At 52.1% G+C, this 70431-nt stretch overlaps 2 protein-coding genes across 5 annotated transcripts; one reads left to right on the top strand and one right to left on the bottom strand.

The window, feature by feature from the left end:
* Nucleotides 1-33162: 33162 nt before the first annotated feature.
* On the top strand, nucleotides 33163-55110 carry LOC123146270 (uncharacterized). 4 transcript variants are annotated; one of them, XM_044565892.1, is made up of 18 exons: nucleotides 33163-33465; nucleotides 33619-33765; nucleotides 33886-33989; nucleotides 35094-35169; nucleotides 35452-35642; nucleotides 35739-35835; nucleotides 36638-36727; nucleotides 37089-37199; nucleotides 37288-37383; nucleotides 37552-37685; nucleotides 37794-37881; nucleotides 49349-49441; nucleotides 49665-50125; nucleotides 50231-50407; nucleotides 50945-52558; nucleotides 53035-53940; nucleotides 54016-54171; nucleotides 54359-55110. In XM_044565892.1, exons 15-18 carry the CDS (start codon nucleotides 52475-52477, stop codon nucleotides 54770-54772), a joined length of 1560 nt encoding a protein of 519 aa, XP_044421827.1. In that variant the 5' UTR covers nucleotides 33163-33465; nucleotides 33619-33765; nucleotides 33886-33989; nucleotides 35094-35169; nucleotides 35452-35642; nucleotides 35739-35835; nucleotides 36638-36727; nucleotides 37089-37199; nucleotides 37288-37383; nucleotides 37552-37685; nucleotides 37794-37881; nucleotides 49349-49441; nucleotides 49665-50125; nucleotides 50231-50407; nucleotides 50945-52474; the 3' UTR covers nucleotides 54773-55110. The 4 variants fall into 4 exon arrangements, with proteins under 4 accessions (XP_044421827.1, XP_044421826.1, XP_044421828.1 ...); XM_044565891.1 differs by adding an exon at nucleotides 50490-50614 and having other exon boundaries at nucleotides 35739-36727; XM_044565893.1 differs by having other exon boundaries at nucleotides 35739-36727; nucleotides 37331-37383.
* Nucleotides 55111-59370: 4260 nt separating this feature from the next.
* Nucleotides 59371-62990, bottom strand: LOC123146269 (uncharacterized). The gene is made up of 7 exons (XM_044565888.1): nucleotides 62711-62990; nucleotides 61461-61660; nucleotides 61298-61353; nucleotides 61092-61210; nucleotides 60939-61010; nucleotides 60770-60838; nucleotides 59371-59742 (listed from the first exon to the last, which is right to left on the bottom strand). Exons 2-7 carry the CDS (start codon nucleotides 61656-61658, stop codon nucleotides 59585-59587), a joined length of 672 nt encoding a protein of 223 aa, XP_044421823.1. The 5' UTR covers nucleotides 61659-61660; nucleotides 62711-62990; the 3' UTR covers nucleotides 59371-59584.
* Nucleotides 62991-70431: the final 7441 nt, after the last annotated feature.

Here is a 70431-nt window from a genome sequence, read left to right as displayed (position 1 = left end):
GTATTACGTTGAGTAGAGTAGAGGGAGTGCCTCGTCAACACGTGCATGACCGTTGACTCACTTACTGGTGGGTCCCAGGTCTGCGATCTCTCTCTTCTCTCCATCATCTAACGTTTGCACGGGCACACAGGAAGAGCGGTGCTAGCTTGCCGTGGTGTTATTACAACTAAAAAAATCTTGGAAAATAGAAGAATCGCCTAGAACAAGAGGGACGAGGATCCCCTGTCGTACGGCACCCAGCCGTTCGCTCACTGACATGTGGGCCCGCCGGGTACCTGGCCCACATGTCAGTGGGCCAATGGCAGCGGCCGTACGTTAGAGGAGCTGGTTCCGAACAAGAGACGTTGTGGCTGGTCGAGATGGAGCTAACCACACCTATCCTCCGTGCCACGTTAGCATGACGAAGCTGTGTGGCTAGTGGGGTGTTTTCGACCGACTGGCTGGGTCCCGAGGTCGAACCATAGGTACTACGTTTGATACAGTATGTTTTTACACGCACATTTTTTCCTCCGTGCCGAGACATGGCACACCCTACCGCGCCGTTTCGGGGTCCTCCCGGGTGGTGCACGCATATATTCTTCCTGACGTGGGATGCCCTACCGCGCGTTTTCGCCGAAGCAAGTAAATGAGTCGTCAAATCACGAAAGACCACCTTTCCCCCCGAGTACATCAGTGAAGCATGGTGGCTAGCTAGTTGGGCTAGTTCGACCGATTAGCTAGCCCGCCGCCACATTTGTTTTTTCACCCCTTTTTTATCTACTTGCCGGCAGGTAAATTTAAATATCCACCGCGGCGTTGCTCTGGTGTTTGGGTGTGGCAGGATTTTTAATTTTTTGATTGACGGGAGCAGGCGCGAGAGCAATTAGTCACGATGACTCTGCCTGTAAAACCCACTGCTCCCTGATGTGAGAAGTCGTCGACTGGTGTTTTACCATGGTGAAAACCAAAAGATTCCCTGCTCCTCGGTTGGCTCCCTCCGCCTTCCCGTAGATTGCATTGCCTTTCAGCCGTTTCGCCGCCTGCATCACCAACGTCGTGCGCCTCGAGAAGTAGAGGGACTTCGGTGGTGTTTAGGCGCCCTCTGCATGGGCATGTCCATGTCTCAGTGCAACATGACCGTTGGATCAAACTCAGACGATGCAGATCAGTCACTATAGCACAAAGCGTGTGGGTGTGTTCGGTTGCATTCTCATCTCAATATAGTTGTTTCCTCTTCGTGTATTTGTGTTAACCTACTAGTGTAGACTCATGCACCCTTCATGCACTCTGCCAAACACCCAAAAGTGGGTCGAGAAGGGAACTTTTGCTCCCATCCCGTGCACCCTTCATACACCCTGCCTAACACTATTCGTGCTTCATATGGTTCATGTTTCGTGGAGTACTGTAGCACCGTACTCTCCGTGCGCTGTAGACCTAGTTCTATTAACATTGATCTCACCGTTCATTCTCGACCGGATAGTCGAAAAAGCGGTACTATGTTACTACATTACTGTTCATATAGTTGACATGCACACAACATCATTTGTTGTCGTCATATCTTTCTTACTACACTAGCAACAAGATTATGTAGTACTGACGTATGAACCACTGCACATGCCTAGTAGTAGGAGCACTGTGTATGTTCAAGTGGCTGCCGTGTTTCGCACTCCTCCGTCGTAAGAGCGGAAACGCTTTCTGTAATCATTTTTTTCTTCAGAAAAACAATGGACACGCTCTACCGTGCGGATCCTCCTCCAGCCATGCACTAAATTACTCACTTTCGCCGACGTGTGGGACAGCCAGCATCGGGGTCCACCAGCCATGCACTAAACTACTCCGTAGTAGAGTGACGATACACTACCCCGATCGAAGCGCCGCAGTAATGCCCAATGAGCCGTCAAATCACAAAACCCCCTCCTTTCCAGCAGTAAGTTGGACGGATGAAGCAACCATCATTTCACTCCTCTCTCTCAGCTTCCTCTCTACCCAACTCGCTTCTCCCTCATCTTGTTCCTCATTTCTTCAAGAAAACCCCGACCTGCTTCTGCCATTGTTCTTCTCTCCCAAAGAAGGAAAGGTGAGCGCATCAATGGTGTTGATTCTGGCCAAGGCCCGGTCTTGCAACCCCGAGACTGATCCTATAACTCCCTCTCTGTTCTTCTTTTGGGTTTGTGATTAAGGTTTCTTTTCTTTTATTTCTATTTGATAGTTTCTTGATGGACGCTGGAGCACTGGTCGAAGTGATGTCTATGGCTCTGGCCAAAGCCGTCGAGGCTCATGGTACGAAGAAGCGCAAGCACCCCGCCGAGACTACCGCAGACAAGCTCAAAGCCATCGCCCTATCCAAGCCTCCCTCTCTGGGATCCCTCATTAAGCAAGTCCAGGTAATATCTCTTCTTGACGATCTTTTTCTCGATCTTGATCGTGTTTTTTCATCTAACACGCAGTACTAGTACTACAACTTTCTGGGTGATCTTGCATGTGATTTTTGTGTGCCAAATGATGGTTCTAAATTCCTCTTTTGACCAAAACATGCGAGAGGTTGACACTGATTTCTTATAGATTACTTTCAACTACTCCCTCTGTCCCAAATTTCTTGTCTTGGATTTGTCTAGATACGGATGTATCTAATACTAAAATGTGACTTGATACATCCGTATCTAGACAAATCTAAGACAAGAATTTTGTGACGGAGGGAGTACTTTATGAACATCAATGCTACCTTTGAAGAGGGTATATTTGCCTCAGTAACTTGTGTTATGGATATTGCAAGTAATCCCTCTGCTCTCATGCCTTTGAAGACATGTTCTAGTGTCTTTGTTCACTCATTTCTGTGCATATATGTAGTCATATATGGAGTATAATATCGAAAATCATCTTATATTTCTGAACGGAGGTAGTAATAAAATATGGTTTCTGTTTGAATTAGAACCAGGTCCGCGGTGGAGATGAAGTTCTCAAAGTCATGCCGTGTGAACTGGAAGAATGAGGATGAGTTCTACTGCTAAACTATCCAACTGTTGTGTCCTTGTCGCCACGTGTCCTAAACTAGTGTTTTCCTGTAGCATTGTTGTCAGGCGTGTTCTCGAGGTTGTACTTGACCACAACAATTTCCTGGTTGTGCCTTGATTACGGAGGGTGTGGTTCTTGTAAAGCTTCCCCACAAATCTGATGCGGCATGTCTTCATCATCATGTTTATGAGTGGAAAGACCACTCTGTTAGGTTCTCCAAGGTTGATGAGATGGTGATGGTGCATGTAGACATCTCTCACAAAGTCCATGGCCTAGTCAGTTATGCGGGGTTCATCCCGTAGGTCGGTGGCAAGAAATAGTCTGCAGAGTTTAATTAGTGCAACTTTGCTTGTCTGTATTAAGTACTATTGTTCAGTACTTGATTTGTGTTTGTGAACCCTGTATTGTTTATTAATACTGCCGCTTTTGGTGTGTGGTCAATCCTGAGAACGGTCTATGTTAATGTTTGTCCACTAAATTTAGTCTGTATATTTTGAACTATCCAGATCATCTTTTTGTGAGGATAGTTTATCAATTATGGTTACACTCCAATATCTGTATGCATTGCAGGGTTTATCGCACCCACCAGGATTTCCAGTCCCTTGGATGTTCGGTCCATATGATTTGTCACGACCTTTGGACTGTCCTGCTTGTGGGAGTAGGCGGGGGCCTGCATGCCACGCGTAGTTGGACGACCAATCTTCTGTTTAGTACTTCAACATAGTGATTTCCTGGTAAGGATTCACTCGTGTCACATCAAGTAAATCTTATTGATTTACTGCCTAAATCTTATTGATTTAATGTCATGTTTTCTTTCTTTTGCTGCAATTTTACGATGCAGGTTTTGCCATGTGACATTCATCACAGAATAAACCATTTGGTTTGCTCTATGATGGATATTTTTGCAGGTTTCACTTCTTATGTCGTGTCAGTAACGAAAGCACTGTCCATCACTTATATTACTGGAAAATTGGATCAGTCTGTTGTCTGAGTACAAGCTGAATCCCTATGATGAACTGCAGTTTGGTTTAACAAACACGCCACAATTAGTCCTTCTCGCATTTAAAAGAAATGAAGAAAAAGACTGGATCATGGTCACGGAGCCTAGTCAAGTTAGAAAGCTGATCATTGCAGACCAGACACGATCGCCGCTCTCTCGCACATCGGTACCACCTTCAGCAATGGATCGAGCACCGGCAGTTGCTCTTGCACTGATAGCGGCAGCAGCTCAGTCTGATCCAGCTGAGGATTGGGCACCGACCGTGTTAGCAGATGAGACTGGTCTACCAGAGGATCGGGCATCAACACCGGCACCTGCTCCGACACCGGCACCGGCTCTACAAGGAGCACTATCTCCGGCAGCAGCAGCGGCACTACCAGTCGCACCGGCACGGGCACCAGCAACAGCTTCGGCACCTGCACCAACACTTGCACTTGTATCTGCTCCAGCCCGTGCAGCGGCAACGGAACCAGCAGTTGCACCGGCAACATACTGGGCTGCAGTTTGCACTTCATATACCAAAGTCCTTACAAAAACCGACATGTCCACCTTCTTGGTAAGCATTGGCCGCCCAAGTGCTTCGTTCTTTTTTCTTTCCATGTTGTTTCACATGATTCATTGTGTTGATCTAACTGTTTGTGTATGTCTTCTTGTTTGCAAACAAAGAATTCCTAGAGCAACGAGGGAGTCGTTCAACAATCCGGGCGACCGTGGCCAAGTTTCTCTTACCATGCGCAGCCTTGGTGTGAATGAACCTGCTCAATATACCGTAAGTACAAAGGATGGTCGCATGATGGTTGATGCTAAAGGATGGTCAAGGTTCAAATCTAAATCATATCTTGCTGTAGGGGATGATGTCAAAATCGAACTTTCTCGGCAAGGAGAGCTGGTCCAAATCAACTTTGAAATTCTTCAGTAGCAGCACGCAACTGCCGAACTGATCTATCCTCCGGGAGATTTTCATGTAATACTCTGGCATGGTGAAACAAGTGTCCTGTGTGTATAAGTAGTACGACAGTATAGTTGATAGAATTGCAACTCTGATTGCTGGTTAGGAACTGTCGTTTGATTTCATTCCAACAGCTGCCATGCTTTATTCAATTTTGTGTATTCGTCTTGCGACAGCATCTAAAACCAGCTCCGTACCGACTGCTTGCAATATGAAAAGCGCTGAGGTAGAACACATGGGCCCCCAAACATGCAGGCCCACCGTCCTGTGGCCCAAAGTCCAGAACCGTGAGCCTGTCTGAGTATTTCTCAGCTGAACCCCCATAATGCCCGTGCATTGCACGTAACATCAAGATGCATTTGTATGAGTATTTTATCTTATGAGAGAAAAGGATGAACGAGGGAAGGACTTTTTTGCAAATGTGGAGAGGTGTGTGGGTACATTTTTGCAAAATTGCCATAGTTTCCTTCCTATCCGTCAGATATAAATCGGACGGCCTATATTGCAGGATGGCAGGCACACCATCATCACCAACTCGTCTATACCGTGTTAAAAAAACTCTGTTTTTTTATAATTATATATGTTATATATATTCCCCTTGATTTTTCTTATGTATAAAGCTGTGATATAAAAGATCTTTATATTTCTTTACAGAGGGAGTATCTCTCTGTCAAAAATATATTTATGTGTAACTAGTTACTCCTGTCTTTCTACTTCCTTTCGCTGATATGTGGGGCATCCGGCAACGGGGTCCACGTGCCATATGCACCAAATTAGAGTGCACAACAGCACGGTAGACACACCCCGATCGTAGTGCCGCAGTAATGGCCAATGAGCAATCAAATCACAAAACCCCCCACCTTTCCAGCTTTAGCAGTAAGCTGGACGGACGAAACGGCAATATTTCACTGGGCCTGAATCCCCTTCTCCCTCGTCTGCTTGTTCAGAGAAAACCCCCACTCTCCCTCATCTGCTTGTTCAGAGATCTGCTTGTTCAGAGAAAACCCCCGCTCTCCCTCGTCTGCTTGTTCAGAGAAAACCCCCGCTCGTCGATTGCATAGGGTTTTCTCATGGAGAACCTGGTACGAATTCTTCATCCATCCCCGATAAATCCAAGTCCCTTGGTCGTAGGTACTCCTAGGATGGCAGCCGCCGCCATTGATGCATTTTTCTTCCTACTGAATCTAGTGTGTTTCATTTTCAGTGCACAAAGTGCGAGGACCCTACAGGTTTCTGCGCCCTCGGCGAGACGCCACAATTGTTCCTTCTCATCCTAACACGGGATTTTAAAACGCGCACAGTATGTTCCTAGAATCCTCTTTTCTATCCGGGAGGGTGGGGTTTTTTGAACATGATGTCGACTAATTTGGAAATTTGGATTGTTATATTTGGATAAAAGGTACTAGTACCATGGTCAACACTGACGCGAAGGAGGAAATTATTTCTAGATTTGGATATAGGGAATACATTGTGTTCTCATATTATTTTTCCTGCAGTGCATTCCTTGCTCTGCCAGAACACATCTACTCAAGATGCTCGGCCTTGCCATAACTGAATACACCAGTTTAATGGTCACAGTGAAGACAAGACATGGATATAAGTTTCGAGTTGGGTTCATGAACCAAGAAGATCGCTGCTTTTTTTATGGCCGAACTTGGATAAACTTTCTCAAGTGTTATGGACTGAAAGTTGGCGCACGAATGTTGATGGAAATAGCAGAACCTGGTCTCATCTTCACTGCGATCTTCCACCCCGACGTTGTTCCAATTGTTCATCCATGTTAGTTCTGTATCTGGTTCTTGCTTCTTGCCTCGATTACTTCTTAATCCACCTATTCTGTCTAACTAATCACAATTTAACTTTAGAAGTAGCAACGAATCTCTCACGAAGATGCTACTTCTAACTAATATTTTCTTATAATTGGTGGCACGTGTAGGTTTTTTCAGAGTTAAGCAGGCTACTCGTTTGTTATTCTATAAGAACTCGGCTGTTACTCATGGCACTGAAGTTGACTTGGATGACATCCACAAGTTCCTACTCCCTCCGTCCTTTAAAGAGTGTACTTCCAACTTTGTTGGAAAGTCAAACATTTTTATGTTTGACTGTATTTGTACAATAATACACCAACATTTATGCCATGAAATTAGTAGCATTAGATTCATAATAAAATATATTTTCATCATATACCTATTTGTTTTCATAAACACTGACATATTTTTAAACAAACTCGGTCAAACTTTGAGATAGTTTGACCCTCCAACAAAGTTGGAATTACACTCTTTAAAGGACGGAGGGAGTACACTTTATTGATTGTCTCACTTTATTGATCGTCTTGAGGTCCATGTGGGGCGTTTCAATGGTGGAATGCCACGTGGGATATGTGTGCCACTGCTTCACTCATTGAACAGGTCCAACTGTGTTGAGAAACTTATGGTACGAGCTGTTTTCTTTGTTCATAAATTCTTGCTTATGCATAGTTTTACAGCTGTGATCTTCTTGAATCAGGAACTGCCCAGTTCTATCGTTCCTATACAGATGCCTGACCATGGTCGGGTCAGACTTGCGCTTGGTCACAACATGATGTTTATGTCGACCTACTCCATTCCCCTTGGAGGTGAAAAGATACTTATTCATGGGTGGTCTCAAATAATGAAGGCCCGTCCATCTTGGAGAATAGGACAGAAGATTACGTTCATGCTTTTCCATGGCTCTAAAGCGAATATCCTGTTTATTGACCACATTGCGAGATGAAGCCGCTTTCAGAAGGTTGTGCATGCGCGGGGCGGCACCTGGGCCTTGGCGACCTCACCCTTTGGTTAACTGTAGGCAAAGTAGCACTGTTCGAGGCATGCTTTGTACGGTTGAACCTGTATAAGTACTCATACTGCTTTCAGCTATGGTTGTTAAGTGCCCCTACTGGTTTCAGTTAAGGTTGTTAAGTACTCCTGCTGCTTTTACAGTCTGTCGTGTTTCTTCAGTCCTGTCTTCCTCTAGCCGCCAAAACCAAACCAGCGCCAGCGGGGCCACCTGCTTCCGCCTCCCACGGCTGGTTGTGCCTTAGCGCATGCATCGCCGCCCCACCGTCTCCTAAATCATTAACGCCGATGTCCGAGGCCTCGCCGTTGTCCTCCGCGTGCTTTGGTGCGCTCGCCGCGGCGCCGCCCTCTCGCATTGTCAACATGGTCAACAAACAACAGGAATCGGCAGAAGTACGTGGAGAGGATGACAGTAGGGGCCCACCATGTCAGCGTATGGAAAAATAAAATGCTTCCTCGTATTGTTTTCCGGACATCTGGGACCCACGACATTGTGAGCGTATATAGTCAATAGACAAGAGAACAGCACAAGATCGACTGACACCTGGGACGTAGCTGCTCGAGCAGTATTTTTTTTGTTATTGTTGAGATGGAGCAGGGTTTGAACTGGGCTGTGGCCCGTCTAGCCCAGGCTTATATTTTATGTTCACCATGTGACCAGCCCAGCTATTTTTTCTTTGTGAAAATGAGCCCAGTTTATTTTTCTGAAGAATATCCAATCCAGGCCTACTTATATTTCTACGCCCTGATGCGCTGCTACTCTTTCAAGATGCCTGCAAATCTTGAAAGTAATATGAAATGGGTTGTAAATATAAAAACAGATGACAAATTGGCAATTACTTTATAATTTCTGAATTTTTTCACATTTTCATATTTCTCTTTCACTGGGCATTAACCTAATTTAAATATATCTTCAAAGTACTTTAAATCTGGCTCAACATTTCGGTATTAAAAATAGTTTGGAACCCACAGAAATATGCGAAATTGGCCCTGACCAACCAAAAAAAGGGACTGCAATAAATTGCATAAGAAGTCGCAATGAGCTATATATAAATTATTAAAAAAAGAGGGAATGGTCTGACTTGTGGGCCTATTAAGTTGACGCCTATGCAAGATTTTTTTAGTTATTATATATGTCAACAAACGATTCTAACAGACGTAACCGCTGGATGTCAATCCAACGGCCGTCGTGTTTCCTCAATCTCTGATCTTCTTGCTCCAGCCGCCAAATCCAGCACCGGCGGGACTGCCTACTCCCGCCTCCCGTGGCCGGCTGTGCTGCCGCGCAAGCCTCACCGCCCCTACTACTCCCACCGCTGGCCAGGGCATCCCTCTACTCACCCACACCCCCTATTATTCTACGGCGACGACAGCCTCACACCGCAGCCGAACCAGTGAACCCTCGTACTCCTCTCCGTGTGAGCATCCACTGCCGCGTCTTCCCCGGCTCCGTGTCGTCCCCTTCCTAGGCCTCGCCGTCGTCCACCGCCCTGGTGCTCTCGGCGTGGCGTGGTCAACTTGGTCAAGGAACGACTTCCATCGGAAGAGTATTGTACGTGGAGAGGCTGACAGCTGGGTCCACGGCGGCCGCAAGGAAGTGCCTCCTTATTACGCGCAAAATAATTATTCCTCCACCTGACAGCGGGGATTAACGGTCCACCGTATTTCGTGAAAAAAACATTTCCCCCTGACTGCTGGGACCCACCAGCTACATCTTCGCACGCAAGGAAGTGCGTTCGGGCAAAAAAACGATTCGCCCCCTGACTGCTGGGACCCACCAGCTATATCTTCGCACGCAAGGAAGTGCCTGACAGTCGGGACCCACCTGGTCGAAGCGTACGTAGCGTTGTCATTCTGGTCGTGAACGTGTACGTACATACTAGTCGATGTAGAGCGCGCACGTGTCGTAGTAGAGGCGCGCATGTAGCATGTACACGTACGTACAGTGGCCAGTGTGCAAGAAAGAAAATACGGTAACGTACGTACATACGGGCGGGGTCTCGAACGCCTACTCGCGCATACGTACGGCCATGGCTCGTGTACATGGCTGGGTCGGAACGGAGAAACTGTGTCGTCGTCGTGTTCATGGGGAGGCAATGGAATTCGTCGTGTTCATCGGGAGGCAACAGAACGCATGGGAGCCAACCGGCTTGGACGGAACAGCCGATGGAAACGAGGCCTGGCGTACCGCACAACGGAGGAAACGGCCTTGTGTTCGACCGGACACGTTCGAAATGGGATCCTGTTGATCAGAAGGGGTCTGGCGTACCGCAAAACGGAGGAAACGGACCTCCTACGGTCGAAACGGGGTCCTGTTGATCGGGAGGGGTGTGGCATACCGCAAAATGGAGGAAAAGGACTTGTGTTTTGGAGCGCTACGGTCGAAACAAGGGTCCTGTTCATCGGGAGGGGTGTGGCATACCGCAAAATGGGACTCCACGGGATACTGTTCATCTCCACCGTCGACCCCTCCAGCCTCCACGGGCTACTGTTCATACACCGTCAACCTCCTCCAGCCTCCACCTGCGATTGTTCATCCACGAGCACCTGTTCATCCAGCCTTCGCCCCGCGCTACTCCACCGGCTACCGTTCAACCAGCCCTCTCCACGGGCTCCTGTTCAACCACCCCTCCACGGGCTACTGTTCATCCAGCCCTCCACCGTCTACTGTTCATCCAGCCCTCCACGGGGTGGTCCTGTTCATCCAGCCCTCCACGGGGTCCTATTCATCCAGCCCCAACCGGCTCGATCGATCGGGGTCCTGTTCATCCAGAGGCAACACCACGGGGTCCTGTTCATCCACCCCCACCGGGAACTGTTCATCCAAACCCCCCCAGCAATGCTCACTATTCATCTAGAGGCAACATCGCTCGGCTTCAGTTAGCAGCAGTAGAGAAGGAATCGCTGGATCGGGTTCAGTTAACAGCCATCGATCGATCGCTCAGGTTCAGTAACGCGTAGCCTGCAGTGCAATCGCTCGGGTTCAGTTAGAGCCCAACGCCTCGCTCGGGTTCAGTTAGAGCCCAACGCCTCACACACACGCGCGTACGTGTACGAGAGAAATGCGCATCGCTCGGCCCCGACCACCCACCGTAACCGGGAACACCCCTATATTTTCCTTGCCCTCGCTTCTACCACTGTTTTTCCGTCATGGACGGCCCAAAGAATGTCATGCAGCTGCGTCTCCGGCCCACCTAGGACGAAAAGCCCATTTTCTGTCATGATTTTTTGTCATAGAAGTAGGAGCCCACCACATCTATGATGATACCGGGTTTTGTCACAATTATCGTCATAGAAGTGTCATAAGTATGACAGAAAAAGTTCTCATTCGGCCCAAAATGTCACGAATGTGTGTTTTTTTTTGTAGTGTGATGATGCGTGTCGGGAATGGTTCCAAGGTCGATGTGATCGCCGTCGGCACGCTACCTCTACATCTGCCTACGGGATTAGTTTTAAACCTCAATAATTGTTATTTAGTACCAGCTTTGAGCATGAACATTGTATCTGGATCTCGTTTAATGCAATATGGCTACTCATTTAAATCCGAGAATAATGGTTGTTCTATTTATATGAGAGATATGTTTTATGGTCATGCCCCGCTGGTCAATGGTTTATTTTTATTGAATCTCGAACATGATGTTACACATATTCATAGTGTGAGTGCCAAGAAATGTAAGGTTGATAATGATAGTCCCACATACTTGTGGCACTGCCGCCTTGGTCACATTGGTGTCAAACGCATGAAGAAACTCCATGCAGATGGACTTTTGGAGTCTCTTGATTATGAATCATTTGACACATGCGAACCATGCCTCATGGGAAAAATGACCAAGACTCTGTTCTCCGGAACAATGGAGCGAGCAACCAACTTATTGGAAATCATACATACTGATGTGTGTGGTCCAATGAGTGTTGAGGCTCGCAGTGGCTATCGTTATGTTCTCACCCTCACTGATGACTTAAGTAGATATGGGTATGTCTACTTAATGAAACACAAGTCTGAGACCTTTGAAAAGTTCTAGGAATTTCAGAGTGAGGTTGAGAATCAACGTGACAGGAAAATAAAGTTCTTACGATCAGATCGTGGAGGGGAATATTTGAGTCACGAGTTTGGCACGCACTTAAGGAAATGTGGAATTGTTTCACAACTCATGCCGCCTGGAACACCTCAGCGTAATGGTGTGTCCGAACGTCGTAATCGCACTCTATTGGATATGGTGCGATCTATGATGTCTCTTACCGATCTACCACTATCATTTTGGGGTTATGCTTTAGAGACTGCCGCATTCACTTTAAATAGGGCCCCGTCGGAATCCGTTGAGACGACACCGTATGAATTATGGTTTGGAAAGAAACCTAAGCTGTCGTTTCTGAAAGTTTGTGGATGCGATGCTTATGTCAAGAAACTTCAACCTGAAAAGCTCGAACCCAAGTCGAAAAAATGCGTCTTCTTAGGATACCCTAAGGAAACTATTGGGTATACCTTCTACCTCAGATCCGAAGGCAAGATCTTTGTTGCCAAGAATGGATCCTTTCTAGAGAAAGAGTTTCTCTCGAAAAAATGAGCGGGAGGAAAGTGAAACTTGATGAGATGACCCCTTTCGAACCGGAGAGTAGCGCAGCGCAAGAAAATGTTTCTGTGGTGCCTGCACCGACTAGAGAGGAAGTTAATGATGACGATCATGATCAAGTTACCACTGAACTTCATAGGTCCACAAGGACACGTTCCGCACCAGAGTGGTACGGCAACCCTGTCCTGGAAATCATGTTGTTAGACAACGGTGAACCTTCGAACTATGAAGAAGCGATGGCGGGCCCGGATTCCAACAAATGGCTTGAAGCCATGAAATCCGAGATAGGATCCATGTATGAAAATGAAGTATGGACTTTGATAGACTTGCCCGTTGATCGGCAAGCCATAGAGAATAAATGGATCTTTAAGAAGAAGACTGACGCGAATGGTAATGTGACCATCTATAAGGCTCGGCTTGTCGCTAAGGGTGATCGACAAGTTCAAGGGGTTGACTACGATGAGACCTTCTCACCCGTAGCGAAGTTGAAGTCCGTCAGAATCATGTTAGCAATTGCCGCATTGTATGATTATGAGATATGGCAAATGGACATCAAAACGGCATTCCTTAATGGTTTCCTTAAGGAAGAATTGTATATGATGCAGCCGGAAGGTTTTGTCGATCCTAAGAATGCTGACAAGGTATGCAAGCTCCGAAGCTCCATCTATGGCCTGGTGCAAGCATCTCGGAGTTGGAACATTCGCTTTGATGAGATGATCAAAGCATTTGGGTTTACACAGACTTATGAAGAAGCCTGTGTTTACAAGAAAGTGAGTGGGAGCTTTGTAGCATTTCTCATATTATAAGTGGATGACATACTATTGATGGGAAATAATATAGAATTCTTGGAAAGCATAAAGGCCTACTTGAATAAGTGTTTTTCAATGAAGGACCTTGGAGAAGCTGCTTACATATTAGGCATCAAGATCTATAGAGATAGTTCGAGACGCCTCATTGGTCTTTCGCAAAGCACATACCTTGACAAGATATTGAAGACGTTCAATATGGATCAGTCCAAGAAGGGGTTCTTGCCTGTATTACAAGGTGTGAGATTGAGCACGGTCAATGCCCGACCTCGGCAGAAGATAGAGAAAATATGAGTGTCATCCCCTATGCCTCAGCCATAGGGTCTATTATGTATGCCATGCTATGTACCAGACCTGATGTGAACCCCGGCGTAAGTTTGGTAGGGAGGTACCAAAGTAATCCCGGCATGGAACACTGGACAGCGGTCAAGAACATCCTGAAGTACTTGAAAAGGACTAAGGATATGTTTCTCATTTATGGAGGTGACGAAGAGCTCGTCATAAAGGGTTACGTCGATGCTAGCTTCGACACAGATCTAGATGACTCCAAGTCACAAACCGGATACGTGTATATTTTGAATGGTGGGGCAATCAGCTGGTGCAGTTGCAAGCAAAGCGTCGTGGCGGGTTCTACATGTCAAGCAGAGTACATAGCAGCCTCGGAGGCAGCACAGGAAGCAGTCTGGATGAGGGAGTTCATCACCGACCTAGGAGTTATTCCCAATGCGTCGGGCCCAATGACTCTCTTCTGTGACAACACTGGAGCTATTGCCCTTGCCAAGGAACCCAGGTTTCACAAGAAGACCAGGCATATCAAGCGTCGCTTCAACTCCATTCGTGAATATATTCAAGATGGAGACATAGATATTTGTAAAGTGCATACGGATCTGAATGTCGCAAATCCGTTGACTAAACCTCTTCCACAAGCAAAACATGATCAACACCAGAACTCTATGTGTCGTGGTGGGCGCACGGCAGATGCCAAGGGATGGCTGAAGAGAGGAGGAGGCTCGAGGGCGCTGGTGGACTCCAGAGGCGAGGTTGGCATGAGCAGGCGCGGGACACCGGACATACCCAGGTTTGGGGCTCTCCGGAGAGATAATACCCTTAGTCCTGCCGAGTGTAGTTGGATGATCAATAGTACAATGTAGCTCCTGGAGTTGTATGGAGGAGGAAGGAAGCTGGCCAAGGCTTGGGTTGCTCCTTCTCTCCGGTGTTGTTGTTTTTGTGGCTAGTCCTATGCTTACTTGCTTTTCTCTGCATCTCTGTGTTCCCGTTTTTTGGCCTTACCCTTGATCATGGGCTCCCAAGGGGTTTTATAGTCCAACCCCCCAGGGGTACAATGGTAATGTTACAAGTTGGTGGGTCCGTATTGTCGCGTTCGGGAACCCGGGCTGGGTCCCGCTGAGGGCTTGTGGTTCGCCGGGTTCCCCTAGGTGCGTGCCCTGCACGCCTAGGGGGACTGTGCGCCGTCTTGTCGATCGTCAGGGCATGGCCGAGTCGAGTCGCGTACATTGCTCTCCGTCAGGTTGCCGCTTGCTGTCGTCAGCGGTGAGGGTGGGGGCACTATAGCCATGCCGGCCCTGGTCAGCGGGTAGGTGAGGGGCACTGTTGTCGCGTTCCTGCTGACCAGAGGCATGGGCGGGGCACTGTTGCCTTGGTCATTGTTGATTGAAGACTCGTCCCCATCATACGGCATGGATGGGACGGGAGTTGACCCGCGGTTGGATTGCGTAGCACGCCACGGGCGGTGTTGGCTTGTCGAGGAGGCTTTGGCCGTGCCGGGTTCGGCTGCCTTACGCTAGTTGTTGGGGCCGAGTCGGCGTGTCTTGCCGGGTCGGCTAGTCTGGCCGGCTTGCGGGGCTTGGCCGGGTCAACGTGTCTTGCCGGCTTGCGGGGCTTGGCCGGGTCGAGTGACCCGGCCAAGCGCGTGCCTATATTGAGGGACGGTGTCAGTCCTGTTTTTTTTAAGAGGATCCGGGTTCCGTTGCCTGCCCGGGGTCCATCCCCCCGACAGTAGTCCCCGAAGCAGTGAAGGTCCGCCGTCTTCGGATGAGTGGGCCTTCGCAGTTTCCCCCTTGAGCAAGGCGGATTCTGTGAGCGCCGGGTCCGGCAACACCCACTGTGTGCCGGTTTTCTCGGAAACTGGATCGTGGTATCCCGGCCGTGGTGGGAACCAAGAAGTCCGTCAAATCTTGGGGCAATCCCTCGGGCTTCACGCGGGCGCCATGTGGTGCCCGGAAGTCGGAGGGGCCTGATAGGCCACGCGCGTGACGGGACCCGACGACGGGCTGGGGCCCATCGTCGCGCGCCTTCGGCCCAAGCGCGCGGATTTATTGCGGCGTCCGGGGGCCGGTTGCCCTTCCTTGGGCAGTTACTGCGCGCGTACGCGCGCACTTATTGCGGGGTAGTGGACTGGGTGTGTGCAAACGATCCCACGTCCCCACTTCCCCACGTTCAAACCGAGGGTTATAAATCGGGGGGCAGGGGGCGGCGGACATTATTCTCGCTCGCGCGCTCCTGTCCCCTCGCTCTCGCTCCAATCTTTGCAACTGACGCACTGCGGCGCCCGCTGCTCCGAGCAGAACTCCTTCGCCGTCCATCTTCCTTCTTCTTCCTTCGATCATGTCGCTGCCATCGGGCTCCTGGATGGGTTCGAATGTCACCTCCGAGGACATCACCCAACTCCGGGCGACGCGGCACCTGCCGCGGGAGACGGACGTCGGCGTCCGCCTGCCGCGCGGCGAGCAAAGGCCTCGGCCCGAGGGGCAGGAGCGCGTGGTCTTCCTCACGCACTTCGAGCGCGGGTTCGGGCTGCCGGCGAGCACCTTCTTCCGCACGTTCCTGGAGTTCTTCGGGCTCCAGCCGCATCATCTTGGCGCCAGCGCCATCGTCCAGTTCTCGGGCTTTGTCACCCTCTGTGAGGGGTACCTGGGGGTCGAGCCTTCGATCGACCTCTGGGCGCGCTTCTTCTCCTTGAAGCACCAGGCCCCTCGGCCGGGGAGTTCGCCGATTGCGGCGCCGCCGTCATCTCGAAGCGGTCGGGGGCGGATTTCCCCAAGATCCCGCAACCTTGGAGGATTCTGCCAAGAAGTGGCAGAACTCCTTCTTCTATGTCTGCAACCTTGGTGCGGATCGCATCAACCTTCCGGCCTTCGCCATCGCACCGCCACGGGCGAAGATGAACTGGGGCTACTCGCCCAGGCGCCCGTCGCAGGAGATCGTCAACCTCTGCGAGCGGGTGACGGTGATGAGGACGCAGGAGGGGCTCACCGGCACCGACCTCCTCGCTGCGTTCGTCATGCGCTGGGTCCTTCTGCTTCAGGGGCGCTCCTGCCTCATCGGCGAAACGGTCGGCCTCCAAGACCCCAACCGCATGGGGTCGACGCGACTGTCCGGGGAGCAGATCGCGCGCCGCGTGAATGACATCTCCAAGGCCAACCTTGGGGAGGACTGGTAGTTCGGCAAGGCGCCGTACAGCCAGTCGAACTCGGCGCCGCAGGTGAGTGTCTGGTCTTCTTACTTTGCTGCCGCGCATCTTCTCATCCGTCCCGACATGACGCGGAAGGTACTTCTGAACGCGATTCGGCATCCTTATGCCCGGGCCCCGTTGCAGGTGGCACCGGTGGCGCCAGAGGAGCCCGCGGCTCACGGCGGGGAGGAGGAGGCCGAGTCCGACGCCGGCGCTAGGCGTCGCGCGGGTAAGTCTTGTGCTTTTCTTCATGTGTCTTGAATTGCTGACCGCGGCAGGGAACAGTCAGTGCTGACGCCAGTTATCGGTGTAGCAGCATCGAGCGGAGGAGGCGGCGATGCGGGCGGAGCCGGGTCCTCGCATGAGGCGGCGCCGAGCCGCCCGCATGGGAAAGACAGCGTCGCGCCACGACCCCGGGCCCTGAAGCGCACGGCGGACCCGGCCGGGGCCGGGAGGCCGGCCAAGAGGAGGCGCGGCGGCGGGCACGGGAGGCCAACCCCGGTCCCGGTCTTGGCGGGGTAAGCTTCATCTCTTGTTTGCGCTCAGGTTTTTTTTTCTTGAGCTAGTCTTGTTTCTTTTCTGCTCACTCTGTCTTCTTCTTCAGGTCGCCAATCGCGCTGGCGAGGGTGGCGGCGGAAGCCGCGGCCGCCGAAGGGGCCGCGTTCTGCAGGAGCCGGTCCGACCTCGCCGACCAGGCCGAGGCGGAGGGACGGGCCGACTCGGACCTCGGCCTGGATCCGAACGACGCCGAAGCCTTGGCCTGGCAGGACAGGAACCGGGCCGAGGCGGAGCTGGAGGCGGCGTCGTTTTGGAAGAGACGCTGCGGGCGGTGGTGTCGAAGGCGCCGCCGGTTTCGGAGGAGGCATCGCGGGCGGCGGTGCCGGAGGCCACTCTGGCAGCTGGGTCGGAGACGCAGGGCGTCCCGGCGTCCGGGTCGTCATCGGTGCCGGTAGGGGCGTCGGAGGAGGTGCTGGCCGCGTCGCGAGCGGCCAGCGGGAAGTACGCCTTGGTGCCCCGGCAGGGAGGGCGCCGAGCCACCGTGCCGCAGCCGACATGGAGCGGGAGCGCCGTTGTCTTCGGGCCTCAGACCCAGGAGGAGGCGGCGCTGGACGCCGTCAGTCGCCGCCTGCAAGGCCGGACGGAGCGGCTCGAGGCCTTCGCCCAGGTTGAGGTGGAGCGGACGCGCGACCTGGAGCGCGCTGTTCTAGTAAGTCTTCTCGTAATTTCTTCTTTGTGGGGGCGCGCCAGCGCACCCACTGGGTGTAGCCCCCGAGGTTCAGGCCAACTACGTAGTAGTTGGGTCGAATCTTTAGAGCATTGGCCTTGTTCTGATTTCTGCTTTCTTCAGCATCTCGACGCCTTCTGGGTCGCCGCCTACAATCGTCTCCTGGGCAAGCACCGGGAGCTCGTGGAGCAGCTTGCCGCCAAGGAGGAGGAGCTTTGCATCGCCGTAGGTATTGTTGTGCTCTTTTCTAGTGGGGGCGCGCTAGCGCACCCACTGGGTGTAGCCCCTGAGATTCGGGCCAACTGTGTAACAATTGGGCCAAATCTTAAGTCTTGTTTTTTTTCTTCTGCTGAGTTCTTCTTTTTCGCAGCCGAGGTGCTGTCCTGGCGGACTCGTCTGCTCTGGGTCAGTCATCATTACAACTGGCTCGTTGCCGACACCGGCCGTCGAGGCGTCGAGGCGGCGCAGGCGAGGGCGGAGGCGGCCGGGGCTCGGCGGTCTCTCGACGAGGCCAACCGGCTGCATGAGCAGCTGGCGGGTCATAAGAGCCGCCTCGAGGCCGAGGTGGAGCTCCTTAAGGCGGAAGCCGCCAAGGTGGCAGGGGCGCAGCAGGCCCTCGCGGAGGCGGACCAGCAACGCGGCCAGCTGGCCGATGGCAAGGGCCGGCTCTAGGCCGAGGTGGATCGCCTGCGGGGGCAGGTCACCACGACTGAGGGAGCCCGTCAGGACGAGGCCCGTTGCTGCCAGGCGGCCGAGAAGGCAGCCGAAGACAAGGACGCCGAGCTGAAGGCGGCCCTTGCTAAGGCGGCCGATCTGGAGAAGGCGCTCGTGGAGCGCGACCGCGCCATCGAATGGGAGCGGCATGGTACGTTGCTTGAGGCGCAGCACCTGGAAGAGTCCTTCTCCAGTAAGTGCTTTTTCTTGTCGTTTGCCGGGTCGGGATCCGGCCTTTCTTCCTTGTTACTCTTCTTCTAACTCGCTTCTTCCTTTGCGGCAGGGGCCTTCCCGGAGACGCAGCAGCTGGCGGAGGAAGCCGTCCGTTATCAGCGCGACCCGACCGGCATCGTCGGGTCCGGGACGGATCCGCAGGTGGGCTGGACCTTCCCAGAGATCGTCGCCGCCGCTGAGGCCCGTCTGCAGGTCTTGGGAATGCAGGTGGGGCGGCTGTCCCAGGCCGGCACCGCCATGATGGCGGCCTAATGGCCGGGCTCCGTCCAACCGAGCAGCTTCTTGCGCCTGGCGCGTTGGTTGGAGATGGGGCCGGACCGGCTTGGCGAGTGGTGCGTCTCCGCCGCTCGTGCCGGTGCTGAGATGGCGCTCCGGTTCACGCTATCCTGGCATCCGGACCTGCAGCTGGACACGTTGATGGGCCAGCGGGCCGGTTCGGAGCAGCTCTTGCAGGAGCAAGCCGGCCGGATCGCCTCCCGGGCCAGCTACATCGCCGAGTTTGCCTTCCACGACGAGTTCCATCCGGAGCGGATGGAAGACGGCAGGGTCATGGACGGCGACGACTACGGCTTGCTCCTCCGCGATCCGGAGGGGAGCTCGGAGGAGACGGCGTCTACCGCGACGCGGGTGCTAAGGAGGACACCGGCGCCTCGCTGGACCCGGAGGCCGCCAGGGGAAAGCCGTCGACATTGCGACGCGGCGCTGGAGATACCTGAGACACTTTGTGTAAAATTTGTTAAATAGCAGGTCCACCCACCCACTGGGGGTTTTTAGGGTGTAATGAACTCGGGCCGTGGGCCTTTTTCTTAAATACTTGTGTAGATGCCGTGGGTGCTTTTCCTTTTGCCTTTCGTTTTTCGGACCGATTTCATGCGCTTTTCCTTTCTCAAACCTCCCCCCCCCCACGAGTCAGACGGCCGAGGCTCCGGTCCATGACAAGGAGTTCGGCTCTTTGAGAGGAGCGCGCAGGACTTGGGTCCCTCAAAACGTTGAGCGCGAGCGAAACACCCACTGGGCCGGCTGGCGGCAATCCGGCGAAGCCGGTTGGCGAGCAGCCGGTCGTGCGGCTGTTCATTTGATGAATGGTGGGCCGGGTTGGTCGACCCGGCAGCCTTTGACTTAGTGTATGAAGCGTAAAGGAGCTTTGGCCCATTGTGCTTGCCAGCCGATAGCCAAAGCTGGATCTATGGCTTTAGGGCGAAGTGGGGGACCGCGAGATCCTAACTCTATCAGGAATCACCAAGTAAGGCGGCGGGGTGGCGACCGAGCCGGCCAGCTCCCGAGCCCCCGGGTCGAGCGAGTCGGACCGGTGGCCGGGTTCAGTGGTATGGTGATGCAAGAAAATAGGGACACAATAAATTGGTCGACAAAAGGCAGCCCCCGAGTCTCGTTCGGGGACCCCGTAGTTTCATGCGTTTACAAAAGGCGACGATACATATGCTCGTGCGGCTAACTGTAAAACGGACGGAGGAGTTCCGCGTTCCACGGCCGGGTCGTTTCTTCACCGGCGGTGTCCTTCTTGTGCTTCCTTGACTTGCGTACGTCGATGAGGTAGTAGTCGTTGCGGTCGCGCAAGGCCCTGCTCACGATGAATGGGCCCTCCCATGGAGGGGACAACTTGTGCTGGCCTGCCTGCTCTTGGATGAGTCGGAGGACGAGGTCGGGGCTTGATCTTCTTGCTGCGGTAGCGCCTCAGGCCTTGCTGGTAGATGGCCAAGCGACGGAGCGCCAGGAGGCGTGCTTCTTCAAGCAGGTCGACGCCATCTTCGCGGGCTTCTCTGGCTTCGGCTTCGGTGTACATCGCGACGCGCGGCGAGTCGAACTCGACGTCGGTCGGGATGACGGCTTCGGCTCCGTAGACGAGGAAGAACGGGGTGAACCCGGTCAACCGATTCGGTGTGGTGCGCAGACTCCAGAGAACGGCCGGCAACTCGTCAAGCCAGCTGCCAGGCGAGCGGATGAGTGGCTCGACGAGTCGCGGCTTGACGCCAGTCAGGATGAGTCCATTGGCCCGCTCGACCTGCCCGTTGGACTGCGGATGCGCAACGGAGGCCAGGTCGAGGCGGATGCCGGAGACGGCGCAGTATTGCTTGAGCGCGCCCTTGGCAAAGTTGGTGCCATTGTCGGTGATGATGCTGTTCGGAATGCCGTAGCGCACCGCTATGTCCTTGATGAACCGGGCGGCTGTTGGCCCGTCCAGTTTCTTGATTGGTCTTGCCTCGATCCACTTGGTGAATTTGTCCACTGCCACCAGCAAGTGCGTCATGCCGCCTCGAGCGGTTTTGAAGGGTCCCACCATGTCGAGTCCCCAGACCGCGAAGGGCCAGGCGATCGGTATGGTGTGGAGTGTTGACGCCGGCTGGTGACTGCGTTTGCTGAAGCACTGGCATCCCTCACACTTGAGGACGAGCGACTCGGCATCTTGGAGGGCCGTGGGCCAAAAGAAACCGTGGCGGAACGCCTTGGCCACCAGGGATCGTGATGCGGCGTGGTGCCCGCACTCGCCCTGATGTATGTCGAGGAGGATGTCGATGCCCCGTTCCTGCTCGACGCAGCGCTGGAACATGCCGGTGGAGCTGCGCTTGATGAGCTCGTTGTTGATGATGTTGTAGGCGGACGCCCGGCGCTGCACTTGCCGAGCTTCGGTCTCGTCCATGGGGAGAACCCCGTTCTCCAAAATTTCTGATATTGGGAGGGCCCAAGATGGAGCCGTAACCACGGCGAAGACGGCCACCTGGGTGGGTTCCGAGTCGGCAGCCCCCGAGCCGGGCTGAGCAGCCCCCGGGTCGGGGATGGCAACGGCCGGTTCCGGGACGATGGTGGCTGGGTCGAGCTGAGCAGCCCCTGGGCCGGGTTCAGCAGTCCCCGGGCCGGGTTGAGGTGCGGCCGGGTCGTCTGGAACGTGGATGGACTCGGAGTCCGGCGATGGCTTGACGGATGGCTTGCGCAGGTGCTCGAGGGCGACGCCGGACGGGATGGCTTGTCGTGACGAGGCGATCTTGGCGAGCGTGTTGACTGCTTCGTTCTCCGCGTGCGGGACATGGAGGAACTCGCAGCCCTCGAAGGATCCGGACAGCTTCTGGACGAGGAAGCGGTAGCTTGCCATGTTGGAGTCGCGGGCGTCCCATTCGCTGGAGCACTGCTGCACCACCAGGTCCGAGTCGCCGTAGCACAGGATGCGCCGGATGCCGAGTTCCTTGGCGAGCCGGAGGCCGTGCACAAGGGCTTCGTACTCGGCGACGTTGTTGGAGGCGGCGAAGTGGATCTGGAGCGCGTGGCGGAGCCGGTCGCCCTTTGGGGACGATAGTACAATGCCGGCCCCCAAGCCGAGTCGCATCGTGGACCCGTCGAAGTGCATGCGCCAATGCGTCGAGTCAGGAGGCGGCGGCAAGTAGTGGGTCTCGGTCCATTCGATGAGGAAGTCGGCCAGGGCTTGAGACTTGATCGCGGTGCGGGGCTCGTAGAGGATGGTGTGGCCGGCTAGCTGGATCGCCCACTTGGCAACCCGGCCAGAGGCATCCCGGCACCCGATCATTTCTCTGATAGGCGCCGTGCTGACCACGGTGACAACATGCTCTTGGAAATACTGCTTCAGCTTCTTGGCGGTGAAGTACACGCCGTAACACATCTTCTGGTAGTGCGGGTAGTTCTGCTTGGAGATGGAGAGCACCTCGCTCAGGTAGTAGACTGGGCGCTGGACGGCTTGGATCTTGCCCTTCTCTGGTCGCTCGACCACCAGCACCGTGCTAACCGCCCGCGAGTTCGCGGCTATGTAGAGAAACAGTAGCTCCTTGTCGATCGGCGCGGCCAGGACTGGTGCGGTGGAGAGCATGCACTTGAGGTCTTGGAAGGCCTCGTCTGCCTTGTCGTTCCATTCGAACGGGCTCGTCTTCTTCATCAGCTGGTACCGTGGTAGCGCCCTCTCACCCAGCCGGCTTAGAAACTGGCTGACCGAGGCCAAGCATCCGGTGAACTTCTGGACATCGCGCAGTCGAGCCGGCTTGCGCATGCGCTCGATGGCCTTGATCTTCTCCGGGTTCGCCTCAATGCCGCGTTCCGAGACGAGGAAGCCGAGTAGCTTTCCGGCCGGGACGCCGAAGACGCATTTTTCCGGGTTAAGCTTGACCTTGTATTCGCGGAGGTTGGCGAAGGTTTCCTTCAAATCGTCGAGGAGCGTGAGGTGCTACTTGGTCTTCACCACGATGCCGTCCACGTATACGTGGATATTGCGGCCGAGTTGCGGCAGCAGGCATTTCTGCATGCAACGCTAGAAGGTGGCGCCGGTGTTCTTCAAGCCGAACGACATGGTGATGTAGCAATACGCCCCAAAGGGTGTGATGAAGGATGTCTTCAGGGCGTCGGCCGGGTCCAGCTTGATCTGGTGGTAGCCGGAGTAAGCGTCCAGGAAGGACAGGAGCTCACACCCGGCGGTCGAGTCGATGACTTGGTTGATCCGCGGGAGGGCAAACGGATCCTTGGGACATGCCTTGTTGAGGCTGGTGTAGTTGATACACATGCGCCAGGTCTTGTTCTTCTTCAGGACGAGGACTGGATTGGCCAGCCACTCAGGGTGAAACACTTCCATTATGAAGTCGGCCGCCAACAGCTTGCCGACCTCTTCACCAATGGTTCTTCTCTTCTCTTCGGAAAATCGTCGTAGGGGTTGACGGACAGGCTTGGCGTCCTTGCGGACGTGAAGTTTGTGCTCGGCGTACTTCCTCGGGATACCCGGCATGTCCTTGGGGGTCCATGCGAAGATATCCCGATTCTCACGGAGGAAGTCGACGAGCTCGCCTTCCTATTTGCTGTCGAGGCGGGCGCCTATGACAACGTACTTGCTGTAGCTGGGGTCTTCTGGGTTGAGCTTCACTTTCTTGGTCTCCTTGGAGGGCTTGAAGGCGGCCTCGTCGGCCGGGTCCGGGGTCGGGATCGACATGGCGGAGGCCTCGCCCGCCAGGGCGACGATCCGGTCGAGCTGGCGCCGCTCCTCGGCAATGACCAGCGACTCAGCCAACTTGGCGCCGTCTCGGGCGCACTCCAGGGACTTGCAGTAATCGCCGGTGATGGTGATGAGGCCCTTGGGACCCGGCATCTTCATCTTCAGGTACGCGTAGTGGGGAACCGCCATGAACTTGGCGAGCGCGGGCCGGCCCAGCAACGCGTGATATGCACTGGACAGGTCCACCACCTCGAACCAGATCGGTTCGCGCCGGAAGTGGCCGCTATCACCGAACAGGACATCTAGCCGGACCCGCCAATGGGGGAGCAGGAGAGGCCGGGCACGATGCCGTGGAAGATCTTTCGGGTCGGCTCCAGGTCCTCGGCCTTGAGGCCGAACTTGGTCATCGTGTCGCGGTAGAGGATGTTGATGCTGCTGCCGCCGTTGATGAGGACTCGGGAGAACTTGCATGTGCGCCGCGCGACGATGGTGGGGTTGAGGACGAGGGCGTAACCACCCAGACTCGGCATGACTGCCGGGTGATCCTCCCGGGTCCAGGTGATCGGGCAATCCGACCAATGCATGAACTCCGGCTTGGCCGGGACGACGGTGTTCACCTCCTGCCGAAGGAGGCGCTCGTTGCGCTTGTCGTTGCCGAGGCTGGTGAAGACGACGTAGGCCGCGTTCTGGTCCGGGTAGGCGCCGTCGCGCGTCGCGTCGCCAGCTGGAGGTGGTGGTGGAGGCGGAGGCCGCTGTCCCGCGCCTGGAGCCGGAGCCGGAGGGGGCGGGACGTCGCCCCTCATGATGCGCTTGGTGATGGCGCACTGCCAAAGCGTGTGCGTGGAGGGTCTTGCGCCGCTGTGGTGCTTGCAGGGGGCGTCGAGCATCTGCTCGAAGCTCATGGCGGGTTGCCATGCCGTCTTGCCGGTTTGCCGACGCTTCACCGCCGGGTCTACCGCGGGTTCGGTGGCCGCGACGAGCCGGTTGTCGTGACGCGGCGCCGGCTGGTCGGCCTTGCGCTTGTTGTTCTAGTGATGCTGCTGCCGGCTGCTTTCGCCGGCCGGCTTCGGAGAGGGAACCGGCTTCGCCTTGCCGGCTTCATCCAGAGCCACCTGGATCTTCATGGTGGAGTCGGCGTTGGCGTACTTGTCCGCCATCACCGTGAGCGCGGCCATGGTGGCCGGCTCGGAGCGTAAGAGTTTGTGCTTGAGGAGGGTGCCGTCTCTGCACCCGCTGACGAAGTACTGGATCGCCTGGACTTCATGGATGCCCTCGCAGCTGTTCCAGAGCTCGGTCCAGCCTGTGAGGTACTCGCGACCGGTCTCCTTAGGCCCTTGCACGCACATGGCGAGCTGGCTAGGGCGGCCGGGTCACTTGTAAGTCCCCGTGAAGTTGCGGACGAAGGCTTCCTCGAAGTCCACCCACGCGTTGATGCTGCCCATCGGCAGGCTGTTCAACCACGTGCGGGCCGACCCTTGGAGCATGAGCGGTGCGTAGCGCACGGCGAGACGACGATTGGCACCGGTGATGCCAATGGCCGTGGTGTAGTCGGTGAGCCAGTCTTCTGGCTTCCTCGTCCCGTTGTACTTGGGGGTGTCGCGGGGGAGCATGAATCCTTTGGGAAAGGGCTCCTCCTGGATGCGTGGGCCGAAGCACGCCGGCCCGATAGCGCCGCTCTCCTCCACCTCCAGGGAGCGAGCGAGCTGATCGAGGCGGTGGCGAGCGTCGGCGTCGTCGATGGCGCGGGGGCCGAGTCAACTTGCGGCCAGGCCACGGGGGGGCGGGTCGATTGGAGCCGGACGCCGGCCATGCTGGCCGGGTCCGCGATGGATCTCTAGGACGGGCTCGTCGCCCAATCCGTCGGCGGCTGTAGCGGCCGGGTCGCGCCGAGTCCGGGCTCGGCCGGAGTGCGCCTCGCCAGGTGGCGAGGAAGCGGTGTGCAGAAGTTCGCCGGGCCCGCCAAGGCGGGCGGAGCCGGATCCCGCCGGCTTGGTGAGCTGGAGGAGGCGGTCCTGCTGGGTGTTGGCGGCGTGGAGGAGTTTGCGCATCTGCCCGATGCGCTCCTTCAGCTCCTCACCCACGAGCTGGTCTAGGCCGGCCGCAGCTGCCTGGGCAGCGCGCATGTTCTTCGTTGGGGTCTCGTAGATGGTTGGGACGGCGCCGAGGGCCCGGCCGACCGCTCCTCCCCGGGCACGCACGTCGGCGACCCGGCTTGGCTCGGCCACGGCGGGCGTGAATCCGTAGGCGGCATTACGCTCCAGCTGAGCGGCGTCCAGGCGACGCTGAGTGGCGGCGAGCGTCTCGGACAGGTCCAGCATCTGCTGGCGCCTTCCCTCGAGCTGGGTTCGGGCCTCAGCGACGTTTGTGGCATCGACGGCGGTGCCGATGGGGATGCGGAGGCTCTGCATCGCGGCACGCAACGGATCGGACGGCTCGATCCGTTCCGCTGCGGCCTTGGCTTCGGCAGCCTTCCTCGTCTTGCTCGACGAGGAGGAGGCGCCGTCGCTGGTGATGAAGACCTCCACATGGACATCCATTGCCCGGCGGAAACGCCGCCGTCGAGGGAGAGGGGAGAGTCGGAGTAGCTGAGCACCTCGCTCGGGTACTTGTCGGCCGCGAACGCATCGGAGATGCGCAGCGCGGCGAAGGAGGCGGCAAGCGCGCCGACGACGTCGTCCACCAGCGCGACGGACTCGTCGGTGTAGGAGAAGGGCCCCGTCTGAAGCATGCTCCCGGCCAGCTCCTCGGGCTGCCCCACGGTGGGCGCCAACTGTCATGGTGGGCGCACGGCAGATGCTAAGGGATGGCTGAAGAGAGGAGGAGGCTCGAGGGCGCTGGTGGACTCCAGAGGCGAGGTTAGCATGAGCAGGCGCGGGACGCCGGACATACCCAGGTTTGGGGCTCTCCGGAGAGATAATACCCTTAGTCCTGCCAAGTGTAGTTGGATGATCGATAGTACAATGTTGCTCCTGGAGCTGTATGGAGGAGGAAGGAAGCTGGCCAAGGCTTGGGCTACTCCTTCTCTCCGGTGTTGCTGTTTTTGTGGCTAGTCCTATGCTTACTTGCTTTTCTATGCATCTCTGCATTCGCGTTTTTTCGCCTTGCCCTTGATCATGGGCTCCCGGGGGGTTTTATAGTCCAACCCCCCGGGGGTACAATGATAATGTTACAAGTCGGTGGGTCCGTATTGTCGACGTCCGGGAACCCGGGCTGGGTCCTGATGAGGGCTTGTGGTTCACCGGGTTCCCCTAGGTGCGTGCCCCGCACGCCTAGGGGGACTGTGCGCCGTCTTGTCGATCGTCAGGGCATGGCCGAGTCGAGTCGCGTACAGTGCTCTCCGTCAGGTTGCCACTTGCTGTCGTCAGCGGTGAGGGCGGGGGCACTGTAGCCACGCCGGCCCTGGTCAACGGGTAGGTGAGGGGCACTGTTGCCGCGTTCCTGCTGACCAGAGGCATGGGCGGGGCATTGTTGCCTTGGTCATTATTGATTGAAGACTCGTCCCCATCATACGGCCTGGATGGGACGGGAGTTGACCCGCGGCTGGATTGCGTAGCATGCCACGGGCGGTGTTGGCTTGTCGAGGAGGCTTTGGCCGTGCCGGGTTCGGCTGTCTTGCGCTAGTTGTTGGGGCCGAGTCGGCGTGTCTTGCCGGGTCGGCTAGTCTGGCCGACTTGCGGGGCTTGGCCGGGTCGACGTGTCTTGCCGGCTTGCGGGGCTTGGCCGGGTCAAGCGACCCGGCCAAGCGCGTGCCGATATTGAGGGACGGTGCCAGTCCCGTTTTTTAAAAAGAGGATCCGGGTTCCGTTGCCTGCCCGGGGTCCATCCCCCCGACACTATGGGTGTTCGATTCATCACAATGTAACTAGATTATTGACTCTAGTATAAGTGGGAGACTGTTGGAAATATGCCCTAGACGCAATAATAAAGTGGTTATTATTATATTTCCTTGTTCATGATAATTGTCTATTGTTCATGCTATAATTGTGTTATCCGGAAATTGTAATACATGTGTGAATGCATAGACCACAACATGTCCCTAGCGAGCCTCTAGTTGACTAGCTCGTTGATCAATAGATGGTTACGGTTTCCTGACCATGGACATTGGATGTCGTTGATAACGGGATCACATCATTAGGAGAATGATGTGATGGACAAGACCCAATCCTAAGCATAGCACAAGATCGTGTAGTTCATCTACTAAAGCTTTTCTAATGTCAAGTATCATTTCCTTAGACCATGAGATTGTGCAACTCCCGGATACCGTAGGAATGCTTTGGGTGTGCCAAACGTCACAACGTAACTGGGTGGCTATAAAGGTGCACTACGGGTATCTCCGAAAGTGTCTGTTGGGTTGGCACGAATCAAGACTGGGATTTGTCACTCCGTGTGACGGAGAGGTATCTCTGGGCCCACTCGGTAGGACATCATCATAATGAGCTCAATGTGACCAAGGAGCTGATCACGGGATGATGTGTTACGGAACGAGTAAAAGAGACTTGCCGGTAATGAGATTGAACAAGGTATAGGGATACCGATGATCGAATCTCGGGCAAGTATCATACCGGTAGACAAAGGGAATTGTATACTGGATTGATTGAATCCTCGACATCATGGTTCATCCGATAAGATCATCGTGGAACATGTAGGAGCCAACATGGGTATCCAGATCCCGCTGTTGGTTATTGACCAGAGAGATGTCTCGGTCATGTCTACATGCCTCCCAAACCCGTAGGGTCTACACACTTAAGGTTCGATGACGCCAGGGTTATAGGGAAAGTGTGTACGTGGTTACCGAATGTTGTTCGGAGTCCCGGATGAGATCCCGGACGTCACGAGGAGTTCCGGAATGGTCTGGAGGTAAAGAATGATATATAGGAAGTGAGGATTTGGACACCAGAAGTGTTCCGGGCGTCACCGATAATGTACCGGGACCACCGGAAGGGTTCCGAGGGTCCACCGGGAGGGGCCATCGGCCCCGGAGGCGTGCATGGGCCAAGAGTGGGAAGGGACCAGCCCCTGAGTGCTGGTGCGCCTCCCACCAAGGCCCAAGGCGCAACAAAGAGGAGAGGGGGGAAACCCTAGGCGCAGATGGACCTAAGGCCCACCCTAGGGCGCGCCCCCTCTCTCTTCCCTTCTTGGCCGCCCCCCTCCCTCCCATCTAGGGTTGCCGCCCCCCTAGGGTGGGAACCCTAGAGGGGGCGCACCCCCTCCCCTCCTCCTATATATAGTGGGGTTTTTGGGGCTGCTAGGAACACAAATCTCTCTCCCTCTTGGCGCAGCCCTACCTCTCCACCTCCTCGTCTTTCGTAGTGCTTGGCGAAGCCCTGCTGGAGAACCACGCTGCTCCAACACCACCACACCGTCGTGCTGTTGCTGGAGTTGTCTTCCCCAACCTCTCCCTCCTCCTTGCTAGATCAAGGTGCGGGAGACGTCACCGGGCTGCACGTGTGTTGAACGCGGAGGCGCCGTTGTTCGGCGCTTAGATCGGAAACGACCGCGATCTGAATCGCTGCGTGTACGACTCCACCAACCGCGTTCTTGTAACGCTTCCGCATTGCGATCTTCAAGGGTATGAATATGCACTCCTCTCTCTCTCTCATTGCTAGTCTCTCCATAGATTGATCTTGGTGATGTGTAGAAATTTTTTAATTTCTGCAACGATCCCCAACAGTGATCCCGTTCATCAAATGACAACACATGTCTATGGTCAGGAAACATAACCATCTTTGATAAACAAGCTAGTCAAGTATAGGCATACTAGGGACACTCTGATTGTATATGTATTCACACATGTATCAAGTTTCCGGTTAATACAATTCTAGCATGAATAATAAACATTTATCATGATATAAGGAAATATAAATAAAAACTTTATTATTGCCTCTAGGGCATATTTCCTTCAAAAAGAGTCAAGCTTCTCGCCATTAAAGCACACAGAAAAAGAGACTAAAGAGACCATGCCCATGACCACATCTATCCAGTGTAGATCAAACCCCAGTTTAGTCATGATACCTCTCAAATATGCCCACTCCAGTCTGTCATATGCCTTCATCATGTCCAGCTTCAGAGCACAAAAACTATTTGACTTTGCTCTCGACCTTTTCATAAAGTGTAAGCACTCATAAGCACATATGATGTTATCCGTAATAAGCCTCCCAGGGACAAAAGCAGACTGTTCCTCAGAGATTATGTCAGGCAAAATCTTCTTCAACTTGTTGGCTATTACTTTCGAGGCTATTTTATACAGAACATTGCATAGACTTATAGGTCGGAATTGAGCAAGTACCGTAGGGGTCGTTACCTTAGGAATCAATACCAAGACTGTATCATTCACAGATTCTGGGCTCTCCTCGCCCCTTACTATTCTGAGCACTATATTTGTTACTTCATCCCCACAAACATCCCAATGCCTTTGGTAAAAGTGAGCAGGAAAACCATCTGGGCCTGGAGCCTTTGTCGGAAACATCTGAAATAAAGCAATCTTGACCTCTTCCTTGGTGTACGGGGCACACAAGTTAGAGTTCATCTCGGCTGTCACCTTCCTCGGCACATCGTCGAGCACCGCATCCATGTTCTGGACCCCTTCAAAGAGATATAAAGACTTATACAAATCATTAGCTAATACCTTTAGCTCTGCTGGATCGGATATCTCCACTCCCAGAGAATTCTGTAGTGCCTTAATCATATTTTTCTTGCGCCGAAGACTAGCTCGAAGGTGATTTTTTTTGTGTTTTTGTCTCCTGCCGAAAGCCACTCTACCCTGGCTCTCTGACGCCACATAATCTTCTCCCTGTGATACATCTCAATCAGCTTCTCATTGATTTTTAGCTCGACATGGGAAGGACCCGATCTTGCTGGGTCGTTTTTGAGTTCCTCTAACATCTGTTTGAGTTTTTTAATCTCTTTCCTGACACTCCCGAATGTATCCCGGCTCCACCGCTGCAAGTTGGTCGCCAGATCCTGCAGCTTGTGGCGTAGAGCTACCACAGAAGTGCATGGAGGTCCGGCCCCCCATCCCGACGTTACTGTATCAAGGAAGGTCTCGTGCACCTCCCACATCAGCTCGTACCTGGACGGTTTCTGAACCTGCTCGTTAGTTCCTACATCCCGCTCTAGGAATAGAGGGGCATGATCTGATGTTACCCCCGTCAAGTGCGTGACCGCAGCCAGCAGAAACTTGGCCAGCCATGACGCGTTTGCGAGGGCTCTGTCAAGTCTGCATCTGGTATAGCTCCCTCCAGTTACTTTCTTCTCGAAGGTCCAAAAATTGCCTTTATAGCCAAGGTCAAGCAACATGAAAACGTCAAGGACTTCTCTGAAGGCTTGGATCTGGGCGTTGCTACGCTGGCCAACTCCTTGATGTTCATCTGGACGTAAAACCTCGTTGAAATCCCCCATACAGAGCCAGGGAAGATTGCTCAAAGTGCTAATATTTTTCAAAGTTGTCCATGTATGGTGCCTCATATGTGTTTGTGCCTCCCCATAAATGCATGTCATTCTCCACTTTTCTGCATCATGTTCCTCAACAGAGACATCTAAATGATACAGAGAGTAACCAAGAACTTCAACCTTTATTGAATTATTCCAAAACAATCCTATTCCACCACTCCTACCTTGACTACTAACAGCATAAGAGTTGTCAAAGCCCAAAGTTCTAGCTAAAGCTTCTACCCTAGCACCGTCAATTTGAGTTTCAACAATGCACAAAAGGGTAGGGGTAAATTGCCTCGTGAAATCGCGAAGTTCACGGACTGTCGCAGCTTTACCCGCACCACGACAGTTCCAACAGAAGATGTTCATTGGGCCCGGCGGCGCTCCTCGAAGGAGCCCGCCAACGCTGAGACAACCTTGCCAAGATCGCCCTCCTTTTGCTCTTCTGCTGCTTCGTGTGTTTTCGCCCTCTTCAAGACTTGTTTGCTGCTCGGACTCAAGGGATCAATGGGGGGTGGCAGCGCTAGGGCCGCCCCGTGGCCACCTGCAATAGGGCCACTATGGCTCGGTTGCGTCCCTTGTTGCATCTGTGTCCTCTTCCTTGCAAAGTCAGCCTCTGTCATGTCCACATCAGCTTCGGATGTATAATCTGCCTTCTCCTTGCTTCCCCCATCTTGATTAGAAAAAGCCCTGTTTCCCCTAGCTCATCGGCCTCCTCTTCGGCCTCCCCTCCGACCATGGCCCCCTCCGGGACCCTGTCTAGTGCGCATGGCCCAGGAAGCTCTGAGGTCTTTGAAAACTAAGGTTGTTGGAGGGTGAATCCCGCTGCCATGTTCTTTGAAGAGGTGACCCAGCTTACCACAGACGCACACAAATCGGGAAGCTTCTCATATCTAACCCGATATATTTGACGCTTTCCGTCCCTTATCATAGAGACTGCATTCTTCAAGGGTTTGTTGACATCGATCCGGACCCAAACCCGATGGAAATTCCCCACAAAGTCATGCGATTGGGGTTCTGCATATAAAACTTCTCCAACCATTTGAGCTAGAGATGGCACCAGATGAGCATAGAGCGGCGGGCACATCATGTATCTGCACCCAAATCTCGATAGTATCAAGTCGAACTATCGACGGTTTAGCCAATCCATCATATGGTTTCAGTATAACGACGTCTCCCCGGAAGTGCCATGGACCATCACGTGTTACTCTCTCCCAATCTCCCAGACATGAAAATTGGGTTGTATACAGATTACCCTCAAGCGGTTTGAACTGCACCTCCTGTGCAAGATCCCATGCCGCTCTCATATTCCTAAAAAACCAATATTGGCTGTATGATTTGGGCGAGTGCACCCTGACCAGCGCCATCCATCGCGTCGCCTCCGGCGGCGCCTCCTTCTCGTCGAACACCACATCGTCAAGATCCTCCTCTCGAAGACCTAACTCCTCATCAATGCTGTCATGTCATCCGTCTCAGGCGGCGCCGCTGACCGCGACCCCGAAGCTCCTTCAAACGCCATGGCAAAACTCGAAACCCTAACCCAATGAGAAACCACCGAGCCCTTGTAGATAGCCTAAGAGCCCTCCTCCCCAGTCCCGCCTGGACCAGGGGCGTCCCGGCACCCCCGCTCGACGAGAGGAGGCCCGAAGACACGGCGGAGGTAGGGAAGATTACGATCTCAACGATGGCGATCAGGATCCCCTCAAGAGGATGAAACCCTAACTAGAGGGGATGGCCGGCTTATTAGTAAATACAAAACGGAGCCGGTTTTAAACCAAAAAAAATGACGTCGGAAGGTCAGATGGCACGCGGTTATCGGGCCGGCTCAATTCGTGAGGACTTGCAGCGGGCCCACTGCAAAGCCTGTCTCTCCTCTCGCTCTCGTCGCCTTGCTTCTGCCGACGTCGACAGCAAACAGCCACCGCCGTCACTGTCGCCGCGGCGGCTGATGCCGCGCGCCCCAAGCCGAGGAACGGCGGGCGCGGCCGCCACCTCCGCCGCTGCCGCGGAAGGGCCGGGAAGAGCAGGGCCGCGGGTGCTAATGTCGCGGCGGGCGAGGGCTCCAAGGAGAGCCCCGGCCCCGACCCTGCCCCCAGGCGAGTTCCGGCTCCGCCGCTCCATAATCTGCTCGGACCGCGCCTAACGCCTGTGTTTCCCGTAGATGGGGGCGGAGTACGTGCCGGAGAAGCCCGGCCTCGACGCCGGCGACCCCCCCTCCTTGGCGCCTCCGCTGCCGTCTTCGAGAAATTCGGCTTCAAGGAGCCCCCTCCGCCGCACCTCCCGCGGGGTTTCCGGGTCCTCCTCTCCTCCCGCCGAGGTATCCCAGTCTTCCTCCTCCTTTCTGTAGGGTTTATAGGGGGGTTTCGGTGGTTTGTTTGTGACGCGAGGGTCTGGTGCCTGGGAACAGCAAACATATTTTCTGGTTGAACCGGAATCGGGACCTGAAGGACCAACATTTTGTTGCTGGTAGGGCGAGGAGAAGGATAATGAAGGCGCACCCCAAATGCCACGAAGAAGGGGTCAGATGCCACTGATAATGAAGCTGCAGAAGAAGCAGTTGCAGAGGATGAAGATTGCAGAGCTGAAGCAGATGTGCGACAAGCCTGATGCTGTTGAGGTGCAATGCCTATAACTGTCCCATGCTGTTGCGACGTCTATGTGGACATCTATCTATGGTATCTTTGCATGAATGCGCTCTTCATCTCACATGTGCTTTGTTGTTTGTTTCCCTTGCTAGGTCTGGGATGGTAATGCCCCTGATCCGAAGTTGCTCGTATATCTGTAAGTCAGAACACCATCCCTGTTCTGAGACACTGCTGCCAGAAACGAAAGTTCCTGCAGGTTTGTGAGTTTTGAAACAACTATAAGTATGATAACCATGTTTGTGAAACTAGTTGCTCGGTAAGTCGGTATGCAGAAGATGGTTGCATTGCAAGTCAGCCAGGGAGTGGGTTTGGGAGCATGTGCACTGGGGAGGCTTGTTTGCCCAGTTTTATCCTACCATAAATTCGTAGTGTCCCTAAAATTTGGTCACTTGGCCTAATTCCTATATTTAGCATGCTCACAATATTTTGGTTGTGCCAAGGCTTTTGTTGGTGCATAGTAGGAAAACTCTCAACACATTGTCACGCCTGCTGCTTGTGCCCTTTTGCTGACATGGCTAGGGATAGTTGGCTATACCAATTAGTTATTTATTTGAGGTCCCCTTTTGCTGACATGGCGAGATAGTTGGCTGTACCAAGTAGTTATTTATTTGAGTAACAGGCTTCAAACATTAATTCTTCTGAAATGTCAATCCAGTTTGTGATCCGTTTGAATAGCTATTTCCCTTGTGATTTAATCAGTAAACTAAGACCTACATTGACTATGTTTTGGTGTAAAGTACTATATGACACGTGGAACCCATGTGCAGCAACAATTAGAGAAGTTGTCATCGTCTGCAATCCTATCATCTCAACTTTACTGGCAATTTGGAGACGTCTTGAACTCTTGATTATGCTTTACCAAATTTGTGGCTTGGCTATTTGTGGCAACAAACCAAACATGCCCATAATGTCCAACATGTTTCATCCTTCTTATATGGATGTGCAATTCTTGCAGGGACTGCTGTAACATCCGAGGAAGCTGGAAATGGTGTTGCACTGCTTGAATGTTTTCTGTAGTGTATATAGGATAGTTATTTTTTGGCAGGGGTATATAGGATAGTTGAATCTACTGTGTATTTAGGTGATGCCTCTTCTGCTGTACAAATTTGAGTCCAACTAGAGTCCATGGCTTTTGATATTCCATCATTCTGTGCATTAGAATCAGATCGCAGTTCTTGAACTGTTATATTTTTCTTGAAGAGTAAAAATTTCTAAACTCAAGATAGCATCTAGCACCGCCATATTTTAACCTATTGCTCTGTTCATTTTCTTGGATTCATGCATTATGTCGTTGTTTCAGGGAAGAGGGGTTTGAAGAACAACCGTTCCAGCTTCCTGACTTCATTGCTGCAACTGAAATTGAAAAAATAAGGCAGGTAAGTCACGTTCTTGGAGTTGAGGAACATACATAGACTGTTTATGTTGGTTTCTGTGAAGCTACTATTTGGGTTTATTGTCTCACTGGCTGGTAAATCCAGTGTTGTATCAGTGGGCTAATGTCAGTGTCTGTTCTATCATGGGAAATGTTGCATGTTGGTGCAGTCCTTTGGCAAGCTGATAAATTTTAGAAACTATATTGTCTTTCTTTTTGTTTAAATTATCTGCCTCAAAGACCCGAAGTATCAAATACTCCTGCTAAGTATTCTTCTGTTTCTCAGGTGTGACAATTTTAGTATTGCTAGGCCCATCACTCAGAGTTATTGTGGTGGGTATCAAAATTCACGATACACAAGGCCTGAGAGCAACAAGGAATTATTGTTCCCAAGGGCACTGCAATCATGGGTACATCCACAATCCATGTTACCTGCTTCCATCATATCTGCTATGCTCTCATCAAATACACGAGGAGGTAATCACTAGAATTGAATGATTCTTCTTGTATTTAAAAAATAACAATCCCTGTAATTCCTGCGGATGTAATACGTTTCCCCCTTCTGGCATGTAGAAAATGAGTTCCTTCTCAAAAAGGTATCAGGACTGGGAAGACTCATTTCAGAATCTTTATTTCATGCTCCGCAAGAATCTGTTGAACATCTTTTTTGGTATCTTCTTACTCCTCAGACCTCAACGACTCATTCATATTCATAATACCTTGATAAGTCATGACAGCTGATGTGAAGTATGATTTAACTATGTTAAATAGTGAACACTTTTATCGAGTGGAAGATGTATTTCCAGCATGCAGTATACAATATGAATTTCTTCCTGCCTTACACTTTGTTATTCAAACATGAATGAGAACTTTGAGCATATAATTCCACATTTTGCTCAAGGTCACCTTCATTTGCTGTTCGATTTTATAATCTACACGTGGCATAAGGTCACTACTGCGAAAACATGTAAGCTCTCCATTCTGTTTCTGTCTGTACTTTGGTTTAATTTTCACACTAAAATGAACCCCTTATATGCCTGCAAGTTACTATGGCATATTTCTGTCATTGACCAATCATTATTTTCACTATTTCTTGCTTGCAATTTGTGTGTCACTTTAATCAAGTAGATCAACTTGTTGGTTACCAAGGCTACTCTTCGAGTCTTGTTTTAATTTTCTGAGAACGTATGGCTTTGTAGTTCTACATGGGAATAAAACATTATATTTTGTGATGTAATAATTGCTTCTGATTTCCCATTTTGCTGAAAGTAACATTGTTTTAGTAGTTTAAGTGATTTTTCTACCCTTATGTGGTAGCCTAACAGGAATGAGATATGATATTGGTATGTTGATCTCTAAGTCATCCATCTGCTTAAAATAATTCAAGCTTTTCTTTTGAGCTTCTTACTAGCTCAAAGTCATTTTTACTATTAGGGTTATGATTGTGTGACTATGTGACTGGATTGTCACAGGGCGTTCGCTTTTTTATGCCTCTTTGCAATGCTGAAGTAGAGCAGGCTGCTGACGAATTTCCAAAAATCCAAACACTCAATCTGGGCCAGGTCCTATTTGCTTATCAACCTTTCCCCTTATTTGCTAGTCAGGCTGCAGTTACTGACAGTTTGTCTTTTATTTTTCTTGAACTTTCTGACACTTCACATAGATGCTTTATCTGAGGTGGACAACACTACACAGTCACTCCTTTCATTTACTTGCAATAAGAGTATTCATGGCTTATATTATGTCTTGTTGAACTACAAGTAGGGTGCTTAGTCTCTAGTTATTATTCTGTTCCTTTTGACCTGCCAGAATTTTATGTTGTATAATCTAATTTTGTGATTTTCCAGGTTCTTTCTGAATTCATTATCTGCCACATACATCCATGAGTCTACATATGGTTCTGATGCTAAGTTCTACTTGCAGATTCTACAGCTGAAGCTTAAGATAATGAAACCAGGTATGCTGTCCCAGGAGCTTAAGAAAGCTCTTTGTATGCCTGATGGTGCCCTGCCCCCATGGCTTACCAGGATGCAGGTATGTATTAACTAACCTATGTTCGTCTGGTTTTCTTATTGGCAATGCTTTCATCATTAGCCAGTTGGCCCCGCTTCATTTTTGCCAGTTCGTTGGTCCTCCACCCTCTTATCCTTATCTGAAGATCTTAGGTTTAAATGCCCCAATCTCTCCTGGAGACAGTTTTGATGACGGACCCGATGAGGTACCTTATACCTAAACCAAACCTGCTATTGTTTCTTTGTACCATATCCCAGTATATGAACATGTTTTTTGAATTCCTGCAGCAAGTTAAACCTTGTCAATAAAGTTAGTTGTAGTGTATTGTGGTTTTCGTGACCAGCACTAACATTGGCTTTCTGCGGTTATCTAGGAAGAACCTCTTGATCGCAGCAAACACTGGGTAGATTCGGACGACGAAGAGGATGAAGAGAAATAAGAGGGGGAGGAACTTATTATTCATGGGGAAATAGAAGAAGGCATTCGGTCTGTTGACACCATCTCAAGGTAATTCTCTATACTTCTGTTCTTTTGTTGCCAGATACTAGTTTTTTTTATTTCTATTAAATAGTGCAGTCGACACTTAGTTTCTAATTTTCGTTGTTGCTGTAACAGTACTGCAGTTGCTGTGGAAACACCTGACGTTATCGACCTTTGAAGCTGCAGAGGAAGGAGCCAGTTAACCAGGAGACCATTATACCAGGTAAGTAAACTGCTCTCTGTGTACGAGAAAGTAAAGTAGTGCTAATCATCAATCTCGTGATGGTTACAAATCCTTCTGTTATAGCACCGCTTGGCTTAGCTAGTCGCTGCTGTTAATCATCAACATGTTGTTTCTTCCCTCTGAAGGTTCTTAAACAGAAAGAAGAAACTGTTTGTGGTAGAACCCAGGGTCCTACCGGATTTGCTCCTCAGGTTGTAGAGGAAGACAGGGTTGACAGGGGCGAGGGCGCGGTGGCCGGCGCGGTGGCGCCGTCGCGATCGGGAAGGAGGAGGGTGGCGAGAGCGAGAGAGGTGCGGCTAGGGTTTAGGGTCCGGCTCCTCTGAGAGCCGGGCAATAGATTATTCTTATTGCTTAATCTCAAAAATAGTCTTACAACTAGTATATATAACCACGATGCTAAAAATAAGATAACTTGTGGGCCAAGCCCTTAACTAAACCTGCCCGGTGGGCCTCCTACGGGCATAAGTCTGCCCGGTCATAACATCTCTCCCCGCCTGCGCAAACAGCTCGTCCTCGAGCTGAAAGTCGGGGTAGTGTTGGCGGAACTCGTCACGCTGCTCCCAAGTGGCTTCCTCCTCTGGAAGTCCAGCCCACTGAATCAGCACGTACCACACCCCGCGACGGAGCTGGGCCTGCAACACCTTCTCCGGTCCCGGAAGGATGCGTCAGTTGAAGGTCGGAGGAAGCACGGGAGGGGCCGCAGGTGGCTCCCCACAGAAAGGCTTTAGCAGCCCCAAATGGAAGACGTCGTGGATGCGGGCACTGGCAGGAAGCTGAAGGCGGTAAGCCACCTTCCTGATGCGCTCCAAGACAGTAAAGGGCCCGGCGTAACGAGGGCCCAGCTTGCTATTCGCGCGTGGGTCCAGTGACTGCGTAGAGCGGTGAAGAAGACGCAGCCACACCAAATCTCCCACCGCGAACTCCGCCTCGCGATGGTGGTCGTCGTAGTAGTGCTTGGCCAGCTGTTGTGCCTGAAGGAGGCATTGCCGGACTTCGGCCAACATCTCGTCACGGCGCCGCATAAGCTCACCGCCCACCTCCACCCGAGCCGTCGCCGGATCAACCGGAAGGATGGGCGGGAGCGGCAGGCCATAGACCACCTCAAAAGGAGTGGCGCGCAGGGCGGAGTGGTAGGAGGTGTTGTAGCAGTACTCCGCCCATGAGAGCCAGTCCACCCAAGCGCGAGGACGATCACCTGTGACACAACGCAAATACATGGCAATCACCTTGTTCACAACCTCGGACTGGCCGTCTGTCTGAGGATGGAAGGCCGTGCTCAGGCGGAGTTTCACGCCCGCCAACCGGAAGAGATCGCGGCAGACATGTCCGGTGAACACCGGGTCCCGATCGCTAACGATCAAAGAGGGAAACCCGTGGAGGCGAACGATACCGCCAAAGAAGGCGCGGGCCACTGAGGCAGCAGTGTAGGGATGACCGAGCGCAATGAAGTGAGCATACTTGGAGAAGTGGTCGACCACTGTGAGAATGACCGATTTGCCGCCCACCTTAGGGAGGCCCTCGATGAAGTCCATGGAGATATCTGCCCAGACCTGAGATGGCACCTCCAAAGGCTAGAGCAGACCAGCTGGCCGTAGTGTCTCCGTCGTGTTGCGCTGGCACGTCACACAAGACCGGACCCAGTCATGGACCAGGGCCCGATCACCAGGGATGTAGAAGTCGGCGCGGAGACAATGGAGAGTTTTCTGCACACCCTCATGGCCCGCCGAGTGGGCCAGCAGCAGCACCTGGTGACGGAGATCGTCATGCGCCGGCACGAAGACTCGGCGCCCATGGAGAAGCAGCCTGACGGCGAAGCGCCAAGGCTCCTCCAACTCGCCCGCAGCCAGCTGCTGCTAAAGAAGAAGAGCATCGGGCGCGGCCGTCGTCGCCCGGGAATGTCGGTGAAGAGGTCGAAGGTCGGCCCTGAGCGGATGCAGAGCGCCGTCCCCTCGAAGTCGCCGACGGTGGTGTCATGGTCAGCGTCGCGGCGAGACAAGGCGTCGGCCACGGTGTTAAGACGACCCGGGCGATACTTGACGGAGAAGTCGAAGCCGAAGAGCTTGCTGATCCACTGGTGCTGCGGCACGGTCGAGAGCCTCTGGTCCAGCAAGAACTTGAGGCTGTAGTGGTCCGTGCGAATCCGGAAAGATCGACCCCATAGATAGGGCTGCCAATGACGCACTGCCTGCACCAAGCCAATGAGCTCCCGCTCATACGCCGCGAGCTTAAGATGGCGCGTAGCGAAGGGCCGACTGAAGAACGCGAGAGGGCCATCGCCCTGATGAAGCACGACGCCGAACCCCGCACCGGAGCCGTCATAGTCCACCACGAATGGGCGGTCAAAATCCGGCATCTTTAGAACGGGGCCCGTCGTGAGGGCCCCCTTGAGGGCCTCGAATGCCGCCGTCGCCTCATCGTCCCATGCGAAGGTGTCGCAGCGTAGCAAACGCGTGAGTGGAGACGCGATGAGGCCGAATTCCCGGATAAATTTCCGGTAGTATGCGGCGAGGCCCAGGAAACCGCGAAAAGCCCGCGGTGAGTGCGGCGTCGGCCAGGCTGCGACGGCCGCCACCTTGTCGGCATCCATAGCAACCCCGTCGGCCGAGATGACGTGGCCGAGGTAGGCGACTGAAGGCGTCCCGAATGAGCACTTCGAGCGCTTAAGATGAAGATTGTGCGCCCGAAGCTCGTTGAAGACGATAGCGACGTGCTGGAGGTGCTCTGCCCATGAGGCACTGTAGATAAGAATGTCATAAAAAACGAGCACAAACCGACGCAAGTAGGGTCGAAGGACGTCGTTCATCAGAGATTGGAAGGTCGCCGGGGCGTTGGAGAGGCCAAAGGGCATCACCAAGAACTCAGTGGTCGTGATGAGTCTGAAACGCCGTCTTGGCGATATCATCTGGGTGCATGCGCACCTGGTGGTACCCCGACCGGAGATCGAGCTTGGTGAAGAAGCGAGCCCCATGTAGCTCATCTAGGAGCTCATCGACCACCGGAATAGGAAACTTGTCCTTAAGTGTGAGAGCATTAAGGGCGCGGTAGTCGATGCTGAAGCGCTAAGCGACGCATGGTAGCCTCGGGCAGGAAGTTATGTGTGGAGCCTGTATCCACAAGGGCCACCAGGCGCTCGCCGTGGATCATCACCGGCAAAAGCATGGTCCGCTCCTGGCTACAGTGGCAGCCGCCGCGAGGTTGGTATCAGCTAGCTTCTGTCGATCATGTCTTCACCGCCGCCCAACCTGTCTCTTCCGCTGCCAGGATCCTCCGTCGCGCCCGCCCGCGCCGTCCTCACCCCGGAGGAGGTGTCCGAGGCACTGGGGGACCTAACCCAGGCGGTCCAGGAGATCCGCCTGTTCTTGGCCGGGTCCTACGGCCCGCACCCCGCTGCGCCGCCCATCGCCGCCACCGTGCCGCCGTGGCTGCCGCTGCACCAAGCGGCCTGCGCCACGCTCGCCGGGCCGCTGCAGCTGCCATCCACTGCCCCGCCCTGGCTGCAGTGGCAACCGCCGCTCCTGGCAGCCTCCGCCGCGCCCGGCGCTCCGCCGCAGCAGCCGTTGCCGCTGCCCCAGGGCGTTCCCGCCGGGCCGCTGTAGTTGCCATCCACCGCCACCATCGCCCCGCCCTAGCTATAGTGGCAGCCGCCGCCCCGGGCGGCCTCCGCCGCGCCCGGCACTCCGCTACAGCAGCCACCGCCGGTCAGCTCCGGCCCCGCATCGACCGCGCCGGCGGGAGTCCCGATCCACCAGATCAAGTTCCCGCCGTCGCCATTACCGGTTCCCCAAGGCGTCCCCATCCAGCAGATCAAGTTCCCGCCGTCGCCATTACCGGTTCCCCAAGGCGTCCCCATCCAGCAGATCAAGTTCCCGCCGTCGCTGTCACCGCTTCCGGCTTGGATCACTACCCGCCACGTGTCGGCGGCTGTGAGGCTGCAGGCTGCTGCGCGCGGCCTCCTAGCGCGTCGGCGTGTGCGGGAGATGCGTGGTCTCTTCCGGGTCGATGCTGAAGCGCTAAGCGACGCATGGTAGCCTCGGGCGGGAAGTTATGTGTGGAGCCTGTATCCACAAGGGCCACCAGGCGCTCGCCGTGGATCATCACCGGCAAAAGCATGGTCCGCTCGTCGCGGATGCCAGCGAGCGCATGGAGAGAGACCACCTACGGGCCGCACCCGGCTGTGCCGCCCATCGCCGCCACCGCGCCGCCGTATGGAGGCCGCTTGGTGCAGCGGCAGCCACGGCGGCGATGGGCGGCGCAGCCGGGTGCGGCCCATAGGACCCGACCAAGAACAGGCGGATCTCCTGGACCGCCTGGGTTAGGTCCTGCAGCGCCCCGGACACCTCCTCCGGGGTGAGGACGGCGCGGGCGGGCGCGACGGAGGATCCCGGCGGCGGAAGAGACAGGTTGGGCGGCGGTGAACGGGTTTGTTATGGTGCTGCTAGAAGGAGGGCGCGAGAGTGCCGGCCGGGGGGCCTTTTTGCCCACAGCCGGGCAAGAGGGAAGGGATTTCCTTCTTAATTCTTGCTTGATTAGATTGATACATCTCCTCTCTTTATATAGAGAGGTTTACTTGACTCCCAAGCAAGGCTTACTTGACCCCTAAGCAAGCGACCCTTATCTCTAATTAACCCTAAGACTAACGGGCTATACTGCCAGCCCAGGCCATTAGGCCCATTACGTACTCTAACACTACACCACACCTGGACATGCAGCTTGTCCTCGAGCTGCAGCCTAACCAACTTATAACCATGACTCAACGCAACACAAACCTAACACCTAAAAACAAGCCTTTTACATCTCAGCTTGTTTTATTACTCTCAACCTGAAATGGACTGGGACGATTTATTTTGGACCCCTTAACAAAAAGTGGACACCATCCGCACGTCGGACGTGCACGTGTACAGCCACCTGGATCCCATGGACACCATCTGGACAAAAGGAGTGCATGTGTATGGCCACCTGGAAGTGGTCGCAAGAGCGACCAGCAGAGACGCCCTCGCGTCGGCCGGCGGAATGCAGTGGTGCTACGCGGTGTGCTCCTGTTGGTGACACCCTGCCTTCTCCCCGCTGGACGGCTGTTGGTCTGCACCCCACAGAGAAGAGTGGAGGGCTTGCGATGGAGAATGACGAGGAGGGGTGCGGCCCCCCAACCGCCGATGTCGCAGACTTTGAGGTCGTTGCCCGCGGGGAAAACAACATGCCCAAGATCCCCGATGCAGCGGACGAAATCGAGGTCCTTTGCGCAGTGAAGCGCAACTGGGAGGAGCGGCAACTACAGACCACGCATCTCCCGCACGCGCCGACGCGCTAGGAGGCCGCGCGCAGCAGCCTGCAGCCTCACCGCCGCCGACACGTGGCGGGTAGTGATCCAAGCCGGAAGCGGCGACGGCGACGGCGGGAACTTGATCTGCTGGATGGGGACGCCCTAGGGAAGCGGTAATGGCGACGGCAGGAACTTGATCTGGTGGATCGGGACTCCCGCCGGCGCGGTCGATGCGGGGCTGGAGCTGACCGGCGGTGGCTGCTGCAGCGGAGTGCGGGGCGTAGCGGAGGCCGTTCACCGCGCCGGTCCTCCTCGTTCGCAAGTCGGACGACACGTGGCGCTTCTGCATCGACTACCGCGCCCTTAATGCTCTCACACTTAAGGACAAGTTTCCTATTCCGGTGGTCGATGAGCTCCTGGATGAGCTACATGGGGTGCGCTTCTTCACCAAGCTCGATCTCCGGTCGGGGTACCACCAGGTGCGCATGCACCCAGATGATATCGCCAAGACGGCGTTTCGGACTCATCACGGCCACTTCGAGTTCTTGGTGATGCCCTTTGGCCTCTCCAACGCCCCGACGACCTTCCAGGCTCTGATGAACGACATCCTCGGGCCTTACTTGCGCCGGTTTGTGCTTGTTTTTTTATGACATTCTTATCTACAGCGCCTCATGGGCAGAGCACCTCCAGCACGTCGCTATCGTCTTCAACGAGCTTCGGGCGCACCATCTTCATCTTAAGCGCTCGAAGTGCTCGTTCGGGATGCCTTCAGTCGCCTACCTCGGCCAAGTCATCTCGGCCGACGCGGTTGCTATGGATGCCGACAAGGTGGCGGCCGTCGCAGCCTGGCCGACGCCGCACTCACCGCGGGCTCTTCGCGGTTTCCTGGGCCTCGCCGGATATTACCGGAAATTTATCCAGGAATTCGGCCTCATCGCATCTCCACTCACGCGTTTGCTGCGCCGCGACGCCTTCGCATGGGATGACGAGGCGACGGCGGCATTCGAGGCCCTCAAGGGGCCCCTCGCGACGGGCCCCGTTCTTCAGATGCCGGATTTTGACCGCCCATTTGTGGTGGACTGTGACGCCTCCGGTGCGGGGTTCGGCGCCGTGCTTCATCAGGGCGATGGCCCTCTTGCGTTCTTCAGCCGGCCTTTCGCTCCGCGCCATCTTAAGCTCGCGACGTATGACCGGGAGCTCATTGGCTTGGTGCAGGCGGTGCGTCATTGGCGGCCCTATCTATGGGGTCAATCTTTCCGGATTCGCACGGACCACTACAGCCTCAAGTTCTTGCTGGACCAGAGGCTCTCGACCGTGCCGCAGCACCAGTGGATCAGCAAGCTCTTCGGCTTCGACTTCTCCGTCGAGTATCGTCCGGGTCATCTTAACACCGTGGCCGACGCCTTGTCTCGCCGTGACGCCGACCACGACACCACCGTCGGCGACTCCGAGGGGACGGCGCTCTGCATCCGCTTCGGGCCGACCTTCAGCCTCTTCACCAACATTCGCCGGGCGACGGCGGCCGCGCCCGACGCTCTTCTTCTTCAGCAACAGCGGCTGCGGGCGAGCTGGAGGAGCCTTGGCGCTTCGCCGACGGGCTGCTTCTCCATGGGCGCCGAGTCTTCGTGCCAGCGCATGACGATCTCCGTCAGCAGGTGCTGCTGCTAGCCCACTCGGCGGGCCATGAGGGTGTGCAGAAAACTCTCCATCGTCCTCCGCGCTGACTTCTACATCCCTGGTGATCGGGCCCTGGTCCGTGACTGGGTCCGGTCTTGTGTGACGTGCCAGCGCAACAAGACGGAGACACTACGGCTAGCTGGTCTGCTCCAGCCTTTGGAGGTGTCGTCTCAGGTCTGGGCAGATATCTCCATGGACTTCATCAAGGGCCTCCCTAAGGTGGGCGGCAAATCGGTCATTCTCACAGTGGTCGACCGCTTCTCCAAGTATGCTCACTTCATTGCGCTCGGTCATCCCTACACTGCTGCCTCAGTGGCCCGCGCCTTCTTTGATGGTATCGTTCGCCTCCACGGGTTTCCCTCTTCGATCGTTAGCGATCGGGACCCGGTGTTCACCGGACATGTCTGCCGTGATCTCTTCCGGTCGGCGGGCGTGAAACTCCGCCTGAGCACGGCCTTCCATCCTCAGACGGACGGCCAGTCCGATGTTGTCAACAAGGTGATTGCCATGTATTTGCGTTGTGTCACAGGTGATCGTCCTCGCGCTTGGGTGGACTGGCTCTCATGGGTGTACTGCTACAACACCTCCTACCACTCCGCCCTGCGTGCCACTCCTTTTGAGGTGGTCTATGGCCGGCCGCCCCCACCCATCCTTCCGGTTGATCCGGCGATGGCTCAGACGGAGGTGGCCAGTGAGCTTATGCGGCGCCGTGACGAGATGTTCGCCGAAGTCCGGCAACGCCTCCTTCAGGCACAGCAGTTGGCCAAGCACTACGACGACGACCACCATCATGAGGCGGAGTTCGCGGTGGGAGATTGGCTATGGCTGCGTCTTCTTCACCGCTCTACGCAGTCACTGGACCCGCGCGCGAAGCGCAAGCTAGGCCCTCGTTACGCCGGGTCCTTTACTGTCTTGGAGCGCATCGGTAAGGTGGCTTACCGCCTTCAGCTTCCTGCCGGTGCCCGCATCCACGACGTCTTCCATGTGGGGCTGCTAAAGCCTTTCCGTGGGGAGCCACCTGTGGCCCCTCCCGCGCTCCCTCCGACCTTCGACGGACGCATCCTTCCGGGACCGGAGAAGGTGTTGCAGGCCCAGCTCCGTCGCGGGGTGTGGTACGTGCTGATGTAGTGGGCTGGACTTCCGGAGGAGGAAGCCACTTGGGAGCAGTGTGACGAGTTCCGCCAACACTACCCCGACTTTCAGCTCGAGGACAAGCTGTTTGCACAGGCGGGGAGAGATGTTATGACCGGGCAGACTTATCCCTGTAGGAGGCCCACCAGGCAGGTTTAGTTAGGGGCTTGGCCCACAAGTTATCTTATTTTTAGCATCGTGGTTACATATACTAGCTGTAAGACTATTTTTGAGATTAAGCAATAAGAATAATCTATTGCCCGGCTCCCAGAGGAGCTGGACCCTAAACCCTAGCCACACCTCTCTCGCTCTCGCCGCCCTCCTCCTTCCCGATCGCGACGGTGCCAACGCGCCGGCCGCCGCGCCCTCGCCCCCGTCAACCCTGTCTTCCCCTACAACCTAAGGAGCAGGTCCGGTAGGACCCTGGGTTCTACCAATTTGGCATCCAGAGACTCAGGATCGATCATGTCTTCATCAACGCCAACGCCGCCGCTGCCAATCATCACCACCGCACAGATGACCACCGCTGGTTCCCCAATGCCGTCGGCCCCGGTCAACGTCACCACCGCCGGCTTCCCCACGCCGCCGGCCCCGGTCACCTCCGCCGCGCCGACAACCGCCGTTTTCACGCCGGAAAAAGTCACCAGCACCTTGCGGGATCTCGTGACGGCCGTCCAAGGCATCCACTCGTACCTGGCTGGCCCGCACGCACCTCCACCGGCTGCGCCGTTCGCCGCCTACGGCCACCCCGCGCTGCCATGGCCGTCCCAGGGCGCGCCGGTCCTTGGCGGGCCACCGCCTCTGCCGTTCCAGGCGGGGCACCCCAGCGGGCTGCTACCGCCGCCGCTGCACCTGCAGCCACCCCCAGCCGCGGCTTCCCTCTGGCCGCAGTGGCCACCTACTGCCACCGCGGCTACCGCCGCGCTCGCCAACTCTTCACAGCAGCCGCTGCAACTCCAGGCGCCACCTCCCAGCTTCGGACTGCCATCACCGGCTGGCCTGCCGATACACCAGGTCCGGTTCCCGCCCTCCCCGTCGCCACTACCAGCATGGGCGGCCGGGTCTTCGCCACCGCTGGTCTACACCACGGCTCCGGAACAGTTGACTCCGTCCCTGCAGTTCGGCGGGCCATCCGGCTCCGTGGGCCCCTACCCAGGGTACTCCGACCAGGTGCCGCCCGCCGAGCCAGTCCGACACGGAGCTCCGACCCAGACACCCGTCGCGGTTCGCCAAAATTGACTTCGCCACTTATGACGGCACAGAGGACCCTCTCAACTGGCTCAACCAGTGCGACCAGTTCTTTCGCGGGCAGCGCACCCTCGCCTCGGAGCGTACCTGACTCGCCTCCTACCACCTCTGCGGCGCGGCACAGACATGGTACTACGCCCTCGAGCAGGACGAGGGCAGCATGCCTCCTTGGGAGCGCTTCCGCGAGCTCTGCCTTCTCCGTTTTGGGCCACCGATCCGCGGAAGCCGCCTTCCCTTCACCTCCACGGTGCAGGACTTCGCCGACCGTTTCCAGGCCCTGGCGTGCCACGCATCGGGCGTGACGGCGCAACAGCGGGACGACCTCTTCGTCGGTGGACTTCCGGATCACATCCGCGTGGACGTGGAGCTTCAGGGACCCCAGGATCTCCAGACGGCCATGTATTACGCCCGCGCTTTCGAGTGTCGTGCCCAGACCATGCAGCAGGCAGCCCCGGCTCGAGGAGGCCGTCAGGCCGCCAGGCAGCCCCCTGCGCCGGGCCGACCACCCCCGACCGCTCTGGTGACTACCACCCCGGTCGCGCTGCCGCACTTTCGTCGTCTCTCTCCGGCGGAGCAGATGGAGCGTCGGCGCCAGGGGCTTTGCTATAACTGCGATGAGCCCTATGCGCCCGGCCACGTCTGCCCGCGCCTCTTCTACTTGGAGACGGCCGACTAATCGAGGAGGACGCCCCGGCTGACGGGCTCGACGCACTGCCGCGGTATCAGCTAGCTTCAGTTTGATCATGTATTCACCGCCGCCCAACCTGTCTCTTCCGCTGACGGGATCCTCCGTCACGCCCGCCCGCCCCGTCCTCACCCTGGAGGAGGTGTCCGGGGCGCTGCGGGACCTAACCCAGGCGGTCCAGGAGATCCGCCTGTTCTTGGCCGGGTCCTACGGGCCGCACCCGGCTGCGCCGCCCATCGTCGCCACCGCGCAGCCGTGGCTGCTGCTGCACCAAGCGGCTTGCGCCACGCTCGCCGGGCCGCTGCAGCTGCCATCCACCGCCCCGCCCTGGCTGCAGTGGCAGCCGCCGCTCCTGGCGGCCTCCGCCGCAGCAGCCGTTGCCGCTGCCCCAGGGCGTTCCCGCCGGGCCGCTGCAGCTGCCATCCACCGCCACCACCGCCCCGCCCTGGCTACAGTGGCAGCCGGTGCCCCGGGCGGCCTTCGCCCGCCCATGGGCGGGGAGCACCTTCGGGTCACGGTGGCCAACGGCGATCGTCTCCGGTGTCATGGGCTCGCACGGGACGTGCCTATCACCATCGGCGACGAACACTTCTCCATCACATGTGCGGGCATCGACTTGGGCTGTTTCGACTTCATCCTTGGCGTCGACTTTCTGCGGACCCTCGGTCCCATCCTCTGGGATTTCGACGCTCTGACGATGACCTTCTGGCGGCTGGGCCGCTGCATCCGGTGGACGGCGTTGGGGGCGCCTCACCGGCGACGCCGCAGCTTCAGCTGGCAGCGGCTACCTCCGAGGCCGAGCATCCACTATTGGATCACCTTCTGCAGTAGCACGGCGACCTCTTCACCGAGCCACAGGGCCTTCCGCCAGCCCGGTTTTATGATCACCGCATTCATCTCCTGCCGGGCTCGGCACCGGTCGTAGTTCGGCCTTACCGCTATCCGCAGCTGTAGAAGGACGAGTTGGAGCGGCAGTGCGCACTCATGCTCTGATACCAAATTGGTAGAACCCAGGGTCCTACCGGACCTGCTCCTCAGGTTGTAGGGGAAGACAGGGTTGACGGGGGCGAGGGCGCGGTGGTCGGCGCATTGGCGCCGTCGCGATCGGGAAGGAGGAGGGCGGCGAGAGCGAGAGAGGTGCGGCTAGGGTTTAGGGTCCGGCTCCTCTGGGAGCCGGGCAATAGATTATTCTTATTGCTTAATCTCAAAAATAGTCTTACAGCTAGTATATATAACCACGATGCTAAAAATAAGATAACTTGTGGGCCAAGCCCCTAACTAAACCTGCCCGGTGGGCCTCCTACGGGCATAAGTCTGCCCGGTCATAACAGTTTGCGTCAAGCCACCCATATGCTTCCCTAGCCAAACCTATCACGTGATTCTCCCTCGATCTCCATATAGTTTGTTAACCATAAAGTCACACGCCGCATGTGGTCGCTTTGCAGGTATGTGCTGGTGGTAGCTCAAGGTAAACCGTCGCCATCAGGCGGCAGTATTGTTGATGGACCCGGGGAACTGAGAAAGCCTCCAAGTGACAGGTAGCTTACCTATTAAAAAGTTGCCTTTTACACCATCTAATAATTGCTACATTTCCTTTGTAAACCTGCTATTGTTTCTTTCCAACCGTATAGGCACCCAACCCAGTATATGAAAATGTTTTTGGATTCCTGCATCATGACGAACCTTGAAAATTAAGTTAGTTGCATTGCAGTATGGTTTCTCTTGTGCAGAACTAACATTTTCTTTCTGCAATTATGTAAGGAGAGAAACTGGATAGAAAAGTGGAGGAGGAACTGGAAGATGGGAAAATAGGAAAAAGCATTCTAGAAGAGGAAGAGGTACTGGAAGATGGGGAAGTACAAGAAGGCACTCGGGAAGAGGAAAATGAGGAGGATGAACTGGAAGATGGGGAAATAGAAGAAGCTACTCGGGAAGACATAGAAGAGGAGGAGGAACTGGAAGATGGCGAAATAGAATAAGCTACTCAGCAAGAGCAAGAGGAGGAGCTGGAAGATGGGGAAATAGTATAAGGTATTTCGGCAAGAGGAGGGGGAGGTACTGGAAGATGGGGATATAGTGGAAGGCATTCGGCAAGAGGAAGAATAGGAGGAGGAGCTGGAAGATGGGGAAATAGCAGAAGGCACTCAGCAAGAGGAAGAGGAGGAGGAACTGGAAGATGGGGAAATAGTAGAAGGCATTTGCTCTGTTGACACCATCTTAAGGTAATTATCTATACTTGTTTTCTTCTGTTGTCAGTTACCATTTTATTTTCCAATTTAATAGTGCAGTAGACACTAGGTATTCACTTGTCCTTGTTGTTGTGACAGTACTCCAGCTGGTGTGGAAACACCTGATGTCATTGACCTTCGGATAGTGTCAGTGGCTAGACTTGTGAGACTGAAGATAGTGACAGTGGCCTTGAACAGGCTATCCGACTAGGAGGATGCAAAAAATAGTCGAAACATTAGAAGACTTGTTTTTCACCGTGCAATATTTCTGTAGAGGTGGGTTTGTTTCTTCTTGTGCACGCATAATCTTATTATGCTCTTAGTTCTAACTCTTGTTCTAAAACTTCACACATGGCAGGTATAGTTGATCAATCCCACTACATAATTTTCCTTCTTGAGTCTGAATCACCAGATGGCCATCAAATAGCTGTTGAAATGATATCAGGAGATGAGCACTCTCACATTGCTAATCTTCCCACTTCTGTGAGTAGTACTCCCTCCGTCTCAAAATAAGTGTCTCAACTTTGTACTAGAGTTAGTACAAAGTTGTACTAAGCTTGAGACACTTATTTTGGGACGGAGGGAGTACTATTTATGATCTAATTTAGTTCTCCTAGTGTAATACCTCTTGATCTGCCTCTTAGGCAGTGACAGACTGCTGATATGTTTAAATACTATATTGTTTCTTGTTTGTGGAGTGTGCATGCTAAACTAGTTGCTACCATGGATGAATTTAAATTTTTAGGAACCGTTGTTTTCTGATACTGAAAGAATATTTCAGCTCTATTTCTGAGTCTTGGATTATCTATGCAGATGAAACGGGATGACTACATGCTATGCAATTTTACGGTCGGTAATGGATTCTCTGATCTTAGAGAGGTAAGTTGAGGATTCCTTGTAATATTCGCAATTGCACCTTTATTAGAATCAGCCAAAAAAGCTTGCATCCACAAAGGGCGATAGTATCCAGTGTGGTTTCGTGGGTGTGCTTTTCATGCAGGTTACATGTGAAAAACAAACAATGCAGGGAAGTACTTGCGAGAGTGGATTTTTTTTTCACGGGTGCATTGGAGGAATTTAATTTAAATAGTTTAAAAATCAAATTTAAAAAAAAAGAATTCTTCATGATCATATGGATATATATTACACACATGTAAAGTTTGGTGATGAAATAAGTAAACATGTGAGCTATACAAAAATGACAAAATGGTGATTTCTAAATAGTGAATAATAGAAGCAATGTTCATCTTTACAAAATCACGATTTTGTCATTTTTACGTAACTCACATGGCTACTTATTTCATCATCAGAATTTGCACACGTGTAGTAGCACATCCATATAAACATGTTGTTTTTTTTCGGAATTTTTTGAAACTTTGAAATACCATTTTGGCGCTACTAAAAAATAGGGCTCACGTCTAGAGCTCGTCCAGCAAAGTGATTTTTCTTGTACTTGCACCATATAGTTCTTTTTTTGTCGCGTTTCGCTGGCGGATCTGTGTCAGCAGTCGAGTGGCTACATTTTTGCGAAGTAAGTACTACAAGAAAGGGATGCACATACACATTTTTTTAGGGGTGATGCACACGCACACACGGGATGTTTTTGCTTGCAACTTTCTGTCATTAGCAGGTTGCTTATATAAATGGTGATCCTCCCAACCACGCCGCATATATAAATGGTGATGAGCATTGGGCTTTAGCACATCATCCCTCTATATAAATGGTGATGAACATTGGGCCTTAGCACATGATCCCTCCATGGCAGGCCGCATGTACACATTTTTTTAGGGGTGATGAACAATGGGCCTTAGCCCATCATTCCTCCATCGCAGGCCGCAGTATATAAATGGCGATCCTCCCTTCCACGCCGCCCCCTCCCACCTAGGGTTCCACCAGAGAGGAAAGGGGATCGGGGGTCAGTTATGCGCCGCCGCCTCCTGCCGTGCGCCCATCTCCCCCCTCTCGCCGTCGGATGCCTCGAATGAGGATCCAGTGCTGCTTGCGAGTAGGCGACCAAATAAGCAGCTCCCCCTTTGGGAGCCGCAGTCCCCAATCGAAGCAGCGATCCGCAATCAAGCGGCTCCTCTCCGAGCCGCAGTCGGAAATCGAAGCGCCTCCCTTTTTTAGTGGCTAATCCGGAATCAAAGCAGTCCTTTCCGGATTACAATCAGAAACAGGCCCTCTTTCGAATTCAGTCTCCGAGTTTCCATTGGTGGCGGGAACCCAGCAGCTATATATATATTTGGCCGGGCCGCACTGCGTCGCCCGTCAATCTTTGGAGAAGACGCGCAGCAGCAACTCCCTAGACATCAGTTTTCAGACTGACCGGCGGCAACTCAGGCGATGGCGAGGACTAGTCGCCGGCGACAGGCTGCCAAATTGATGGGCAAACCATCGGTTAAGGCGGAATCCTCCCTCGACAAGCTGGTGAGTTGGTCCTCCTTTTTCTTACTGCATATAACTTTACCCGCAAAAAATATATATTTCTCACAACAATGAATAGTCAAAAGTAGCAACCATAATCGGAACTGGTGGACAAAACCTAACCTTCTTAGTGGGAACATATCAAAATTCCTTTTTTTTCTGTTGGAAACTATAAAATGTGTATAATCAAATTTGTGCCCTTATGTGGGAAAGTATAATAAATTGCCATCAGCAGATCTACGAGGGAGGCATGGGGGTGTCCTTAGCAACCAGGGGTCAGATTTTAGTCTTCCAGACAGCATCAAAATTTCATCTTTCGAGTCTTATCAGAATTTAGTTTTGGTACATGTTTTTCATCGATTCTGTGTTATCTTAGCCAAATCAAAGCTGCTTTTGTGACAGTAGACAAAGAGACTATCAGTATTGCGTATTTGTCTGTAATGTGATAACAACTCTGATTTGTTCAATGCCAAATGCAGAAAGGCAATGAAGATGGTAGGATCAGCAAGTTGCCCAACGACATACTGGTCAACATTCTTGACCGTCTTGATTTCCGTGACGTTACAAGAACCAGTGTCCTCTCCAGACGTTGGAGTCAGCTTCCTGCCAAGCTCTCACGGCTTAAAATAAGTGCTCGCGATTTCATGCCCTCAGAAACTAGCATATCTGATGATGAATTGGATGAAAAATTGGTTCGGATCAATGCAGCCAATGCAGCCGTGGTCAAAGCGACAAAGAGCATGCTGGCACACAGGGATCCTGGTGGATGCACCATCCGCCTCTTGAGCACGGCGTTCTACTTGAGAGATGATGCCCCCATATCCATTGGGCATACTGTTGGCAATGCCATGGCTACACACAAGGTTGAGAAAGCTGAATTCACAGTTTTGACAGAGAAGGAACACAAGGTCATTCCTGATGATGCTCTGAACTTTGGGGCACGGTTTGTGTCATTTTTTAATGAGTGCCTCAATGCATTTGCTGGTCTCACACGCCTTGACCTGGCGAATTTGAGATTCGTTAAGTCGGACTATGTCTCCAGCATCCTTGTCACTTGCAAGCAATTACATTATTTAGGTTTTCACAATTGCGACACATCGGATTGGATAACGCTCCAAGTTGAACACGCACAGCTCAGTGAGCTCAGTATTGTCGATTGCCGGTTTGACATGGTCGAACTCACCTGGGTTCCCAAACTCACCTGGCTGGCATTTTTGTTTTGGAGATCTTCACAAGAACTACCACTGTCACTGGGCTATGTCCCATTGCTCGGGGTTCTGAGACTTTCAAACCTTGCTCGTACTATGCACAAAATGGTCAAGCTGAGTACATTGCTTCATGAGACCTCTGTTCGAGACATGACGTTGGGGTTTAAATGCGAAAAGGTAAGTTGGGTTGATTGCTTTGTCCTGGCTTGCACTTGTTCTGTACTCATCCTATTGTGTTGCTTATTGTTGCAGATTTGGGTTCAACCAGAGTGTTTGACCAGAAGGCAGGCATATGTGTTTCAGCAACTAAGGATTCTCAATCTACTTAACATTCCTGAAGGGTATGATCTCACCTGGACAATGTTCTTCTTGGAAGCGGCGCCATCCCTGGAGGAGCTCTACATGACGGTTTGTTCTTAACCAAAGCCTGTTCTTTTTTTTTTTTGAGGGGCTTCTCTACTACCTGACTGTATGTTCTTACGTACGGGCTTTTGTTTGAGGGGTTGCTCTATTATCTCCATTGCATGATTGAACGTGCTTTCACTGTGCAAAATTAACCTGTTCCATTTGCTTGTGTCCTGTGGGTGGCATGTAGGTAATTGATCATCCATGTGAAATGATAATGGATGAGGAGAAAAGGAGGAAGGGCTATTATTGTGATAACAAGGGCGTCGAGTGGGAATCATCGTCATCAAATTTCAAGCACCAGCGTCTGACCAAGCTCACCATCTTCTGCTTTCAGTCTGAAAACTACATGATGAGTCATGTCAGGCGTGTCATGGAAGCAGCGGTGAATCTAGAGGATGTCTACTTGTATGATAGACTGACATGTAGCAGATGCCGAGACGTGGAGCCTCTAAAGCCAATAAGGTTCCCGGAGGCAAGTAGGCAGAGGTGTTGGGTGGAGAAGCAAATCAGGGGGGACATTGAGTCACTTGCCACAGTTCACTTCCTGGCGACTGATGTAATAAGGGACGATCATCTTGCAAGGATACCTCGAGGCTATTAGAGGCAGTTTGTTCAATACCAGTCGGTTGGACTGAGTACTCGGTTGGAGCAGAAAGTCATGCAAGTCTGCGTTTCCTTATTTGGTCTATTTGTGTAGCTGCAATGCCTCGTATAATTAAGATGAGTTGAAAGTGGCACTTGTATTGTTGGTGAATTAATTTTTTTTGATAATCAGTTAAATTTTAGACCTTAGTTTGTAGAGTCATATTGTATCTACCGATCTCTAATTGCTGATGAGTGCATCAGTTGATACTATTCTTTGGGCGAATAGTATCCTTGAGGGGAAGCGTGTTTATGATCAGGATGTGGATTTGTTCTCCAAAATCAGGGTTTGGGTTACCCATCACCCTTGTCCTCGACTATCATATTATGCAAAATAACACAACATCTCATAAGCTGCCGCAAAGTCTTTGATTTCCATATTATTGCAGCTCCACCCCATCGCGCTTAGAGCACTCCGAATACCCTCTCCATATCCTTCCTAGCTGCTTCTTGCATGGTTGCAAAGTGGCATTGTTTGTTTCCTTGGGGATCATATATGGTCTTTACGAACGCCGCTCATTGACGATAGATACCATCGGTAAGGTAGTATCCCATGTTGTAGTCGGAACCGTTGAGAGTGTAGTTGCATGGGGGATTCCCCATTAGAAAGTCTCTCGAACATGGGAGTTCGCTGAAGTACATTGATGCCGTTGTGAGAACCCGATATTTCAAAGAAAGCATGACAAATCCACAAGTCATGTGATGCCACTGCTTTCAATATGATGGTGGCCTCTTTGGTGTGACCTTGGTACATCTCGCGTAAACCTTTGAAGCGGTTCTTCCATTGCAAATGCGTGCAATCAATTGAATCGAGCATACCTGAAAAACCTCCTGCCTCTCCAATAGCCAACAATTTTTTTTGTATCCTGCACATTTAGTTCTCTCAGATACTCTACTCCAAACACCTGCACCACGGCGCGGGCAAACTTCACAGTGGTCTTTAGGCATGTCCTCTCCCCATCCGGACCATCTCACCAACGGGATCGGTGGCGGTAGCAAGTGCAAGCATCCTCATAGACACTGGCGGAACTACTCACCGGCAAAACCGTGTCGTGACCCGCGCAGGAAAATCACCAAAAAAAATATATACATATGCTCATTGTCCAGCCCACATGGTCACATGGTTGTCAGCGCATACTCCATACTCCATAGTGGCATAGCCCAAACGCCCTGTCCAATAGAGCAGCACAACCCGAAACATCCATTCCTGCTCACATCAGTAGAAACGAAAAAATGGCGCGTTATTTCGGCGTTATAGCATCGCTATAGCGTATCTGGAAGAGGTATGCTACATTTAAGGAGTTTTGCTCGCTACAGCGCTAATCGCGTTATAGCACGCTATTTCCGTGCTAAAAGTTGTAGCGTTATAGCGTTGTAGCATCATGGAAAAACCTGAAAGAGAAAAATCAGTAGCCAAGCCCTAGCGACCCAAAACTACCCCTCGGACGGCCACAGGCACAGGCCCACACCCACAGCCCTCTCACTCTCAGTTTCAGAAGGTAAGACCTGATGAACAACCAACCCTAGTTCATTCACCCTTCTCATCTAAGTTATGAGCACTGGCGATGGCTGCTTCTCGTGAGCGACAAGCGCAGTGGATTCTTAAAGCTTGACTCCAGCCAATACCGGAAGGGACGACATAAGCCACGCCGCTCGCAACGGAGGCAAGTCAGTCACCAGGTAATGCCCTTTTCTACTTCTTCCACCCTTTTGAGCTCTTATTGCTGCTTGCTCGTGCGTGCGTGTGCGTGCTCCTACTGCTGCCGGTGGCTGAGAAAGAGGAGCTATTGGGGCTACTATTGCTCCCCGTGCGCTGCTGCGGCTACTTCTTGCGTCTGATAGGAAGGAGACGAGAGGGTGCGGCCGTGGAGGAGATGGGGAGCACGTGACGCTACTTCTTGTATGTGGTTAACTGGTTATGCATGTATTGCTCCTGAGCAATTCTTTAGCTGCTGAAATCCTTCAATTATGTGATATATTTGACATTATTTAAGATGATATTTGAAATATAGCACGCTATTAGCACAATATAACTTGTGTAGCATCTATATAGAAGGGCGACGCTATATCTTGTAGCGCGCAATTTTTTCGTTCGGCCGACATGTGCATATCACTTATATATATATATATATATATATATATATATATATATATATATATATATATATATATATTTATTTATTTATTTATTGGGGGCAGGAGGAGGGGGGGGGGGGGGATTTTGTGTGAGAGTGATATGCACATGTCGGGTCCAGTTTATCATAAAGGTTCAACTCTAACAGTGTTGACTTCTGTGCCAACTCAGCACTGACGGATGGACCCCGTCTGACAATTTTCGTGCCAAAACGCTCTCAACCGAGCATTCAGTTTTTTTGACAAATATTTACTGAATTTTGGTGTTTTTCGCAAACTGTTAGCAAAACGATAGTTTTTCATGCATTGCGTGCTGGTTTTTGAAAATTTACTCTCTGTTAGGCTTGCACAAATTACTATTCGGCTCAACAATTAGAATGGTGCAATGCTCTAGGAGATTCTTCATGGTTCGATCCTCACAAACTTCGCTTTGTTAACTTCAGAATTCCAAACGTCATTCTTTTCTTATCAGTAAACCTTGGTACTATGCAGATGTGGCATACAGTGAGGATAATTCAAACCAATGTGCATAACTTCACTAAACCAGACGTATCCTTTTTTTTTTGTTGAGCAGATTTCTCCAAAATGGTCTTTTGTTCATCGCAGGTGTGCTTGACAATTTCACAAAAGAAATACGATGTCATGCTGCGTGAAAATCTGTTTTGGAGATCTTCTGATTTCACATTTTCTATTTCCTTAGTTACAAAACCAATTTCCTGAGACTGATTCGGGGAGGTCGAGAGTTCTAAATGCTTGTTTGCGAGCTTCGTTCTGAATGGAGGAGTCTTCTATAACCACAAAAACTTGTACCTGGACTCCATACTTGTTTCGGCCCATTGTCAAGTTTTAACTATGGTCTGACTTTCCTTGAAGAAACTTTAAAGTACGCCGATTATATTAATTGGGCTGTTCATTGACTTGCGATGTTGGAGGTTTTATTGTAGGATTGTAGATTTGGAAAGTCTAGAAAAACCTCAGCTCTTCCCTGGATCCTGAAGCATATTACTTGATTTGGTCTTTGTGGCAGCTTTCAGTTTGAACATTCAGTGTCAGCTTGGAGTTAGTAGTGCCCACCTGATTCAAAGGTTACACCTCTTAAATACAGTTAGCAGGGCACATCTGATTCTTCCAACTGTAGTGAACCTCTTACTTGTATTCTGTTGTGTGCCATCCTACGGATTACGGTATCTGCTTCAACTTGCATGTGGTTTGGATTTAATATGATGTCATATTCTGCTCCGAGTCAACAAAATGCTAGAAGTAGTGATGTCCAAACTGGAAGATTCTTTTATGCCCAATAATTGGAAATTTAAGTTCATACTCAAAGTTTGTATAGAGGATTATCAAATTTTAATTTGGATAATAATTAGTTGGTTACCATACTGTTTCCCGATATTTGGTTTTCATATTTGGCAGCCTGTATCTTTGATTTTGTCTCAAGCAGTAAAATCTATAACTTGCAAATTTATCACCTAATAGGAAGTAAAGATTGCATGTACATGAGCTCTGGAAGCAGTAAAAGATCTACATATAAATGTTTTTATTTTATTTTTGGTGTTCAAATATTTTTAACTTTGGTGATAAATAAAGATCCCACCTAGTTTGCTGGCTCTCTTCACTTGTGATGGTTTGATGTTGGTGACTTGATGTGCGGAAAGAGATTAGAGATTATCTCTAAACTAAAACAATGGAGAGTGGAAGGTTCTGAACTGGAAGCAAGCAAATAGTATGTCATGAACACTACTCCTCGTGTGTTTGATTAGATAGATTTTCAGTAATGATGTTCTTATTATCATTAGATAGATTTTCAGTAATGATGTTCTTATTATTGGTGCTTCCCTAGTGGGATGTGGATTACAATCTTCCAACCCATCTTCTTTTGCTGGGGAACTTGCCACTTTTAAATACTACTACCTCTGTTCCTACATTTAGGAACAGAAGGTGTAACAGTTTATTTCAGTAATAAAGGTTAATATTTTTAAATCAAGAATTGAGCGAAATGTGTAGAAGTAGTAACTGTCCTAACCAAACACTTTGTGGAAAGCATATGATACATGTCCTTGCTATTACGGGGTCCATAAAAACCTGGCCTTGTGAAGCTGCACAAGTTGTTTTTCTTACGATACAAAAGGTTGGCGAGTGAAATGCCTCATGAAAACTCTCTAGAAAGATGCAGTTACTGTTCAGGGTTGAGCATGGCACAAAAAAATTGTATAGTAGCCTCCACCTTGACCTGTGAAGTTCTATGATAATTCGGTTACAGTAACACTAGCAGTGTCAAATCAACACAAGATGGCAGTTATTCAATCTAATAAGCCACGTGCCTTGAGCATGTTCTTAGAGTAGAGGTTAATCAGTGTTTGGCACTTGACAGAGTTAGTGAAAGCAAGAAGAGCAACCACAGCAAAAATCAGAAAACAACCCTGAAAGTAAGCCTGAACGCCCATAACATCATCCATGAAGGTTTAGCATAATTCAAACTGGCCTCAGCAATTCAAAGCTGCCGCGCAAGGGTCGGTCTGAAGAACAGACCAAATTCACCGGTCGATCCTAACACTACCCCACAAGGGTGCAAAACTCCAGCCAATCTGACAAAATTCGCCGATCATAGTTCATACCAACCCTTAAGCCAAGTCGCCTAATAGAACTGCAGATGACCCTCCTCGCTGTACGATCCATGAGAGATGGTGGCATTGCCGTAGGAGCCACTCCTGGCATCAGCCGCTGCCTTCTTTGCATCCCTGATGTTGCGGATGCGGAAGGGAGGAAACGGGATGTACTCTTCATTGACATAAACTGCAAGGAAACAGATCAAGTAATTAGGAAACCACAGAATACAACAATACAAATGATAAAGAAACAATTGCATATAAATAGTGGTCAGTGAAGTGTTATATTGAACAGACAGAAAATAAACAGTTACAATTCAAACAAAATAATTACCGTTACATTTAGATAGTGGTCACTTTAGTGTAATATTGAACGACAGAAAACAAACAGTTCACAGCTAACAATTACAGTTAGATAGTGGTCACTCAAGTGCAGTATTGAACTTGAAAGGAAATGAACTGTTCAATTTCACAAAGATAAAGACTAGTTGCAATTCAATTTTTTATAGAAAACATTTATTCTTATACAGATGCCATTTGTTGAAAGAATCACAAGACTGAAAGCAAAACCAACTCAACCACAAATCAACCATTCAGCTAGAGAAGGATAAACCAACAATACTTGCGCTTTAATTTTTTACAAAAACATTATTCAGATAGCTTCAGATTTCTCAATAGTGATACATACATACCACGTACAGTAAAATAACATTGATACCACTAACAGAACTAAGTAGACTGATCTCTCCCAGCAATAAAACACGCAGATGCTACATACAAAGGAACAATTACATATAAATAGTGGTCAAACAAAGTGTTGTATTGAACTCAACAGAAAATAAACAGTCAGTTCAAACAAACAATTACAGTTACAGTTAGATAGTGGTAACTTTAGTGTACTATTGAGCTTGACACGAAACAAACTGCTCAATTTTTTACAAGGACATCATTCTTAGTATAGATGTCATTATTTACGGAATAACAAGACTGGAAGCAACATCAACTTAATAGGAAGTCAACCGTTCAAACTTGAGAATGATAAACCGACAATACTTTTGGAAGAACATTACTCGGATAGTTACAGATTTCTCAAAAGTCATACATATATACCAAGTACAGTAAAAAGAAACATTGCTGCCACTAAATATCACTGAACTAACTAGACTAATCTCACTGCCAGCAGTAAAACGCACAGAAAACCTGATATTTCTAACCTGGCTCAACGATGGGAACTTTAACTGACTTGTCGACATTGAAGCTTCTTGGAACAAACTTCTTCTTGTCTGCATATATTAAAAACAGAAAAACAGTAGACAGTTAGCAAGTCACAAAATACAATTATTATTATATAATGACGATCAAGCAATGGTGTGGTCTAATTACCAATGTAACACTGCAAGGTAGCAAGGTTATCAGACAAAAGATGTTTCTCATAGATTGCAGACACAGTGGTCGCTACAAAAAATAAAAGTTCATCAAGACATAAAACGATGCGTTAAAGAAAATATTCTGAAGACTGAATAACTGATCAGTTACCCTCAGCGAGTAGATCACCATTCATGAGGAACTGCATGGGGCGACCTTCCTCGAGATTTAAGCGATAACATACGAGCTCAGAGAGTTCCTTCACAGGTGTTCCCCCATAAAGAACGTAACTACACACACAGTATAGAAAGATGACACGATGAACAAAGTAGTACCAACTTTATTCAGAACTTTTTGACCATGAGAAGAGATTGTACAAGGTTTCACGCAGAGTAAACACAGACTTCCTTGGCATCTTGATGTCTAAAAACACCTGCAGGAACAATCAACCATTGGCAATCAGAGAGAAAGGGGCATGGTACAAGAACAGTGACATTTTTTTAGGGTAGTACAGTCAGATTTAAGAATCGCCAAACTTACAGGCATGATGTTAACAGAACGGAGATACTCTTCCACAACAGCAACATCGGCTGTGCGGAGGCCTGGAATATAAAAAGGAGAGCACGATCTATCCTTGGATGACCTTTTGGTCGATCCATCCTTGGAATGTGTTGCCCTGACCCCTCCAGGTGCAAACCAAGCAGGACACAGGTAGTCATCCTCAAACGGCCTCACCATGTCTAAAAACATTAGGTCAATTGAAACAGATTTGCAGTGAGTCAACTGGAAATTATGAGATTGATCAGCAGATTAAAAAGAAAGCATACAATGCATTATAACACACAGCTGTAACACACGCTATCAGATGAAGAAACAAAAACAAACCCAAGGCATGCCCTAGCATAACAGATTTGCAGTCACAGCATATTAAGTGAAATGAAAATTACCAGAAAAAATAAGATGCATTAGGACAATGGGACTATCCATAATAATCTACAATAACAGGAAGACCAATCTACAGATGCCAATTCAAATACAGACGCATCATCTTAAACGAAAATTTACATCAGACTGAACAGCAAGGAAATATGAGATGCATCTACACATAACTCTAAGAGATGTAAACAGACAAACAGAAAATGGGGCAGCACAGTAGACCAATCATCTATGAGAGCACTTACACAGAATGTCATGCACACAAATAATCAGTTGCAATTTAAAGGGATCCAATCCCGACACAAAGCCGAGTGCATTGAAAATGGTCCTAATCACGACTCAAACCAGAACACATGAACAACAGACCATGCTCCCGACTAAAACCAGAAGGCATGAACAACAGACCATGCTCCTGAATCAAAACGGAATGGAGGGAAAATAGGTCCTACTACCCACATAGCACCAGGGCCTACTCCCGAATCGAAACAGAGCCACTCTGTCCAGCTCGAAAATCTGCACAGGAGACGAATCTACCGATATACTACACAGAGATGGATACAGTTCAAGGGGACAGCATGGAGGATGGATCCTGTACGAGATCCACGCGATGGTTCACCTACGAGGTCTATGCAGGGGAGGTGATCGTCTACGAGATCTACGCCATGGATCATCTACGAGGTCTAGGTAGGGGAGATGTTCGTCGACGAGATGTACGCCATGGATCATCTACGAGGTCTAGGCAGGCAGGGGAGACGATCGTCGACGAGATCTACGCCATGGATCATCTACGAGGTCTAGGCAGGCAGGGGAGACGATCGTTCTACGAGATGTACGCGACGGACGGATCGACTAACCTTGGTAGCTCGCCGGGGAAGCCGACGGAGAGGACGAAGGGGGCGCTGGCGGCTGGGGGCGGCGCTCGGGGAGGGGCGAAATGAGATGAGCAGCCAATATATAGCGGGAGGTAAAAGCTAGGGTTTTCGTTCGGCCAGGCGGGCTAGGCCGGCTGGAGCATTGCTGGATCGGTTCAGAATGTGCCGATGGCCTGTTAAGGTTTGGGATCGTTGTGGGCTTCCTTCCAGCCGATGGGCTGATTTGACTGCTTTTGTGTTCTCTATCTATATGGTGATTTAATCAGCTTTTGTGTTCTCTATCTATATGGTGATTTGACTGATTAAATCACCATATATATAGAGAACACAAAAGCAGTCAAATCTAATTCACATTCAGAAATTGGCCCCTGGTAATCGGACTTCACTAGCCTATGAATTTGATGCCCAGGACAAACAAATATGCACGGAGAAACAAATCAGAAATAATAAGACGGAACTTGACGAAATAGAATAGGTTTGGACGGCAAAAGGCAGATCCACAATGAACTTAAAAACGAAAAAAAATAAGGACCCTGATAAGTGCCACACGTGTGGCACAAAGCAATTCCGCCCTGATTTTTTTTATGGCAACTTCAGTTGTGAATTATGACAGCTTTCTATTTGGATGGCAAGTTTCGGTTTTTTTTTTCATTTTTTAAATGGAAATTGTAGTTGTAAAAATGTCATGGCGGTTTTCCTTCATTTGGGAAAATTAAAGGAATGCCAACTTTTGATTCCAAATAAAACCAAATCAATGGACTTATCAATCCATGTGAACTAAACGGTGTCGGACCATCTAGTTTTTTCTCTCTCTCGAACAACATAAAAATCAGCCATACTATGGGGAAGAAAGAACTAGTGAAGGCCAAACACCATGTCTCATTGTTGGTCTTTGTCAAAGTGATTCCATGACCATGAGAAAGAACTCCATGTCTCTTTGTTGGACTTTTGTGAAAGTGATTCCGTGACCATCAGAAAGAACTACATGACCATAGGAAAAACTTGGTTCTACTAGGTGGTGCACGGGCATGGCTATGAGGACTCAACTCATATCCTCGGGGTGGAGGACTCAATGGACATGCATACAAGGAGGACGAAACTTTGCACTATGGGGAGGAAGAAGAACACTGCCGTCCATTCCGAGCAGGAGGGGGGCTCAACGAAGGTGCGAGCCTCGCGCTCCACCAACGGAGTATCGTACGTACCTAGGACAAGTATTTCCGGACGGAGGGGGTATATTGAACGCGATCGCATATATTTTATCTTTATTTAGAAATTAACAAGCAAATAGTTTCATTCCAAAATTTAACGTAACGTGTACCGGTGCACTGGCATCTAATTGTTGAGACCATTGCCACCTCCTATGAGCGAGACCTCTTGTGCAGAGGGACGAAACAAAGCAATCGGTAAACGTGTACGTTGTACTCGAGTGGGTGAGTCGCCGCAATAGGGAGAGAAACAAGCTAGAGACAAAAATATTTAGTCAAGAGGGACAAAACTGTGTGGATCTGTACAGCGACACATGCATGCATATCGTCGCGAGATCAAACCACCTTGATGCACCATGCCGTGTGCAGAGGTGAGGCTGTAGTTCATGTCAGTGGTGCAGCAACAAGCAATAGCTAGCCAACGTACAGGGTCATTGTGTTAAAAAAAGAAGTACAGGGTCATGTGACTCCTCTTTGGCTCGACGAATCAATAAGGAAGGAAGCCATTCTTTACGAGTTGAAGAGCTACCTCGCGTTGTGGGTCGTGCAATGTGATGGGTCGACGCGAGCTGAAATTAAAGCTCCTACGAGGCCATAACGCGCGAAACGCAAGCAAGCAAGCAAGCTGCGGCAGTATGCTGTTCCAGCTAGTAGTAACTAGCTAAGCACACTAAAAATCTGAAGAATCAAAACAACGAGATGAAAAGAAAAGTGGAAGCGATCACGGCATTCTTCTCACTGCCCGGCCTCCCCCCATCTTCTGCCAAGATCAAGCGCTTTCTGGCCACACAAGCATGCCCCACATCGACAAGGACCCGCTCACTCCATGTACACTGAAGCGGGCGGCCCCCGAGGAGAGATCCATCATGAGCCGAGCGGATCGGAGGCGCATGTCAAGCCAGACCCCCGTGCTTTTGTCAAATAATCCAAACCTAGTTAACCCTAGGACGCCCAATCTTTGGTCATTTTTATTTTAGACGCGTCGTTTTCTTTTGCAAATCCTCCAAAACTAGTTAACCTTAAAGACGCGCATGAACAGAGATGCCTTCTTGTGTCAAATCCTCTTCAAACCTTAGTTAACCCTAGGACGCCCACAAACAGAGATGTGTTATTTCGCAAATTCTCCAAACCTAGTCAACCCTAGGACGCTTACCAACGGAGATGTGTTCTTGTGTCAAACACAATCCTCCAAAAGCTATTTCACTCTAGAGTAGAACGCACAAAAACAGAGATGCCTTCTTGTGTCAAATCCTCCAAACCCGAAATCCTTCGTGTCGTCCGTGTTTCTGCGGTCTCGACGTCTGACCTCAGCCTCAGACCACCATAGAGATCCGCGCGCGCAGTCCCCGCATCGGCGCCGGCGGAACACGAATCACACGAGAGAAAAAAGGGCATGCAGCTCCAAACACGAAACCAAGTATGAAAACTTACATAGCAGATCCGGCGCTCCCGTACGTGCAAAGGAAAAAACCCTTGCACCGCCTCCACATACCCTGTGTCGCCATGCATCTCGCTGGCTGCTCCCGGGTGAAAACCGGTGCGCCGCCGGAGGACACAGGCAGGCCTCCTGGATCCAGAGACGATGATGACCATGTTCTTCCCTGGGTGGATGCACGGGAAGGCTCACAGCGCCTGGAGAAAGAAGGCCGAGTCAGGGAGATCTGGTAGGGGGACGAGGGAGGGAGGGAGGACACGGAAGAAGAGGATCAACTTACCTGGTCTTGGGGGCGATAGGTTGAGCGGCGCAGAGGTAATGAATGAAGGGAAACAGAGCACGCCCTAAAAGATGGGTTGTATCTTGCCGGGCGGTGCTGGAGATATATAATTTTTTTTTTTGCATCGAATTCAGGAACTTTATTAGCCGCCGGCCGGCGCGTTGGGTGCATAATCGATTCTTGTGCGGATGGGACCCATCGTCGGCATCTTCAAACCCTAAGTAGAGCGAGCGAGCAAGCGACAGATGCTGCGGAGAAAGGTAAAATGCTTAAGAAACCATTAACCTCGATCGGCTTCAGCTTCATCTTAGTGCATGATGCATGCATGCAAGTGGCATTTTTTTTTACTGATGGACATGCAAGTGGAGCATTACTATTACTATACGAAGTACTCCCTCCGTTCCTAAATACTTGTTTTTCTAAAGGTTTCAAATGGTTACCACATACAGATGTATATAGACATATTTTAAAGTGTAGATTCACTTATTTTGCTCCGTATGTAGTCACTTGTTGAAATCTCCAGAAAGACAAGTATTTAGAAACGGAGGGAGTAGTTGTCTGCTGTGGGTTGCCCACCAAAAGATGCATCTTGAGCTGCCTGCCAAACTTGAGCTCCTCCCCGAGTTGTCCATTTTCCATGTCGTGGTGCTATGGAATCCGATGCTTTTCACGGTATAATGGGGGCTCCATCCAGCAGTCTCACAGGGCCGGACACAACAGGTAGAGGTGGTGGAAACCTATTTCTTGGCGACCACTTGAACAAGAGCAACAAGCAACATAAAACTGGATGACGAACGAATAAAAATCAAACGATAACCATATATATATATGCGTAGAAATAGGCCAAGCATGGTACAGATATGTTTATATTAGCAACCAGGCTAAGAGCAGTGCTGAAACTCACTACTCCAACTGATAAACGGAGCATGTCATCGGCGGCAAGCATGCATCAAATAAGCAACGAACCAAGGAGTTGGTCTACCGTCGAGGTCGAGAGAGCAACTCCTGGGGCTTGGCCATGGCGAGAAGCCATCGTTAATCACTTTTGTTTTGCATTGGCGCCACTGCAGACGGAAAGCTTCCCGGACCCAACGTACTAGTGCGTGGTGGTAGGGGCATGGCATGTGCACCGCAGTGTAGTGCCACTGACTTTTCTTTTCTTTGATCCTTGAACCAAGTACCACTGACTTTTCTTAAAAGGCATGACGACGAGGCTTTGGCACTTGGCAGACGAGCCACACACTCATCACATCGTGGGGCTAGGCACTGGCTAGTGAGTGAGGGCCGCTGGACGTACGCTGAAATTGCTGGCACGTCATCAATACGGTTGTCGTAGGAGTAATGTGACTGACGAGGTCGCCCGCGAAGCAGATGAGAGAGAGAGCCACCGAAAGCTTGCTCCGGACGTACGTTGTTTCATGCCGTGCAGCGGCCGAGGTGTACGCCATGCGGGTGAGAACGTCGTCGTCCAGCATGAAAGCATCTCCAACATGCGCGCTAAACAAGCACCGCGCCGCGCCGCCGCGCCGCAAATTTACCCATTTTAGCGCGCGCGCAATCACTAGTGTATCTCCAGCGGGCGCGCAATAACCGCGCGCTCGGCATATATAGTTGGGCGCGCGGTCCGAATCACTATCGCGCGCTGCGTATTTGGGACGCCCGCTTCCGCGCTCGGCACACACGAGCGCTCGCGCCGCACTCTCTCCCCCGCGCTACCTTCGCCCCGCACGCGCCGGCGCCGGCGAGCTGACCCCGATGGACCCATGCGCCGGCACTCCCCTCACCCCATCCTACAGCCGCGAACCCTCCACCGCCGCCGCCGCCGCAAACCCTAGCGCTGGGAGCGTTGGCCACGCCTCCGCCGGAGCTCCTCCGAGCATCGGCCTCGCGCGCGGCCTCTTCATGCCGCCGCGGATGACCTCGGCGGGTGGTGGCGTCGCGCGGGCGCCCGCCTCGACGGCTCCGGCACCTCGAAGCTCCCAAATGTGCCGCGGCCAAAGAAGGGCAAGACATCCACGAAGAAGAATAAGGCGGCGGACGGCTCCGGCACCTCGAAGGCGCCGAGGAAGAAGCTTGCAGGGCGTGTGACGAGTGCGGCGGCTACCGAAGCGCTGGCGAGCTCACTTGTTGAGCCGGCGGCCGACGCGCACCATGTGTTCGACGAAATGCCCCAAAGGTAAAAAAAAATCCCGAACTTTTTTTTCCTTCTTATTTTTTGAATGCATACATATAGATAGCTTATTGCATTGTTCTATATACTTTGTAGTGTGAACGATGATGCATACATGTCAACTATGGGTGTTGGCTCGAACAATTCGCATTGGTCTCAAACCAATGACATGCATTTTGAAACCATGAGTTCGAGGTGGACGAGGATGGTGAGGGCATTGTCGACGCACCAAAAGGAAGAGCAGGCAATTACACCAACGCCGAAGACATCTTACTATGCAATACTTGGTTGCAAGTGTCGAGGGATCCATCCGTTGGAGATGATCAAAGTAGAGATGCTTATTGGCTCCGGATGAAAGAATACTTTGATCTTCGCAACATGAGTGGAATTGACCGCTCCGCACGATCACTTCGCTCCCGATGGTCGACCATCAATAGGGATTGTCAACAATGGTCGGCCGCACAAAAAGCGGTTGACAAGTTGAACCCAAGTGGCACCAATGATGATGATAGGGTAAGTGAGGTTTCATCATTCCTCATGTTCACATCATGCTTGTTGTTGGTGTTTCTTGTGCTAACTTGTTTTGTTTTCATGTAGTTGAACATTGCACAAAACTTGTTCAAAGGAGAGGAGAAGAGGACCAAGAAGGGGAAGATCAAGAAAGGAAGGCCATTTACCTTGCCTCATTGCTATGAAGTATTGAAGGATGATGAGAAATGGAAGAAGCGTGAGGATATTGATGATTTGGATTTGAGCAAAAAACGCAAGCGAACAATTGATTTGAAAGATGATGATGAGGATGATGCATCAAGTGAAGATGGCAAGAGAAGCCCCACCCCAAACTCGGTTTCATACTCGAAGCCAAAACGACCGGATGGCACGAAGAAAGACAAAGAAAAGAAGAAGAGGAAAGGAGATGATGAGATCAAAAATGCCATGGAAGCAATTGTCAATGCAAGAAGAGAAGCCAACGAGGTGAGGAAAATGGCAAGGAACCAAGATGCCGCGGCCGAGGAGAGGAGGTTGGCGGCCGAGGAGAGGAGAGTGGCCGCTGAGGAGAGGAAAGTGGCATTGGAGGAGAGGAAGATGGCCATGGAGGAGCGAGCTAAGTTGTTGGAATGGGAGAAGCACTTGTTCTTCTTGGACACATCTTTGTTCAATGATGCGCAAAAGGAGTATGTCAACCTTGCCCGTGAAGAAGTCTTGATCAAAAAAGACCATGATTTGCACAATGGGTGGCGGTGGCCTTGGCGGCATGGGTGGCGGTGGCCTTGGCGGCATGGGTGGTGGTGGCCTTGGCGGCATGGGTAGCGGTGGCGGCATGGGTGCCGGTGGCCTTGGCGGCATGGGTTCCATGGGAGGCTTTGGAGCTACCATGGGCGGCATGGGTTCCATGGGTGGCTTTGGAGCTACCATGGAGACCATGAGAGGCATGGGTGGCTTTCGAGCACCTCCGGGCGGCTTGGACGGCATGGGTGGCTTTCGAGCACCTCCGGGCGGCTTGGACGGCATGGGTGGCATGGGTGGCATGAGTTTTGCGTCTCTCATTGGGGGCATGGGTGCACCTCCGGGCGCCGGTGTGCCACCTTCGCATGAAGATGTCGTTGAAGATCTTGGCAACACCTTCCGAGTCACGTGATGAGCATACGGCGTGCAACAATGAAGAGGAGGAGGAATAATCGTCTTCGGAGGAGTCGGATGAATCGGAGGAAGAGGATGAAGACGAAGACGAGGACGAGGCTTGATTCTTGTGTCTTTCGTTTGTGTCATCATAAACTTGGTTTGCATGTTGAACTTGGTTTAATTATGTTGTGGGCATGAACTTTTGGGCACGAACTTGGTTGGAATGATGTTTGGGATTCAATATATGCATGTGTTTTGTGTTGAAGTGTGAAATTTGTGCCCAAAATGAGAGCAAATGTGTGCGCCGGCTGCTCACGCGCTGCATTTTAGTGCGCTGCTGGAGCAGCACGCGCGCTGCATTTTAGTGCGCTGCTGGAGCAGCACGCGCGCTGCATTTTAGCGCTACCGCTGGAGCAAGCGCTGCGCCACGCGCCAAACCTGGCGTTGCGTGCGCCGCAAACCAGATTTTAGCGCGCCGTGCGTGGGGCGCCTGTTGGAGATGCTCTGAAGGAGAGGAGGCCATCGAGCATGGTTTGTATGTTCCTGCATCAGTTCGGTGGTAAGGGGACGCGGCGGGCAACACTGCCGGTTCCCTTGGTGGTAGTGGTGGTCGGCGCCACGCAGCAATGGGATCTTCTTCTTTTTTGTTGTTGCGGGGAATGGGATATAACTTGCTTGGCCGTGATCCTGGTGCTATAAACGACGACATGGCCATTGAAGTTTGCAGAGATGCTCGATGCTAAGACCACTACAGCGCCGGTGGTGCCCGAGGTGAAGGGAGCTCGGACGAGGTGACTGCAGTCGTGTGCTCCGGTACCGACGGTGATGTACAGGATAGGTTCAGAGGGCAGGCTCTGGCTAATGGTGCCACTAGGTCAAAATGGCAGCATGCTGGAGCTACAGTCTCATGATCCGTGATCCATGCATCGGGGCGGAGCGTACGCGTCGCCTTTCCTTTGCTTCGCGCCGGAGCTTTGAGGCCTGTTT

This window comes from Triticum aestivum, chromosome 6D, assembly GCF_018294505.1.
Source record: "Triticum aestivum cultivar Chinese Spring chromosome 6D, IWGSC CS RefSeq v2.1, whole genome shotgun sequence".
Lineage (NCBI taxonomy): Eukaryota > Viridiplantae > Streptophyta > Magnoliopsida > Poales > Poaceae > Triticum > Triticum aestivum.
Note: the sequence above shows the minus strand (reverse complement) of the source record. Positions and strands in the feature narration are given on the sequence as shown.

What these genes read in the sequence shown, in the direction of transcription:
- LOC123146270 (XM_044565892.1), top strand. Translation starts at nt 52,475, where the DNA reads ATGGCGAGGACTAGTCGCCGGCGACAGGCTGCCAAATTGATGGGCAAA. An exon ending in TGGGGTTTAAATGCGAAAAG is followed by an intron (nt 53,941 to 54,015) that starts GTAAGTTGGGTT and finishes TTATTGTTGCAG; the next exon opens with ATTTGGGTTCAACCAGAGTG. An exon ending in TGGAGGAGCTCTACATGACG is followed by an intron (nt 54,172 to 54,358) that starts GTTTGTTCTTAA and finishes GGTGGCATGTAG; the next exon opens with GTAATTGATCATCCATGTGA.
- LOC123146269 (XM_044565888.1), bottom strand. Translation starts at nt 61,658, where the DNA reads ATGGTGAGGCCGTTTGAGGATGACTACCTGTGTCCTGCTTGGTTTGCA. An exon ending in GTTCTGTTAACATCATGCCT is followed by an intron (nt 61,354 to 61,460) that starts GTAAGTTTGGCG and finishes TTGTTCCTGCAG; the next exon opens with GTGTTTTTAGACATCAAGAT. An exon ending in TTTACTCTGCGTGAAACCTT is followed by an intron (nt 61,211 to 61,297) that starts GTACAATCTCTT and finishes CTGTGTGTGTAG; the next exon opens with TTACGTTCTTTATGGGGGAA.